The sequence below is a fragment of the Sciurus carolinensis genome, chromosome 10 (assembly GCF_902686445.1).
Source record: "Sciurus carolinensis chromosome 10, mSciCar1.2, whole genome shotgun sequence".
Classification (NCBI taxonomy): domain Eukaryota; kingdom Metazoa; phylum Chordata; class Mammalia; order Rodentia; family Sciuridae; genus Sciurus; species Sciurus carolinensis.
The window spans coordinates 121,913,978-121,986,066 of record NC_062222.1 but is presented as its reverse complement, the minus strand read 5'-3'; the positions used below and the strand labels follow the sequence as shown (position 1 = coordinate 121,986,066).

Here is a 72,089-nt window from a genome sequence, read left to right as displayed (position 1 = left end):
CTTTTCATGTATCCATTGACCATTTGCATTTCTTCTTTTGAGAAGTGTCTGTAGTTCATTTTCCCATTTATTAATTGGATTATTTGTGGGGAGGAGTTGGTGTTAAAGTTTTTTGAATTTTTTATATATTCTAGATATTAATCCTTCGTCAGAAGAGTAGCTAGCCAAGATTTTCTCCCTTTCTGTGGGGTCTTCCTTCACATTCCTAATGGTTTCCATTGCTGTACAGACTCTTTTGAATTTGATACTACACCATTTATTAACTCTTGGTATTATTTCCTGAGTTTTGGGGGTCCTGTTGAGAAAGTCGTTGCCTGTGCCTAAAAACTGAAGTGTTGACATTACACTTTAAGAGTTGCATGGTTTCTGATCTAATTCTAAGTTATTTGATCCATTTTGAGTTGATTTTTGTACGGGGTGAGAGATATTTGGTTTTTCTACATATGGTTAACCAGGGTTCCCAGCACTGCTTGTTAAGAAGGCTGTCTTTTCTCCGGTGTATGTTTTTGGCACCATTGTCGAGGATCAGCTAAATGTAGGTGGGAGAGTTTCTGTGTGTCTTGTATTCTGTACCATTGGTCTCTGGGTCTGTTTTATGCCAGTATCATGAAGTCTTTTTTGGCTTCGAATCACTTTGGCTATTCTGGGTCTTTTATTCTTCTAAATGAATTTTGGGACTAGGGGTTCCATGTGGAAGGAAGCATTGATTGAGGACATTCCACGGATCAGGCAATGTTCTAAGACACTGTGGTCTGTGGTCTAAATGTGCATGGCCCCCCTCCCCAGTTCTAATGTTGAGGTCCTAACCCCTAAGATGATGGTATCAGAAGGTGGGCCCTCAGGAGGAGGTGAGATCGTGAGGGTACAATTCTCGTGCCTGGGGTTAGTGCACTTAATAAAGAGGCCCAAGACCTGGCTGCCCCTCCCACTGTGTGAGGACACAGTGAGAAGTCACCATCTGTGCACCAGAGAGCAACCTGCACCAGGGCTGTGACCTTGGACTTCCCAGCCTCCAAAACTGTGGGAAATAAACTTCTTTTCTTTATAAACCACTTAGTCTGTGGCATGTTATTGTAGCAGTGTGAAAGGACCAAGACACAACACTTTTTGTAGTAGATACTGTAATTATTATTCCCATCTTATAGATGAGGAAACAAGCCTGTCAGGTAAATTGCCTAAACCCACACCCCCGGCTCCCGGGTGGGTGGCAGCAGTGTGTCTCTGAGGCCCCCTTCCCCTAGTCCCATGAGTCCCATGAGGCTCTGTGCTCCATCGTCCACCACTGCATCGCGGCCCAGGGTGAAGTGAGGACCAGCTCAGACAGTCAGCAGGGCCGGCTCCCGGTCGTGATGACTGGCTCAGAGGAGCATGGCCAGCAGCCGTGCTCCTGGGAAGAGCCCAGTGCTTCGGCTGAGTCAGCTGGCAGTGAGCTGATGAGGCACCTTTGGTTCAAGGCTGCGTTTGGAGCCAGTGACTCCTCAGGCCTGCCTTGGGGACACAGGAAAAGCCTCAGGCAGCAGCATAAACCTGGCAGGTGTCTCGATAGAACTTGGGAAGTACGGTCCAGATGGGGCGATGGAAAGGGTCGTTCAAGAATGGGGCGCTATGTTTTACAGTCGGACCCTGGGGGATGTTTCAAGCCACAGTTCAAAGGCGGGGAGGGAACCCAGATGACCTGCTCTTGGCTGGTGCGTTGAGACTCAGCTTCACCACACGGGGCCCAGTGAGACTCCATTCCTCCCGGGAAGCCCGGGGCGCCATTTGCTCAGGGCCATCCGCTCACCTCTGCCCTGGGCCCAGCACAGTGGCTACATCCCTACACTTTATTTGAACAAATGTTGATAATGTGTCATTTACTAAAGGGTGGGCTTGATTAACTCAGTCCTCTGAACCTGAGGTCACACACAAACACACACACCCACACACACAAAAGTAAGATTTTAGGCTTTGTCTTCAGTAACTAAGAGAGCACTGCGAATCACTTTTTCTGTTTGAGCATAAGTTTTTACGATCACAGAAATGGGGAAATAACATCCATCAGAGGCAGTAGACTGGCAAGTGCCTTGTGAACCACAGCTTCTTGAGTGTGAGGCTCACTGGGTGACAGGGAGGTGGGAATGCAGTGCAGACCTGTGTCCTCTCCTACTTCCCTTTCCCATTCTGGACAAAGACAATAATAAGGAGGTAACCAGAGGGAAGCAGAGAAGGGAAATTGCAGACCACCAGGACCACAGTGGGAAGCACGCTGGGAAACCTGGATATGGTCACAGAAGAGCAAGGGGAGAGGGAAAGGGCTTTCTGTAATAGTGCATGGGGCTTCGTGGCCACTGTCCATCAGCCCTCAGAAGAGGCGGTAGCCTTTGCAGTAGTGTCACCTCATCACATCTGAGGAGGAGGGATGAAAACTGGCCATTTCTTCTAACAAGGTACAACTAAGGCAGCCCCCACCGGGCACACGCTCAGGACTTCACAAGTACCCTATGAGGCTGGTATTATTGTCATTGTCCTGCTTTACGGATGACACTAATAGTCAAGTAATTACCAAGGTCACACAGCTGGGAAATGGCAGTCAGTAATATTCAGCCTCCTCACAGCCCTGAAAGGTAGGCACAATCGCCAGTGAGCCCACACAGAAGCTGACCTGCAGACCTGAAGGTACTCGGCTGGCAGCGAGAGCCAGGGCCAACTCACTCCAGTGTCCCATCACTCCACTCCTGCACCCTGCCGACACCCACGTCACCACGCCCTAAAAAAGTCCCTTGGCTTCCCCAGGCCCTGAGTGCTGTCACCTAACAATGTTCTGGGAGAAGCAGCGGGATTGGAGCAAGCGGAGGCGGGACCATGTGGACGCTCAAGCATTCCGTGTTGACCTTCCTTTGGGAAAGATGCTGACCCGTTTCCCTGGAATTGATGCAACTAAGACGCTGAAATCTAAAAAGCACGGTATGGAAAGATGACAGATCCAGTTTAGAGGAAGAAAACAGGATCCCAGGCCAAGCTGTGCCAACTTGGGCAAGTCACGTCTCAAACCCGGTGAAGTTGGGTTTGCATCAGTGAAAAGACATTCTGTCCAGATCTGACCCATGGTGTATAAGTCCCACAAACCACAGTAACTTGTGGAATACTTGACTGTGACCAGGGACTATGCTGCTTAACAGCTACTAAAATTATACTCTATGATGGTAGATGCTATCCCTATTTTAAGGGGCTTCCTCAGTGCATCCAGATTAAGTCCAGTCTGACACAGATTCCAACCTCATGATTCTCAACCCTGGATTCACATTAGACCCACAAGGGACCGTATCCCAACACTTGGGTCCGGCACTTTTGATTTAATTGGTATGAGGTAAAGTGTTGAACTGAGAACTATTGTTTTAACCATATTATAAAGTAGCCCCCCCAATACTAGTGAACTGCTGATCTCTCCTTCCATGTTTGTGCACAGCAATGCATAAAAGTGAATTATACAGCTATATAATAAACCGAGATGGATTCATGTGTGGTACATGATATTCTTAAGCAATTAAATGTCACCAGCTCAGCAATTCTTAGTAACTTGTAGTAAATGTAAATGAATATATTTGGCTTTACATTTTTTTTAAAAAAACCTGAATTTGAAAGGTGTAGCACTCTGATAACTCACCTCACATTTGGTTGCTAAGGGCTTTCTCTTTTCAAGATAAGATGTAATACAAATCAGGAAAATAAATCAAAGGGCTCTGGTGAAGTTGAGTCTAACACACACTGCCCCACCACAGGAGCGATTTAACAGCCAATTGCTAAGGACAGTCCCCTTAGCCAGTTAGGGGTTTATGTTGTTTACCTCAGGGTGACTTTTGGTTTTTTTGGGTAGCAGGGACTGAACCCAAGGGTGCTTAACCACTGAGTCACATCCCCAGTCCTTCTTATTTTTGAGACACGGTCTCACTAAGTTGCTGAGGTTGGTCTTGAACTTGCGATCCTCCTGCCTCCTCTCCTGAGTTGCAAGGATTACAGGCGTGCAACACCTTGCCTGGCTTCAGTGTGACTTTTTGCAAGGTCAGGATCAGTGAAAAAAGTAAAGAGACCTGAATTTTCCATTTTCAATCCAGAATAACGCTTAAAATGAGCTACTAAACTTCAGCAAGTAGGTAGTCTTATCAAATGCCTAGGTTTAAACTGAAACTAGCCTTTGCAGCAACTAGTCCTCTGAGCTGACATTAGGACTGACTATCTAGCACAGTCAGGACTAGAGGAAGGCGATCACAAGATAGCCAATCTCTACCTGGTTCCACTACTGCTCACGTGGGGCTAGTGGAAGGGGCTTGGCACTATCTTCCACTAAGAATTCAGAAGACTTAGTTTTAGATACAATTCACAAATGTATGTTCACCTTAAACTTCACTGACTACAGGGCTGGGGAGATAGCTCAGTTGGTAGAGTGCTTGCCTTGCAAGCACAAGGCCCTGGGTTCAATCCCCAGCACAAAAAAAAAAAAAAAAAAAAAAAAAAAGCCCACTTCACTGACTACAAGCTGAATAGCATAAGACTGCTAAGACCTGAATGTATTGTAGTCAGTGAGGATGGCTGTGCTCAGTTTTATCGTAATAACCACCCCCAAATCTCAGTGGTTTCTACAACCTAGGACTTCTTGGGATTGAACTCAGGTATTCTACCACTGAGCAGTACTTTTTACTTTGAAACAGGGTCTAAATTGCTGAGGCTGGATTTTAACTTGAGATTCTCCTGCCTTGATCTCCCAAGTAGCTGAGCCTATTGCTGTGGGCTAGGTTGGTTTCTTACTCATCTTCGTCTCGGGTCAGCTGGTGGCTTTTCTCTGTGGCACCTTGTTCTGGAATGTTGCTGTGGTAGACAGGGAGCACAGTGAATTGCGTGTGACTGCATTTATGGCTTCCATCAAGATGGGACTCAAGTCACTTCTGCTCAATCCTGCTGGCCAAACTAGAGTTCTGGTCATAGAAACTTCAAGGGGGACATGCAAACCCAAAGAAACCTTGGAGAACAGCATTGATGCCTACCACAGAGATCATAGTTTACACCGCAATTGTCACATGATTACCCAAAGTCATCCTCAGAGTACCAAGACAGAAATTAAAAGTGATAATTCAATTATGAGGTGTCAGCAAATACCAACAAAATTAATGTAGAGTCTGGACAACTCTGCCCACTACTCTGAGCCCAAATGCCTTGCACATGTGAGATGTGTGACTGTTGCTGGCTCATCTCAAGACCAGTCTGTCTATTGAACTGTGAATCTTCCAAATAACATTCTTGCTTTGATAAAGATTTTTCTTTTTTGTACATGGCATCTGAATGAAGGCCAACTATAATGCTTCTAAACTAAAAATCTGTAGACTTTCAATGTGGCAGAAAAAGTGGTCATGATTTTCAAATTTTCCTTAAAATAGTCCAGTCATACCACCTTCTTAGGGAGATAAAATTTGGGCTAAAGCATGAGTTCTGCTTCTAAGGACTGGCCTAGAGTTTGACCCCTGGATAAGAGGTGAGATGCCACTGCAGTCTCTAGGTGAGGGAATGAACCATCTTGGCAGTCAGTTAAGTGGCTCAAAATCTCCATCTCTCGAAGGTAAATCCCCTGTGGAGGTACGTAGGGGGAGTTAGATTCAGCTGAAAACTGCCTGGCTCTCCCCTGCCCTTCCACGATGGAGATAAAGTATGAAACAGGCGGCTAAGAAATGGTATTCACTTTTCTTAGTTAACCCCCACAGGAGTGTTCTGGTTTCAAAGTCTGAACACTGGGTCCAGCTTTAGGGAAAGGAGAAGAAATAAGGGTTTATCAACCTCAATTATGCCAACAGAACTCAAGTAAGATTTGCTAAAGGAGTGAAAATGAGCAGTCCAAGTATGTCAATATAGGAAATGTTTACTAAACTTTCATCTGCACACATTAATAAGTATCTTTCCTACGTCCATACAAATAATTAAGACAGCCTGGTGGCATGATCTCCTGATTTAATGATTATGAGAGGTTCGCTTCTTTACAGATTTCAAAAACCACCTGAAAGTTTCCTGAAACAAAACTAGAGAGACAGAAGGAAATAAGTAGAACACCTTTCCTAAGCTTACGAGGAAAATAGGGAAAGTCCTGGGATGTAGGTGGGAGGAAGGAACTGCAAATCTTACAGGATGATGTGACTTGGTATGCTTTGACACTGCCAAGCTTAGGAACACCGGGGCAGGACACACGTGGGCCTTTAAGGGGCAAGGTCCAAAGGGCACAGGGTAAAACACCAGCAGGTGTGTGTGTGTGGTATGTGTGTATAGTAAGGGGAAGGCTGAAATGGGGTGGACTAAGTGGAGATCAAGCTGGTGGGCAACTGTTCCCACCCCACAACTCTGCTCCCAAGACCTGTGACCCAGTTTTTTCTTACAGGCCTTGGGCCTGTCACATACCCTCCATTTCTCATTTGCCTCGCTGGGATATTGTGCAGACAGGATAAATAGCACATGTTATGTACTCAGCAGTACCTGATTCAAAACAGCAAGTGTCAAAGAAATGGTAGGGGTAAATCGAAACCAGGAATTTTTTTTTTTTTTGTCCCAGAATTGAACAAACTGTTCCTTAAAAAGTCAAGATATGGGCTGGGGTTGTGAGTCAGTGGTAGAGCTCTTGGTTAGCAAGCATGAGCTACTGGGTTTAATCCCCAGAACCACATAAAAAAACTAAATAAACAAAATAAAGGTATTGTGTCCATCTACAACTAAAAAAATATATTTAAAAAGTCAAGATATGGTTACAAGTTATCTGCAAGTGTAATGAAAAAGAAATAAACATCATCTTATTTATAAAGAACCAGGATTTCATAGCATTATCGGAAGCTAATCAAATGATTAGGGCAAAACAGTCTGAAATTAGTAAAGGTTTAAAACATCCTCCATAGTTAATCAGAACAATAATGGGAAAAAGATGTTCTTTTGGAACTAAAATCAGGTTTTATATCCCATCATCTTAATGTCACTGGAATAGTTCAAAAGTTTTTGTTTGGGGAAAGCAGAAAATCAAGTGGGAATATTAAAAAACAAAACAAAAACCAAAACCAAAGAAACCCTTCAGGAATATACCACAGAAGAAAAGCCCTCACTTGGAATGAGGAGACAAACAAGAAATGGAATGACCTTGAGCAGCACTTGGCTATCTGGGCGTTGGTTTTCTCTGAAAATGAGGGTTTAAATCAATGACTCCTGAGATCCCTTCCAACATTTTCTCTGATTTTATGACAGTTATTCCAATTGCAAAAGAAACTAACTATCCATTTAGCCCTCCCAGTCCACAAAAACAAAGCAAACAGTATTATTTTAAGAGCCAAGAAGTCAGACTCTTGTTTTGAATTTAAAAGTGCTACATGACTGCAAAGGTTAAAACTGTTCTCTTTCAAAAATCGAAAAGGTTGACTCATCAGAGGATAAAACCCATCACCACTGCAAACCAAAGTGGATTTTCACCCTAGTAGAAAATTTGAATTGACAAAGCATGCAAAAATTAGCTCAAATGGCTGCAACCTTCCTCTATGAGTATCCTGGTAAATGCTCAGTGGTTTGAGTGTTTGTTGTTTATGCTGCAAGAAGCAATGAGGCTGGAAGCATGAATGTGATATGCTCAGAAAGTAGAATCTTCACTCAACGGGCAAAGTCTTCTTCAAGTAGAAATAATACAGCTAAAAAACTCACAGAATTCTGAATCTAAATTGTTTAATTGTTTTAACAATTTGGGGGCTATATGGAGATGGATCACCAGCTGTCAATTAAGTGCAAGTTTCCAATTTTTTACAATCACTGGATGTAATTACTGCTTATGTTCATGAAGAGTGTTGAATTTCTCTATGAACATATGCAGTGAGGAACATTTTTCAAATGACTTTTGCTGTAAAGCAGAACTTAAAGAAAAAATATCACTTGAGAAATTAAATTTATATAACAGAAATACTATAACCATTGCATTCACACATTTGGGGATTCCAAATGCTTATCATAAACAGAAGCAATACAATTAAACTGCCTTCAATCAAAATGGTGTCAGAAGGCCACTACCCTATTTACTAGCCACTGATAAGTTATGACACCATTTCATAGCCTATCGCTCTATTTCTTGTAACCGCCCAGCACCAGGTCCAGGATTTCCTCACCACCAAGGGCTCACCTATTGCAAATGTCTTTGTGCACGAACAGAAGAATGAGTCGCAAGGCCACAGTCAAACTTCCCATGGCCTGGAATAAACAGGGAGGGGTGGTGCACGGCCATTTATCCACTTTTCTCATTTCCTATTTTCCAACAAAGAGTAAAACTTTTTATAAAAAATAAATCTAATAGGCCTAGAAATTTTATAGGAAACCCAACAACTATAGAAAACTTTTAGATCACTATTAATAGATCTTTATATTGTGTGGATATAATGCCATAATATGAAAATGGGGCTGATAACGATTTATAGTAACTCAATAAAATTTGGAAAAAAAACCCTAAATACTTTTTTTCCACAATGAAAATTATTTTCAAAAAAACTACTCCCTTGATCTCATGCCTATAAAAAAGCTAACATTTTTATTTTAGCACAAAGTATATAACAAGCTAATTACTTTATATATACTATTTCAATATTACTTTGCTTTCTACCTTTATTGAACTAGAAAAAAAAAAAAAAAAGACTACAGAAGAAAAAGCCTGTATGCCAGAGTTCAAAATCTTCTCTACACCTAAACATGCTCCTGGTCTGGCTGTGCCAAAATCCCTTCGGATTTGGAAGGTCACCAAAAAATGTAGTCTTTCCCTGGAAACTTAAACTGATTGCTAGAATTCCATGTCCTAAGTTCCCCTTGTAGACACATTTTGGTCATTGATTTGTAATCAGACACTGACTTCAGCAGATACCATAAACATTGTCACAGATATCTCATTTTTGACTCACAAATACAAGTGAATTATCCACGAAGAGCTTGTGACACCTTTCAGTACATCCTTTCTGGTCACTTCCCTTCAAGCACTGCCTGGCATATGAGGGACAGGGAAGCATTTGAGAGAAACACTCTAGTTATAATAATCACAGCAGTATCGACACTTACACGCAGGATCTTTTTCCAGATGATAACCAAGAACCCTGCATTGAATCTCTGGAAGGTCATAATACATGCTTCAAAACCCATATAAAGAAAGAGCTTTACATATAGGCCCCACCAACTATCTACTTAATCCTATCTGTAACAGGAAAAGCTGCCACTTTCAGGCAACTGCTGACCAGGTGCTGGTCATGTATTACTTCGTTTAGTGAATACAACCACTTTGGTAACTATATCATCAAATCTTCCATTTAGAAATGACCAAGAGGCTTAGCAAAGTCACTAATCCACCATCTAACTGCTAGATGAGGGCACAGCTAGGACTGAAAATCCCATCAGTCTGTTTACAATGTGCACGCTGTAACCATTACACCACACTAAACTGGACACATTTGGAAAATCAGTTTCTGGGCTAATTAAAGATAAGGGGGGGGGGATGTGTGTGTGTGTGTGTGTGTGTGTGCATGTGTGCAAACAATCTAAGAAGGTAAGACCAGCACTAATAAAAGCAAACAGGAAAGCCACAGCGGTCATATTTTTAAGATTTGTTGAAAAGTTATCACATACTGGGCCTGGTGCTATACTGGGGATACAGTGACATGCACTAGTACTTAAGGAACTCACAGTCTAGCAGAGGAAAACAACCACAAATACTCAATAAGAAGACAACGATCATCGAGATGGCTCCAAGTCATTGGGAAAAGCGATTTGGTGTACATAAGCAGGTGACAATGTATGACTCACTTTGGAAATATTTCCAACCAACAAAATGAGCAAGTTCCTTTTGGATTATGTTCCCTTTAACTAGCTACATCATTCTTCATTTAAAAAAACATTGAAGAATGACTGTACCAAATACCTGTACTATAAAGGGAGCAAGCCATTGGTAAAAAAAACAAAACAAAGAAAATACCCTCCTCAGAACCTGGCAAAGGAGGACCAAGAGCTCTGGAAAATCCTGTTTCAGGTCTGCTTTCCCATTAGCAGTAAACCAGAAAGGGAAATTACTACGCCCACTACCTTCACAATGGTGCCTTAAATTCAGGATGAGCACCACAATCTCAGAACAGGCAGCTAACGAAGGGAAAAGAGTCAAGAAGCTGAGGGAGCACTTCCAAGTAAGGAATGCCAGTTTTACTGATATAAATGGCCATGTAACCCTGGGCCTCAGTTCCTCTGAGATGATAATACAATCTACCCGAGTTATATATGAGGTTCACTTCTGATCAAGGAGATTCCTATAATTAATTAAGTTGCTACTGATCATTTTCTATTTCCTTCCATAATGATAGCCATTTTCTCTATTGCCTTCAGTCTTCCTTTTCTTGGTTAAAACATGACTTTAACTGTCTAAAAGCTATCTTCCACTCCTTAAAGGTTCCCTATTCCAAAAGATACTTATTAGATTTCTCTTTGGTAGGAAAGCAAAAACTGGGAAATTTGCACCTCTATCCTTCTTACCCGATTATAATAAATTAACTGACCAGGTCTGCCATGAACAGATCCTTAGTAGTATGTCCTACTTAAAGCAGACACCTCTAAAGTGATCAAAAACTCCTCAATTTCAGAGGCAATTAAACCTCTCTATAAAGGCAAGTCAAAGTAGGGACTCATAAACTTAAAGATTAAAAAACACCTTTATCAGCCCAGCTCCCTAAATGTAAAAGGAGAACAGTAAGAAAATAAAATGTAAACTGTACTTCAAGTTACAAAAAGTTTCCTTAATATTAACTGACTTCAGGAAGTAATAACCACAAACTACCCAAATATAAAGGTTCAAGCATTTTAAAATAGTGTACAAAATAGTCTTCTAAGGTTTTTGTACGAAGTAGAACTGACACTATACATTAAGTAATGGTATACACTCATATTACAAACCAGAGGTGAAATTCTAACCATTTAAAAACAAATAATTTATTGTACGTTTGCCTATAATTTCTTAAAATATCGTTTAAAGAACATTAGCACTAGTGAATTCTCCCCATGTATTAAATACTAGGTTCTTTGCTATGCTAAGGCACTAAATAGTCATAGTATCAAAGAGCTGAAACATTTCCAAGTACCACATCTTAGCAATTAATTTCTTTGTATGATCTAAAATAAAACACATCTCTGTAATCATTGAAATAAACTTCCATTCAATAATGGCTTTAAATAAATCACTCCTAAAATTGATAGTCTCATTGTACTGATTCTCCCTTAGATCTAAGTCAAGATTTCTACTTTAAACTGCCCGAACCTTTACCCAAACAGCATTATCTATAAGGTCAAATGAAGACAGCTCTCAGCAAACAAAGTCACGGGTACTACTGAAGTGCAGAATGTTCACCAAAACACAAACCAGAGATCACAGAGCACAAGACAGAAGGAAAACCCATAGAACAGTTCTACATGAGGTTATGGGTACAGGTGCCATGTGAATCCCCCACAGTGAAGGTATTAAATTCAGGTATAAATAAAAAACATCTGCTGTGATGGCAAGACCTTTAGAACTTTGCCATTCTTCTCTGTGCCCGTCATTACTCACCTGGGTTGGTCTTCCCCTTGTTTTCAGGCTACAGATCTCTACCCAGCAAACCCAGAGTGAATTCACAAAATTATCAGATCAATACACCCAAGAAACTCTTGCTTATCTCCAAAGTCTCTTTCACATTTACTTTTCTCAAGCCTAAACAGGATCCACCTCACACTCCTGTTTACAGATCCATCCCTCCCTGCCAAGGTGAAAAACCATTGGAGTTGAAATCCCTTAACCCTCTCTTCTCTCTTCACCCTGGCTTAAGAAAAATTTCTCCTTATTTCCAAGGTATCACCACCAATTTTGGCTTCAACTTCATCTCTCTAAAGTATGGTCTCCATCCCTGCTCTCCTACAACAGTGATGTAAGTTTTGCCCCAAAACATGTCCCTCATCTTGAAGTGCTCCTCCTCTTGGTTCCCTCCTCAATGACCCTCTTGGTGAAAAGCAGTCTCTGCAAATACCGTTCTCACTCAACAATGCCCATGGGCCAGGTAGGCAGAGTAAATGCCAGCAAGCTAAGGTGCTGCCACACTGAAGAATACATGCCTGGTAAGGGCAGACAAGACCCCGCCCGACGTGCCTGAATGTCAGATGATGCAGATCTTAAGGAGACTGCCCATGCCAGACTTACGAATAATTTGAAAGCCTTATTTGTGATTTCTCTCCACTGGTTTAAATATCCCACAGTGGTCACATAAAACACTCAGGCTGCACCCGGGCCCTTTAGGCTACCTTCGCACAGCCTCCACTAAACGTTAGACTGGCTGAAGACCAAACTGCAAATTCCAATGGCCCTTTACATCTTCACAACTTTCACCCAACATACCTTTTCTGCAGCATGAACCTGCATTAAATTGCTTTACTTTCTGGTCTCATCTTTCTCACTTCCCTTATAAAAGATCTGTATTGTAATTTATGCTATTTTTCTAAGTGGCAACCAAGATCTCAATAAACATAGATTCACAATTGGCACCCAAAGTTATACACTCACACATATACCTAGGCTAACCCTGCTGCTTTATACTACTTCATCTCTTGCCCTTTCACTCCTGTTCTTCTGGTTCAATCTCATCAACTTGGTTATTGTAATATATTCTTTTCAAGTGCTTTCAGTGTCCCCTCCTCTGGCAATCCATCCTATATATTGAATTTGGACCCACTTCAAGGTCCTTCACAGCTCAGTCCTAACCTAAACTCACACCCTCATCTGTCCTTGCTCTTTCTAGACAGGATACATGATGCTGCAGCCCAACTGCATCCCTTGCTGCCTTCTCTTCACACCAAAAAAAAGTAGTCCTGACACAAACAGCACAAATCATTTAAGACAACCAACACAAAAACCAGATAAACTGGACTTCATCAATATTTAAAAGTTCTGCTCTTCAGAAGATACTCTTGGGGAAAAAAAACAAGGCTATGGCCTGGAAAAACATTTATCTCATGAAGGAGTTGGATCCAAAGTACACTCTCTAAACAATAAAACAAACTAATAATTAAAAGGGCAAAAACTGTGACCAGTCACTTAAGACACATATGATTCCATTTATGACCTTCTAAAAAAGGCAAAACTAAAAGAACAAAGTTCAGAGTTACCAAGCTCTCTGGAAAGGGGAAGATTAGCTACAAAAAGATGGGGGGAAATAACTGGGGTGATGAAAATTTCACATATTGACTGTGATTACACAGCAGATATATCGGTCAAATTTTATCCAACTGTACATCTACATCTAAAAAGGTATAGCTTATGTATGTTATTTGTACTCCAGTAAAGCAGAACTTTTAAAAAGCATCTCTGCCCTGTCACTCTTGGCTAGAAATGTTGATAATTGTTGAAATCCTAAAAATTGCTCAAGGTCCAACCAAACACTACTTTCTCCACAAAATAGTACGTGATTACTGAATCCCTAAGTTGTAAATGGTGGCACAGAATTCAGCTTAAAAAAAAAAAAAAAAGAAAGAAAGAAAAAAAGCTTTTTTGTAGTAGGGAGAGCCAACATATATATAAAATCTGGGTTTCTAGCTTTATTGTATAAAATACCATCAGCCCTGAGATGTGGCAACAATGGGCAAGAGCCAGAGAGGTGGTGATCTGCCCAGTCACACTTCCCTGACTTTCAGGGGCTCACACTTGACCAGTTAACTTAAAGGGCAGCTTATATCCACCTTCCCATCAGCTCTGAGGACGTCAATTCTCAAGACTTGTCTCATCTTTACCAATCTTCGTTTCTGACTTGACAGTTCTTTCCTTTATATTGCATTCATCAAACTTTGCTTTGTATTAGTTCTTTGTGTATAGGTTTTAAACTCCACTAGAGCGTAATTTGAGAAGGTCTCTTACTATCAATTTATCTTTATAGCTAGCCTCATACAGATGCCTGAGTTGGTGCTTAATAAAGTGAAAAATGGTCAGTATCACTAATCAAATTATAAATCCTACAAAGGAATATCACTAGGGAGTAAAATAAAACTAGTTTAAACAATTTTCAAGTTAACAGATATATGGTCTTCCCATCTTTATGACTCGAGTTCTCAGTTTCAATTTGTAAGTCTATTAATTACAAATAAGGAATCTATAAAAAATAGCATCCTTTAAAACAGAAAAATATCCTTAAAGCAATAAAATATAAGTAAATAAAATAAGAAATTATAAGCAACTTGCCAGACATGAAGCTCCCAGGTTTGAGCTAATCTTTGCAACACACCTAATGAGAGAGTTGGCTAGCAAGTGCTGCTTTTCTTGAGTGCAAATGCTCTGGCAATGAGTAACTATCCAGTGTTCAAATTAGAGAATTCACAGCAAGTCAAATACAGCCACTGCTATACCAACAGAATTAAAAGGCACCAAAATTAGTAAATTCTCAAAACACATCTGTTTGCCTTGTTGATTGCCGCAAGATGAACTACTTGACCATTTGTAACTTATGGGGCACACAGGTACAGCAACAGAGTAAAGGTATATATAGTAAGAGACCACCGAAATGCTTGAGAACAAATCTCTCCTCTACTATACACACATACTGCAAAATGCAAATTAATGTTTATATAATCATTGATCAAAATTGTCAACTTCACTTTAAAATGTAATACTTATGAAAATTGCATTTGAAAACAATGTGTAGGTTAGTCTGGTACTAGAATAATTCTGTGACTGTTAGAAAACATTTATAATTAAGATATTCCCATCTGAGCTTTAATTTTTAAAATATTACTTAATGACCTACAGATGCATTTAAACGTGTGCAGGAAGTCTTCAAAGACCAAATCATCCAAGGTCTGTGAAGGACCTTTCTCAGTCCTGGGCCACAAAGATTAAAACTCTCATGTAATAATTAGGTGCCTTAAATGTAAAGTAAGAATATGAGCCAAAAGGGTGCTGTGGCTGCTTAAAAAGTTAATGTCATCTTAGGCTGCATTAACAGAAGTGAATGCAGGTGTGGTCCTCTGGGAAATACAGAAGTCCAGCTGAAATCTGCTAGTTGAGACCATAGTATTGACAGTAATCCACAGCCACCTGGCAGAAGTTAACCAGTAATATTCAGGATACCTAGAAACCATGAAAGATGAAGAACGAAAGAAACAGGGAAGATGACAAATAACTTCAAATACATAAATGGTCAGCAGATAGCATTATGTAGAGAAACAAATCAGGAATATTTTCAGTTCAGTTGAGTTGAACTCAGTTGAATTCAGTTTTAGTTTAGTTGAGGACCTGGGTTTGATCCCTAGCACACACACACTCAGAAAGAAGAAAAATAAAGGAAAAAGGGAAAGGCATTAGCTGAGAGTCAAGGAAGAAAACCTCTTCAAAAAGGTTTTCCAAATATTAGTGTTGCAGGTTATTTTAAAATTTAATTCTTTTGTTCTATATCACAAAGGTACTGACAGTCTAAATCTATAGAACACACAACTTTGGGGTCTAGTTGCGAAGTCTATAAAGATAAAGGGGTTAGAGATTATAATTTCAGAAGTCATACCTCAGCCAATAATAAGCAAGGAACTCCCAGGTTTGGTTAGATATGGTCAGCTTAGCAAAAACAGAAGCTGTGGGGCAGATACTGTGAGGGGAACAAAGTCCAGCTTGCACTGCTATCTCGATGTGGTTACTTCCAATGCAGGCAGCCTTGTCACTTACAAAATGAACACAGCATTCATAATTCCTGGAAACCCATACCAGTACTTAACTGTAATCTAAAACATTCCAGCATGAAAATTATTCTATGGGAACAAAATGAGGTGACTACAGAAGAACATAAGGATTCAATTTCAAAAGATATTACACACACTATCTCTTAGAAGCCACTAGGCATTATTAATTAACAGCGACCTACACTAAAAAGTATCCTAGTAGGCTGTAACAGTTAATTTGCCCAAATAAGTCTTTACATCACATACTAAAAAATATTTCCAAGTATATTTAAATCTAACACAACCTACAAATTTTCTCTTAACATTTAAAAAAAAGGGAGGAGAAAGGGGGAGTCCAGACATTAATGAGTACAGTATTTAGTCTTCAAGTGAAAACAACTGAGATTTATTATAGAATCTTTGATGGGCCACATCAAACATCCCATTTTTGGTTCCAAAGGGGTATGAATCTGTGTACTGCCTGTTATAGGAAATGGAAGGTCAAATTCTTATTTTAACACACTATACAAATGACTTTGTATATGGCATAAAACTTCCAATACTGAAAATTTAGTAAAACTCATCAAGATATACAATATAAATATCATTTCCTCCTATCTAATACAAATAAACATGTTTCAGAGGATAGAGTACTTTAAAATGTTTATCTCAGTTATTAAAAAGATCTGGCAAAAATGCAGTAACAAGATAATAAATTATCAGCTTTATGAAAAGGAACTGTAAGAAAAAGAGGAAGATATCTTTCATTACTCTTAGGATTCAATTTCAAAAGATATTACACACACTATCTCATTATATCACATACTAATTAAACTAACAGATCACATACTGATTAAACTAACAAGTGCTACACTATGCTCTTAAAAATATTGCTTTAACGACTAACTTTACTTAGGGAGTACTCCTTGTGGAAAAATGCTAAGTATGTAATAGTACAATTATAATAAAAAAAAAAAAAGAAAGAAACAAAAAGTCCCACACATGGGAAGAGAAGCAGTTATACTTAAAGAGACTAGAATAAAGATACCAAAGGGCTTTGACCAAAATTAGTATAAATAGACTTTATTGAAGTCAGTGCCTCTGTACTGAGACAGAAGATTGTGTCTACATAAGCACAAGTTGTAACATTTCACAACTTCTAAAAGGAATGTCAACAATTACAACGATCATGCATACCATGGTCGATAATCACATTTTAGAAGCATTTTCAACCATTTCTAAAGAAATGCTTATAACATTGTTATATATAGAACTACTTTCAATAAACTGCAAAACATTGATCGACTTTTCCAGTATGAGCTACAGTGTCAACACAAAGGGGAGGCATAAATGTTTAATTTATGAAATCAGAATGGAATATTTACTGTAAAGAAAAATTAAAAAGCTTTCAAATAAAGGCCATTATTGAACCAACGTGAAGAGCACAACTTGAACTTTTGAGTTCATTCATCTTTTAAAGCTGTCCTCTGAATAACTTCAGTTCTAAGCATGGAATTCAGTACTGTGAATATTCCTTGGATTGAAGTTTGGCAATAATGCGGTCCAACTGTCTCTTTGCTTCACACTGTGGGAAATTGCTCATGTCATAATATTGAGGGGCAATTTTCACCAACCTGTCCAGAGAGGGAAAAATAACCAAATTAACATTTAACTAAAGTACTAGAGTTGTTAAAAAGTTAGGCACTTATTATTAATAATACTGACGAACAAAGGCAAAATCTACCAATCCAAATCAATAAAAATACCACTTTTAGAAATGTATTTAGTAAAATACAAAATTTCTGTTGAATTTCTTCTGAACTTTAAAACGGAAGAACCTGATGATATATTCTTTTCCAAATGTTCTTTATGTTCACATGAAGATGTTATGTAAGGTTACTGATTTCATCACTCCAGCTTATTACTTCAACCTGTTTGTCCAAGATTATAGTAAAACAGGTTCTATCTAAGAAAACATCTTAACATTCAAATCATTGCATCTTCTCATTGTCAATGTCTTAATAACTATAACTCTATATGCCAAAACAACTATGCGTTTCTCAATAAAGCACTAAAGATAAAATGGCAAGGTTCTACATAACAGTCAGTCAAAATCCTGTGTAAGAAAAAAGCACGATAGTAAGCAAGTGACATCACACTAAGTGTTTCTGTCCCACCACTCTTGGTTGACATTTCTCATCATTAAGTTATAGAATAGGTCTGGCAAAAACAAATAGATAAAATCAAAGTCCATTCTAATTACATTTTTAAAAAGCAAATATGCAAAGATACAAAGAGCAGTATTTTTTATACTTGCATAGCTCCTAAAACACTATCATATATTAAACAGTTAACTACAATGGGACAAATAAAATAGAAAAGACAGACTTTTGGAACTAGAGAATAGTATGGACTTATAAGCACAGCAACAAAGGAATGGCTCCAAAGAAACTCTTGATGGTACTCAAATCCAAATCCTGCTGATATCAATGTGCTCCCACTGTCTCCAACCAAAGGAAAGACAGAGACACACACTAGATTACAGACTCCTAGCTGAGGAGAAAACCGATAGGAGAAGGCCATGACCCCTGCAACAAAGTATTTTAATCTAACAAAAACTATCAAAACAAAAACTATGCTTACCATTCTGGCTTGATATCTGTACATGTCCGGATGTAATTCTTCGTTGTTAGAACAAACTCATTATAAAGCACCCATTCAGGCTTGTGGTCGAGAACAGTAGAGGGGTGCAACTGAACCACTTGGTTATCTTTCACAGTTAAGTAATGCCCTGTTCGTTCTAAATGCGCCACCTGAAATCAAAACCCAGTAAATTAACACAATGCTTCTGAGAAGTAGTATAGTGCTAACTATATAATTAAGAACAGGTGGATCTCACGTTGTGCCTTTTATTCTATAGCTACTCCTATTTATCACAAGATCAACAAAGCACAGGCCAAATTCAACTTACAGCTTGTATTTCTAAGGTCTGTGAGTCAAGAATGGTCTACATACTCACCAATGCTTGGAGCAGAAAAAAAAGAAAATTCAAAAGAAAACCATTTTATGAAACAAGAAAATCATATGAAATTCAAATATTAGCATTCCTAAGTTTTACTGGAACACAGACACACCCATTTGTCTATGGTTGCTGCTCCACTACAAGCAATTTGTGGCAAGATTTAATGGGTCCACAGATACTTATTATCTGAGCCTTCCTGCCTTATGCTATAGAAAATGGGCTTTTGAGCACCATGTGCCAACGGCGGAGTAGATGAACAATTACCAAATTTGTGTCTAAGATATGAATTAGAAAGAGCAAAAAAGCAAAAAGCAAAGAAAAGAATGGGAAAAGGGAACAGTTACATCAAATTCATCCCTATAATTCTTTTTTTAGAAAATCAAACAGGACTAGTGACACTCACCTAATATTTAATTAACAAATATGGAATCAATAACAGCCCTTTCCAATTCTAGAATTCTGTGCATAAAGAATGCATGTGAATAATGGAAAATATACTTAAGTTCATTCAGTAAGTATTAAGTACCTACTAGGTGTTAGATACTACATGGAATGCTGCTTACATGAAACTGCATATAGAGAGACTTGAACATAGCTTTTATCAGTCTTTTGGGATATGAACTGAAAACTTATGAAATGTCAAAACTAAGCCAGTGTATACGAGTACATATTAAATAAATAATAATAGGCAAGCATCTGGAAAAAAGATTTTTCACCTTCAACTACAATATTCACCTAATTCTTAATAAGCAAAAGATCTTATGCCATGATAAACATTCTTACTATTATTTTAATTCAAATACAGGTACACAGATCTTTGGTTTTTGACTCTGAAATTATGTTTAGTTTCACTAAACTAATAAGCACAAGGGGCCTTAATGTTGGCAGTTTAACAAAGACAAAGATGGAATGAACAATCAAGCAGGAGACAGAATAGACAACTAAGAAAAAAATCAAACCCAACTTAAGTAATGGACTGTTCATTTTCAATTTTATTAAGATTGGAAGATTTTTTTTCAAATTTTCATATGTAATTTCCCCTTAAAATAAATGCTCACGGTATTTACCCAACACTTTTAATTGCAGTTCTCATAGCCTTCAATATTGTACACTTCAACTAAACTAAATGACATCTTTTAAATTATTTTTTCATCTTTACTGCTTATGCCAAGATATTTTTGGCTTTTGCAATGCCCAAGGGTATTATAACCAACAATCACTATGTAAACTGTAAATAAAATCTACTTACTGGCAAGTTTAAATTTGAGGGCACTTAGTTTCTAGATAAAGTGTACTTCTGAATGCACCCAGATAATTGCTCCCTTTTAGTACTTTTACACTTCCAACTGATATTAAGATTTGGGGAAACCTTAGTACAGTTGTCAAATCAAGAGTTGAAATTCACACACACACACACCCCAAAAAAAAAAAAACCCAAAAACAACAAAATGCCAGCAAGTACCCATTTGGTATAACGAAGACTCCAGGAGAAAAATGTAATTCTCAAGTAGCATCTAACCTAACTGGAATACTAACTTTACCATTTAGGACATTAACTTATTAGACATAACAATTTCTAAACACATTCATCCACTCAAACAAACTAGATGCAAGAACACTTAAGATTAACTCTTACTGGTGGTTCTAGAAACTAACTCTGGCACTTAAGTGGATTCAAGTGTTTAACAAATCAATTAATACTATGTAAATATTTAATTATGCATTCTTTTATAATCTACATACCTGCATAAAATACCCAGTAACCAAAGCTTTTCTTATGTTAATATAATAGTCCCTGCTTGTAAAGTCAGTACTTCTACGAGGCAAATTAAATCTGTCCATAATTCGAGATAGCTGCTGGCGTACATTGTCTGCGGACATCAGGGACCGGTAGTTAATGAAGTTGTCATAACACCACTGAACCGACTCATGATCTAAAAAGTTGAAGGGGAGGAAAAACAGGGGGACCATGAATCAGCCACATAGGAATATTTTCTATTAAAAAGGAAAAATTGTTTTAAAGAGTAAAAGCTAAATAATTCAAACAGGAAATTTTACCCGTATCATTTTCTTTCATCAACTACAATTTTACCAAATTTCTAAAGACCTGTACTATGGTTCAAAATCAGAAACGGTACTAAGAGTTTTAGACTACTAGATGCCAAAACAGTAATTATGAATCGTGTATGCCTGTGATCCAGCAGCTGTGGAGGCTGAGGTGCTAATAAGCAATTTGGTGCTTTTATGTAGAGACCCTGTCTCTACATACTGGGGATACATTTCCAGTGTGCCACTGGGTTCAATCCCTCAATATCAAAAAACAAACAACAACAACAACAAAAAAAAAAACCAAAAAACCCCCACCTGTTTTTATGGAACTTATTGATTTACCATTATCATTCACCCAGCTAATACTACGTAACAGTTATAAAAATGCAGTGACTAGAGAGGCTTAAGCAGCAGAATTCTAAATTTAAGGCCAGCCTCAGCTACTTGAGAGCCTGTCTCAAAACAAAACGGACTGGCTAAGGATGGAGCCCAATGGTGGAGGGCTCTGGGTTCACTCCCCACTTAAAAAGTTAGGAATATAAACTTCAAACAATTATTCTGGACTATAACTATGCCTGAGTTAGAGACACCCCAACCTCAAAAGGTTAAAGTTTAATTATGACACATGTGCTGCTCAGCAATTTATAAGCAAGGCCTGAAACACAAATGATAAAGTTTACAAGAAGTCTGGAACCTCGACTCATGCTTAATAAACAGGCACTTAACGTAATTTCACTAATTATCAAAATTTTATTTCTCGACTGTAAATCCTTGGTAAGCTTCCAAATAACCCAGTTCTGTTCATCTAAGGAAATAGTTCAAAGTGAAGTATCATGAAAAAGTTTACACTGACATCTTTATGTCCCAAAATCAGTCATGGTGGAAAACTGCATCATTTACTTCGTAAGTCCTTGGATAAATAAAACTGAGGAGTCTTGGGAAACGGGTGGGAATAAAAAGCATAAAATTAGAACCATGTTCATCATTCCCCAGTTACTGATATAGAATTTTTCTCCTATAGGTTCTAGAATTCCACCCATTACAATGCACAGTTTTGTCTTGAGGAATTCTTAAGAGAAAACAACAAATTCTTATCCAATACAAAAATCCATTTCAGAAATAAAAGGGGAGATAGGAAATAATCTTTAGAGACTATGATAACTAGTTGAAATATCCATCAACTAACCAATCAAGAAAAAAACACCATTTGAAGTTATGCTTTAGAGATATTTTTACTTTTAACTCCATTTAAGAAGACAGTTCTATCAAGTATCAAATTATTCTGTTTCCTTTGACTTACTAAGATAAGTATATGGATCAGGACAAGTATAAGAATCATCCACTGCCTTCACCTCCCTTTGGCAGTGGGAAGTATTTGTTAGAAAATGACCACACATCTAACAGGTGAATGCTATAGCTCTAAATCTCTCTCTCTCTCTCTTTTTTTTTTTTAGTGCTGGGGGTTGAACCCAGGGCCTTGTGCTTATGAGGCAAGCACTCTACCAACTAAGCGATATACCCAGCCCTATAGCTAATTCTTTACACACCCTCTGACTCGATCAGCATCTGTAGATGTATGATTTATTTTCATAGAAAACCTTTTGAAAAGACCAAATACATTCATAAACAAGCATTACTTTCACCATTTTAAATATTAATTCCTAATTTCAAATACTGTACATATAGCAGATAAAAGTACATAAAGTATACGTAATACTTTAAACAGCTTCAAAATATTATTCTTTCATATTTCAATTCAATACATCACTATGAAATCCAAATATATTGCTGTTCTTAGTTATCAAAAGTTTACATGAAAAAAATCAATTCCCAATTATAATGTATTCTTTAAAATGTGTTGAATAATAGGGTAAAAGACCACTACACTATTGCTTCAAATATTTAAATTATCACTTAAAATAGTATCTTAATAATAGCATTATTGGCAATTCTGAGAATCAAGATAGACAGAAACTGCTCCTACTCAAGGACAGGTCATATGTGCCTTGATCACCCAGTATGATGTTTGGCAAATGGGAATTTGGGTTTTGAACTGACTTATCCTATTAGGACAGACTTTAACATTATGCATTAGCAATATTTGGACACAAGAGGGATAAAATAAATGCCCTGAAGTAAGTCATGTGCTGGTCTTAAGCCCTGGGTTTCTCATCAAGTTTCCTTTGCCTCCCACATTTGCCAATTAGTTAGATCTGGAATAGAAGGGCTCCATCCTTTCTTTTCCTAAAGAGTCAGCAATTCTACTCAAATCATATAAATATATGTTAGCAGCAGATGCACAGAAATAAGTGTTATGTTGTGTTTCACATACTGGCAATACCACTTTTAGACTACCTTTGCACTACTATCCACTACAGAGATTTGCAAATGTCAATAGGCTTAATTTTAGGAACATAAATAGAATTTTAATGATATAATAAAAATCAGCCCAAATTTAAGAGGTACAAAATTGGGATGGAAACTTTATAAATAAGGAAACTCAAATTCTCTTTATGAAAAACCACAAGCTCACAGTGAATGATAATCTCACAATTTTATGTAGGGTTACCAGTTTTTGATTATGTATCATTCATTAGGTTAGCTTTTGGGTACACAGAAATCAAACCTTTTCAGATTTTGGTACAATTCATTTCTGTATTTATCCCCCTTAAGTTTCCTTCTCATTTAACTTTTATAAATAGTATGCTCCAACAAAAGCAGATAGTGATAACTTGGTTATTATTACTGTTTCATCATTTAAAAATAACTGGCAAACATTTTTCACATCATTAAATATCCTGACAACATAATTTAAAAAATTCAAACAATATTTCATGCCTAGAGCAAAATTCACAGAACCATCTTTCTACTACTGGACACTTAGGTAGTATCATTAAGTAATTCTGAGATGAAAATCTTTAATAATTATTATTTCTGGGTTAAAGAGTATTAAGCTGTTAAGGTAACTGGTAATATAGAATCAGCTTTTCATAAAGACCACATAACTTATATTCCAAGCTCCTGTGTATGATTATTTCACTAAGTGGACTCCCACACAGCTAAGGAATATTTTCTTCAATTGCTGCCACATTTAAATTAAGGTAAGAAAATTGTACATCTTTTGACATACACATTCCTTAGGACTCTTAACAATAGAGTTTGAACTTTTCCCTCATGTTTACAGATCACTTGCAAGCCTGACTAAAAACCAACATTTGAATCTGTTGCTCATTGTTTCCTGCTTGCTTTATTTTAATGTATAAAGCTTAGTTAAAATCTTAATGTACTTATTACAGAAATATAAAACTGTTCATAAGCATAAATTGTACAGAAATATGAGAGTGGAAAGAGTGGAAAGTACATAATAATTTGTATTTCAGTGATGAATTTATGTTTCATTTTTATCACCCTGTATTTTTCAGGGTTTTTTATAATTGGTGTTTTCCCACCTTGATTATAAATATAAGCAACTTTGAAAAAGATTGGCCAATTTCTATTTTAAATGGTAGTCAGGAGTTTTTCTGAAGTACCTCTGGGTTTCTAATGTAAAGTTGTCACAGATAATAAATGAAAGTGAGATGAAGAAACATCTTATATGCTGCAAGTGACATTTAGACAAAAGAGAGCCTTCAATCTAATTTGTACTTACTTTGTTTAAAAGCGTGGTAGACATTCAGCAGTGTCAGATGATCTCCATCTATGTGGGCAAATCTCATCTTGGCCTCATCTGCAGCTTTCTTGGCCTCCGTGGGGCGAACAAAACACTGTGGGACTAAACAAGGTTGGTATGGGCCCAACACAAACGCCCATATCGATGAGTCACGCATTCACAGATAGAGGAACAAGGCCTAGCTAGGTCAGTTCACAGAGCATAGGGCAGGGCAGGATGGCCTCCAACTGCATCTTGGACTGTTTACTACCTTGATTTGGTACATCAACACCTAACCACATCTGTAAGACAAGAGGGTTTCAAAGCTACAGAGTACCTGATTATTTTAACTAGATCTAAAAGTAGGCATCAAAACAGCTATTCTGAAGGCCATCAAGATACTAGAAAGCTCAACTTATTTCAAAAACCAGTGCTGATAGCTCTACCAATAACCAGAATTATGGTGTCAATATTCTTTTAGCTAATTGTATTTTTTAAAAGGCCATCAATTCAGCCCTCAAATGGCCATGTGAGTTAGGAAACTACAGTTGCCCACTGAAGAACTCAAACAACTGTGCAACCAATCTACTGCCATACTTCTATCAGAATTTGTTCCCTAATTCTCTGGCTATTACCAACTGGTGGGTATCACTATTAGCACTGGTGAGCAGAAGCATATGTAAACATAAAGAATATCAAGAAATCTTGAGTTTGATGATAGCAGTAGTGGTGGAAGGTTAAACCGCCTTAGAATTAAGAAAACTTAAAAAGGCTGGGATATTCAGCCTAGTGTTCCAGTATTTTAATAAAATGATTAGTAATCAAAGCCCCAAGTTTAAAAAAAAAAAAAGAGCTTATTTGAATCAAAACCTCAAAATAAAAGGAAAATCCATTATTTAAAAAGTTGACAATTAGTCTGAAACAGTCATTATTTCAATGGTCATCAAAGTATATAACTACATTATTTGTTTAGAGCCTCAATATTAATTCACACAAAGCTTTAAAGTTGTTACAAAGTGTGCACTACATTTTTTGAAATACAACTTTCCTTAATTCACTTTAGCAATTCCATAGTCATAAGAAGCAATATGAAAATAAATACTTAACAAGCTTGGGACTTTTTCAACACATTTTTAAAGCTCTTAAAACTTTATCAGTGAAAAAAATTATCAGTTCAGGTAAAAGATAATGGGAATAATCAACAACGAGATCAAATACAGTGTGAAAAACACTTTCGCATACAGTTTCCCCTTTAAAAAGATGCCAAGGTAGCCAAATAAAGACAACAAAACATGATCACAGTAAATATTAAGTCTTGCTTAATGTAACTGAAGCAAGTAATTCATAAAGTACAGAAACTTCTCACAGCTGTGAATGTTAACGTGAACTAGCCACCAGAGTTAAATGGGAATAAATAAGCAGTGCCCCATAAGGCCTCTGATATGCATTAAAAACTTTTAAAAAATACTTAACTGGCAAACAAAGCTCAACAAACTTTTTATTCCATGATTCCTTCCTCACTCCTTATTTTAACTGCTCCCACAAATGGCCTGTTTAAAAACTGCTGCACATAAATTTTTATTCTCTTGATGTTCTAAAGACAACCACTACTAAACCCTATGTTTTGCTCAATTCCTATTACAAATAACACTGAGATGTAGTTGGAAGATTTTCAACCTCACCACAATGACAATATTCAAGAATATTCTAAACTCGAACAATGGTATTATACAGAATATCTATACAACAAATAATCTGCTAACTCTTGCCCCACACTTTCCCTACAAACTAAAATCTTGGGAGAAGTACAACTGTGAGAATCTAACAAAACATGTAAGAAAGGCAGACAACAACCTACCACCACCTCCGCAAATGAGACTACAATTTAATTAAATGATTCGATACTGCCCTGCCCATCTGCTCTGAGTCTGATCAGTCATAACTCTGCAAGAAAACATTTTAGAGCTACTTCTTAAATAAAAAATTCACACCATTAGAATATACCACACATCTAAACTAAGCCATAAATTTATATTTAGAAAAATTTTCAATTTATCCTTTAATTCCATAGATTTTTAATTACTTGTGGCATTACATAATCAAAATCAATACACCACTCCGCAAGTAGTTCTCTCCAGTACTGAAACTAGTAGCATGGAATATTTGATTTGTCAGTAAAGCTTATTTTCTATTTTTAGCTGTAAGAATAACCATTTGTTTGTTAACAATATTCCATCTCCTTTTTGGAAAATCTAATTTCTAAATTACTATTCATCTGTGGATTAAGTTTTACTATTAGCACAAATTCCTCAGCTAAATGTTCCAATTTTCAAAATTAGCAAGTTTATTAGTGTATTTCTTTTACCAACTGCTTTCCTGCCATTGTAAAAGAACATTAATATCAGATTAGATTTAAGCCTAAAACTATTTCTAATACTAAATTTACAATTCAGGTTTGTTTGGCTGTCACTGGAATACACATCCATACATGGAGAAAAGTTCAATTTAAATGTACCACAGGCTCACTGAATAGTGCCAAGTACTAGAACAAAGTTCTTCTTGTACTTTTCAGTAATAAACCTCAGAGATAGCACTGATGGATCTACCAAAAAATTCAGGTACAATTGCATTCAAACTTATTCTTACTGTAATTTTTATTTGCACTTAAGAGAGCCAATGTTTTACTATGTTTTATGCACAAAGACATACTTTACTTTTGTAAGTACTATGTCATTATGAAGCTATTTACAAGGTATTTAGGAAACAAAATGAAATCCTTAAAGCCATCTATAAAATCCACTATCATACTAAATATTAAAAAACACAAACAAAAGTGAAGTCCACCCAAACTCTGAAGAGCTGGGCTATTTTTAGTTCCTTTCCCTCTATTACCTGACAACATAGCAGTAATAGATAGGACCTCATTAGAACAGTTGTAGTCACAACTTGCAATAACCATTTTAGCGAGCTGTGGATCTAGAGGGAACTCTGCCATCATGGATCCCAATTCGGTCAGATCTCCATCATCATTTAAAGCAGCCAGATAATTCAAAAGTTCTAGGGCTCTCATCAGAGTTTCAGGAGCTAGGGGAGAGGGAGAGGGCAATCTATTAGACAAGTTGCCTTAAGCAAGCAAAAATGTGACAATGCGAACAAACTATTATAAGCAGTCTCATTTTTCATTTTACAGTGGACCTAACTTGAAACTCAAACTGTCACCAAATTCAATTATACAGATATAGTAAACAATGAATCATACAAAATTACAAAAGTTGTTCCTGTAGTTCAAACTGTCTTCACCTTAATGTATTACATTAATCCATTAATGCATCCAACAAACTATTTCTCCATAAGAAAAATTAGAAAATGAAATTCTCACATTTTTGAGCCCAGATAAAAAATTCAATTAATCTATATATACTGAATAGGATACATAGAAACTAAAAATTTGTTTAAAAGATCAAATAAAATGTACTTTGATAAGTCATACCTGGTGGATCCATAAAATCAAAATGCACCAAATCATCAATACCAAGTTTCTTCAATTGTAACACAACTGATCCTAAATTGGAACGCAAAATCTCAGGATAGGTGTTATCCTAGCCAAAAAACAAAAATATTTGTTTGTTAGGCTCAACATTCCTAGTCCTCCTTCCAGAGACAAGGAATTCTTATCTGTGTTCCCTGCCTCATTAGTTGTTTGCTATGGCATTACTTCTACACCCCTGACTCAGAATAAAAATACATGTGAAGTAGACTAGAGAGAAATCAGATATTTCCCCAAACCATCTTTATAATGCCAGAAGTGTCTACTACTGTCCACCTCAACTCAAAACTGGGGTGAAGTAGATGTACTGGTAGATTACACCACAAATCTCACTCAAGGAAAAACTAAACAGCTTATAAAAGGCAAGATGAATTAAACAATTTTCTTCTGGTAACACAGTTTATCCTTCCAAATATACAGGAAGAACACAGTAATATGTCTTACCTGCATTTCTGTTTTATAAGCTTTTTCTGTGTAAAGTCTGAAGCATTTCCCAGGTCTGGTACGTCCAGCTCGACCAGCCCTTTGTTGAGCTGAAGCTTTACTAATAGCTGTCACCAAAAGGGATTCAACTCTGATTCGAGGATTGTATACCTATTAGAATGAACATAATAAAAGAACAATTCTCAGCTAAACATAAAACTAGACACATTAGAAATATCCAAAGTCCACAGCTGATACCAAAATAATATTAATGATCACTATTAATCAGCTGTCCCCAAAAGGAACTGGCTCTCTCATGGCCTTTCTTTCCAGCACTCTTATTAGTCCAGAAGACTTAAGCTAACAAGAAAAGATTCAATAATAAGAGACAGCTTACAAAACCTTTATTCCGGGCTGGGGATATAGCTCAGTTGGTAGAGTGCTTGCCTTGCATGTACAAGGCCCTGGGTTCAATCCCCAGCACCGCAAAAAATAAATAAATAAATAAATAAATAAATAAATAAATAAAAAACCTTTATTCCTCCTAATTTAACTTCCCTTCCACCATGCTGGACAGTGAAGAATTTTCCTAAAATGAAACCTGCAATTTCAACACCTGATGTTAAAAGTGGACATCTTAAAAATTATTTTTAATCTGGTCCATATTAAGTTAAATACGTGCTCTTAACAGATATATTTTCCATTGATAATATACCTACAAACATAATCAACTTATCCCCCACCCTCCCCCAAAAAATTTGTGTACCAGCATTGTCCAGCAAAAGTGCTTGGTGTTCATCACAGTTAACCAAAGGAGCAGCTCAGAATCTTTATTCAGTGTGCCCAGCACACAGCAGGAACTCTAATGCTGGATGCCTGACTCATCTGCAAGGACTGTAATCCCTGTACTTAATTATCACCCCCACTCTTCTTAGGTAAGCATACAAACTAAGACACTCAGTCAACAGACACCAAAAGCCTTAAAGAAAAGGGAAAAGGGGGACTGGGGAGATACAATTAAACAAAAAAGCACTACCTTAACTTCTGAGAGCCAACTAAAATGCAAAAGGATCATACAGCAGAAAAGAAAGAAAGAAAAAAAAAAAGGAAAAAGGAAAAAGAATGCTAAAAAGGAATTTTTAATTAATTAGATGAATGGGTGGTAAATACTGTCAGGCTCACACTAATTTACAAAGTATTCAACTAAAGCTCTAAAATAAGTACCTTCTGTTTTGCAAATCCAGGATCAATCACAAACACCACACCATCTATTGTCAATGATGTTTCCGCAATGTTAGTTGACACAACTACCTGTTACAAAATAAGGTATACAAATTTTATTACACATCAATAAAATTAACATGACATAAGATGAACCAGTAACATGACTTCTGAAACAGTAAATAAAATGGAAGCAAAGATTTATCTTCAATGGCTAATGCTTTAAAAGACAAACACAATTTAATAGCAAATTTCAATTTAGCTCACAATAGCAATTCCTCTTTCCAACAAAGCTATTCCTTCAGATTATCAATAAACCATATTACATTTTGATTATTTACACTGAAGTATAGCATCAAAAGAAAAATACTAATAAAGTCATTATAGAAGTCTAATTTACAGAATGTCTTATTGCTATAACACTCCTTAATTAATAGCTAAACTTCACAAAACATGCATTTCTTTGAATGTTTACAGACAATATTTACAAAGGAAAATTTCATATTCATATCACAGGGGGGAAAAAAATCAACATTTTAAACAAAACGGCACATAAAGAAAAGGTTATACAACAGTAAGAACTGGAGTACAGGAGATGTTTTGGAAAGTGTCTCAAGTGAGGACATGTAATGTGTTACACTGCCTGCAAAGCAACTGTCGGGAATCACACATTTGTTACATGGAATAATGGTTAAATCATTTACGTACTAATATCATAGCTTTTTTTTTGCATGTGCAAGCTTTGCAACATATTAGTTATGTTTAAGGATAATAGAGACAGTCCAAGGAACGAAGACACAATTTTTTTTCCTTTAAAACAATAGGAAATGGTATCCCTTGTTAGTATTTTAACCAGAAGATCTGATTTTCAGGAACAGATTACTGGTATTCAGCTAGATACACATACATATGCAAATGAATCTGTAAGAGTATGCTCCTCTAGCTTTCACAGTTTGCAAGGGAAGACAAGACAAGGATAGAATGTGTAAGTGACACCGAAGATGTGCTATGAGATTATAAAGGGGTTATTTCCACAAGGAAGAAAAGGTTTTACCAAGAAAATGGCATTTAGGTAAGGTGAGATCTACTCACAAAAGAAAAGGCACAAGTCATAAAAGGGTCAGTTCAGACAAGGATACGTGCATAAATAAGAATGCCCCATGGGAGGGCTGGGGAGATAGCTCAGTTGGTAGAGTGCTTGCCTTGCAAGCACAAGGCCTTGGGTTCAATCCCCAGCACCAAAAAAAAAGAATGCCCCATGGGAATATCTAAGAAATGAAAGGCCTTTTATTTATCCCTATTTTATTTTTGAAAAATTTTAATCTTGCAAATCAAATGGCTTTAAAAGTTCATAGGCTTTTCGTTCCACTATTACTTGGAATTTAATACTAAGAGTTTCACTTTCTGATTTCATATTGTAGTGGGAGATTTCCTAAAATACTGGTTCAAAACCTTGACATTTATCAACCAGTATTTCAGATTATTTACATGTCAAAAAGGGGGGAGGCGTTCCTTTTTTCATTGGTTAACTGAAAGAACTGGCAAAAGGCAAAGGCTTCTTAACCAAAGGTGATCTGATGGTATTACTGAAAGGCATTCTTAAGGACATGTACAGGATAATCAAGCAATAAACAGGAGTGAAACAAACATAAGCAAATTGAATAAGGCTGGCAGGCAGACTCAAGAATGATTCCTAACACTCTGGAAAGCCAGGTTTTTGTTTTGTTTTGTTTGAATCTCAGAGAATGAATCAAGTCCTAAGCATGCTCCAGGTTACATAACACACCATCTAATTAGGAATTGGTCAGGAGAAAAGTGATCCTGAATTTGTCAAAAAATTTACATGGATTCAGTAGGAATCTTCGTAACTGTTACAAGCTTTCTAGAATGTACCTCTGCATTAAGTGTTCAAATAGTCATTAAAGGTGTTGAAATCTCACTAACTATATATAAGGTAAATTACTCCAAACAAACTAAACCCCATGGTAAAAGTTTGGCATTACTGCCAAAATATGCAAAGTTTCCCCCCTGAGTAAACTCTGCTAATGGGACCCACTTTTAGTTCAGTAATTACACTTCAAAGCAGAGTAACTCAGAGCACTTGTGTTGCCCTACTTGAATATTGTTTGGACACAATAATGCATTTAGGTTAAGCTAGTTTGAATTTTTATTCTCCAGGGAACTCTGTGGAGTTGGCCAATTTAAAGACATTAATTTATCTGCTTGTACATCAAGCTATCTTGAGATCGTGGATCATTAAATCTCTCTTTAAGACTACAGAACCATCTTCGCAAGGGCCATTTCCCTATTTTATTGAGCAATCTACATTTTGAGCCATATTACTTAGTTAAGTTATAGGAAAGCTACAGAAAACAATGTGTACAGACCAAATTAATGAAAACTAAGTATTTTAAATTAAAGACTCACTGCTGGATTTTAATAACACCAATTCTATAAAGCAACAATTAGAAGTCTTAGGGTGCCCAGAAGAGATTTACCAATAAATATAATTTTAAAAGACCCTACTACAATTTTTACCTTACTGAAATACTTGAACAAACTTTAAAAAGCATCAAACAGGTAAAAACACCCTCACGCAAATTAGTGCATTCTCAACCATGCTCAACTGTAAAAACTTCAACTATTATACTATCAGTCCAATAGTAGAATGCTATTCAAGTGCTCAAATGCCCCCAAAACTTGATATAGCCATATTTTAAAATTTAATACTCAAAGGCTGTTGTTGGTTAACACAATCAAGTTATAGACTCTATTTTGCTTAAACAGAATGAGGAATAAGGCATTGCCTTACAAAAGGCACGAATATAAAGCTATACATAATTATAATTATTTTGATGTAATTTTTTTAAAAATGCATTAGATATTCAATTTGTTCAAAAACTTGCAATACTCTCATAACCTGTTCTGTGCTGTTATCCTGTGTTTGTTAGAAGAGTAAACAATTTTACAAAATAGTTATATTTTGTTTTTCACAGTAAAAAGCAGAATAAATCTCTAAATGTTCCTACATACAATTTTAAATTAATTATGAACATCATAGTGAAAGGTAACACTTCCAGTAACTGGCATAGTAATATTAATAACAGCAGAACCAAGCCTTGGCCCTAAATCCTTTACTTTCTTAAGGTGACTATTATAAAAGTTACAGCATTTTAAACAAAAATAAAACAGCAGTTCCTCCTGCTTTACCTGCTCTGCCCTCCCCCACAACGTTTGCTCTTAATTCTCACCATTTCCTCCTCCCCCACAATCCTCTAGTCACCTTTGCTTAAATAGGTCTGTCAAGCTCTAGGCCTACTGGTCACCTCTTCATCTTGCCTGCTGATCTGTGCTTGAAAAGAGTATGGAACAAGTTTCAGTAATCTCAGGGATGCAGTTGGTACCCCCATCTCAGCCGAGGCAGCCACCCTGCCCAGCACTGAAAATACTTGATGTTTAGATGCTCCTCCAGGAGCTAGCACTACATGAAAATCTTTCATGTGCTTCAACAAGTTGGGCCTCAGAGTGTCTTACCCATTAGGAGAATGACACACTGACCGCCACGAAATTCTTCCTCACTCTCACTCCCCCTGGAATCTTCTAGGGCAGTTGAGTTTTCTTAACCTCTGAGATGAAGCTGACTCATGCCAAGAGACAGCATGATTTCTCAACATTAGCTGAATGGAGCACCATGAATGGATAGTGAAGTGTTATGTGGTCCTTCGTTTTGAATTAAAAGCCTAAGATGAGCCACCCAAAATGAGCATATATCCATTGCTGAGTCATTCTTTTCAGTAAGACAAAATTCTCCACATCCTTAGGATTTGCAACATAAAAAGGAAATATAAAAACTAATTCTAGCCCAAGGGTTAAATCGTAGATTCTACAAACTGTTTTCTGGTGGACTGGTACCTTATTGAGTACAAGTTCCATGTACTAATATACTAATTAATAGAGCTTAGATGTGAAATTTTAAGAAATGTGGGCCCATACATGTCAAAGTATCTCAACAGAATGAGAACTAGATGAAAAGATGGGCAAAAGAGGCAAAATTTACTACATATGCCAGTTTCAACCAATGAAAACTAGCACAATGTTTAAAAATTAAACACATGCAAACATACAGAGAACATATACTTTTAAGACGAATGAAATACTTTAAGCTCTGCCTAGAGGATGTATTATTTCCTCTTTACTACGTGCTTTAGTCAGCTTTTTCCACTGCTTCGTCTACAAGATCTGACCAGAACTTTTTTTTTTGGCAGTACTGGAGATTGAACCCAGGGCCTTGTGCTTGCTTGCAAGGCAAGCACTCTACCAACTGAGCTATTATCTCCAGTCCTGATCAGAACAATTTTAAAGGAGGAAAAGTTTGAGGGCTCAGAGTTTCAGGTCTTAGTCCACAGAAGCCAGCTCCATTTCTCAGGGCTAGAGGCTAGGCTGAACATCATGCCGGGGGAGTGTAATGAAGGAAGTAGATCACATCAAGATCAGAAAGCAGAGTCTCCATTTCCCAGATACAAATATATGTACCCCAAGTCACGTCCCAATTCCACCTCCTCCAGAGACACCGCACCACATCAGTTACCACTCAGTTAATCCCTACCAGGGGATTAATACACTGATTGGGTTAAGCTCTTAGAAATCAATCATTTCTTCTCTGCACCTTCTTGCACTGTCTCATGTTAACTTTGGGGGGGACACACCTCACATCTAAACCCTATCACTAAAGAAATACTTAATAAATACCTTCTAATGATGTGTAACTGCACTAAAAAGTCCATATAAAATAAGTTCTTTCCAGTCAACAAATCAACTTCAAAATCGTATATGCCAAAGATGTCACTTAAACATCAAGTTACCGCCCCCAAATTCAAATGCCTACAAACTAGACACGAGATGTTTTCACATTCTAGAGACAGCACGAAGACCAAAAATGCAATTCAGCACAATGAGTCTTTGATTAGACTACTTTTTAAAAGTCAAATTTACTGTATTTGATAAATGTAAATTCCAAAAGTATATTTTCTTCTAGTAATGTTAAATGTTCTTTAATAATTTATTATTTTCAGTAATCATTAAAATATAAGCAAAAAAGTCCGGGGGGGGGGGGGGGGGGGCGCAAAAAATTGAATCTGTAAATTGTGAATTTGAGGCAAGATTTTTATCCTATATGACAAAGCTGAAGAAACTTATAACATATATCAGAGCCTAGTTCCTTGTTATACATCAAGCTTACCCTGACAATTATCTCCCAAACTGATTAAGACTAGAGATTAAGAATTTACCAAAACTCACATGCAGGATTATAAAACTTAATAAATTGCAGTGTTTGATCCAAATCACAATTATCCACAACATAGTCTGACATCTCATAAGTCTTTTTATATTAATGAAATGTTATAAAGGAAGTTTCTATGTTACCTTTCTTCCAATTGCTCCATTCTGTTTTTTTGGAGGTGGAGGTTCAAAAATGCGTTGTTGCTGCTGGGGTGGAAGTGTAGAGTACAGTGGAATGATTTTAATGTCACCAACTTCAGGACCCAAATCATCAACCTCACGCTTTATTCTTTTACAGGCTTCATCAATTTCCTACAAAATAAAGAGTTTGAGTCTAAAACCAAAAGTGCTGAAACACTTCTGTGCAGTTTATTTTATGTACATGACCTGCTGGATACCCTATTTTCAATGTATTAACCAGAACTACTTTTGCAAATTTCAGTGGGATTTCCAAAACCACCTAAAGTACTTTGATTTCTGTATCCAACCAAATATATAACTACCTTATTTGCATTCCACACCCCTTTTCTTGAAGAGTCAGATTCCCTAATTAATTCTGAACAAATTGTACTAAAATTGAAATTTCTCACCCAGGAATATTTAACTGCACTCGTGACCTTTTCAATTTTCATAATCTAAGAGAAATTGATGTGCTAGATATTTTAAATAAGCCAATTAGGCTTTAATGTCACGTATCACTAATGCAATTATATGGAAGATTTGCTTCATTGTGCCTAATGAGAACAAACACCTTTACAGTATCAACAGAGACATTAAGAACTAGGCTAAACAAGTATCTTAGAGCAGCTTCAGAATTTTTTCCCTACCACAGAAAAGTATTCCAATGCATTTGCATTCAAATAAAAGGTTATGTAATGAATAATATTGAGACTGAGGGAGGAGTGGCTGCTTTGGGAATAGCAGAGGGGTCTAAAATACAGAGGATGGAGTGTACAGTGGACAAATGTTATCTAAATCTCACCAAAACAATAATTCAACTTGGAACAAAGTTAGTACATTAAACAGCCTATAATGTATCAGGCATCTGTTCAATGAATAACCCAACCTGAGGCTATCCTCATTAACAAATTATCTTTTCTGCAAAAGACAGAATGATGCAAAGGGGGGCAATTTCAGATATACTGATTTTACATCAAACTAGAATTATTTTCCTTAAAATGATTTTAAGTCCAAGTACAACTGTGTGTTAAAGAATAAAGTTCTTGGATATATTAAGAAAAACATTGTTTTCACCTACCCCAAACATAACTACATTATTGAAAATGGGTATCTGCCTTAAAAATTGTGACACCAGAAAATCACTATCAAGAACCTTATGTTAACAGTATCCTCTGAAATCTCAAGTGCATAGGAGAAAATGATATTATAATGCTATTCATCAAAAGAATATTAATAAAGGAAACAAGTATTTACCAAGAAAATTACTTCAAATGCTGTATCTAGATGAGAATGCCCCCTGCTGGCATGCAAATACAAAAATTAAGATCTCTACCAAATCAAATTTGGAACATAAATACAAACCAAATTTCCAATATTCAGAGTATCTGTAATTGTTAATTTTACCAAAAACACAACTGGAAAATAAATGGTCAAATGTCATCTAACATCCAGATTTCACACCTAAAAAAATTATCAGCCCAAATGATACATATGCTTTAAGATGGCAGCATTTTAAGATAGTTTCAAATTGGGACCTATGTGTCCCAGCCACGTATGCAGCTAAAACAAAATGATGACAGCAAGGGATATAAATAATCCTCTGAAATGAAAGGGAAAAAAATCTATATCACTTATATTTTATATATATAACGTTCGACAGTTTTTAAAATTCCACACTTTTTCCCTCGAGTTTTAAACCACCTTAGGGTCAACACTATCAGTTTAGAATGCCGTAAAACTCTCCTACATTCATCAGAAAATGAACAGGGATAGAAGTGGAAGGTTCTCTTTCCAATCAGTAGCCATCTACTCAGTCATAAGCAATAAAATATGGAGAATAAGTCAAAAGTTCAGGAGTTTCTGACTTGAGGAAAAAGACTTTCAGCTCCACAAGTATGTTAGTTAATTAATTTGGACATTACTTATGAAATCAATGCATGTTGAAAGCATATTACTAAGGAAAATTAAAGAGCCTGTTGCTTAAGGAATGAAGAATCTGAGAATCAAGTATCCACTTACAAACAATTGGTACTTCAATTACAATCTCTTACCTACGCCAGTAGTATATAATTTCCCTGAGGACTTCTACTCTTGGCAACACTTAATTTTTAATCATAGGTCCAGATTATTTCTTTATTATTTTGCAGACTAGAGATTAAAGGGGCCATCTTCCACCAAGCCACATCCCCAGCCCTTTTTATTTTTGAGGAAGATTTTGCTAAAGCCTCAGACTTGGCAAAGCTCCTGCCTCAGCCTCCCAAGTCAATGGGATTACAGGCAAGTACCCATGCACAGCTTAAGTCCAGACTGTATGCACTGAAATAACAGTAACACTGTAGATTTCAAATTTTTCCCACTCTTTCACCAATTTAAACTGGGCTCTCTCCCTCCCACATTAACTCAGATGACTACAGAAGCACCACCGTTTTAAAAAAGTGATCAAATTGCTAATGTCTTAAATAATCTTTGAAATTTCTATTCAAATTTATGAAGACAGAGTACCAATTTCCCAGAATCTACCATTTAACCTACCAACTAAAGATACCAACCTTTCACAAAAAAGGGGAGAAAAAGTAATATTTTATGTATCTTTACATCAAATCTATTAAACACAATCAATAAAATCCACCTTCTCCCCAAAGGTCTCCAAATTCAAGACTAGGCATCTAAAGATTACACTGGTACACAGTTCACAACTACAGTTATCACTTTATTTTATGAAAGACGTACTCCAGCACACATCTGAATACCATACGGTTTACTGCCTTTGTTTCACCAGTTATAGAGAAACACTTTGAGGTCCTAACCATGAGGCTATCTGATATAATTTAAATATGCTTGGTTATTGAGCATAGTGACTAGTCATTTAAGAAAATACTTTTCTAGCTATTTAAACTTAAATTAATATTTGATACAATTAAAAATTAGTCCTTCCTCATCCCAGCCACCTTGCAATGCTCAATAGCCCTGTATTTTGGTGGTGATCACAGCAAAGAGTGCAAATACGTGTTTCCAGCACTGTACTTCGGAAGAAGTGATAAATTAGAGACCAGACACAAGAGAACAAAATGAATACCTCAACGATGTGTTAAAACACGTATGTCATTTATATGCCATAAAAATATATTTGAGGGCTGGGGTTGTAGCTCAGTGGTAGAGTGCTTGTCTAGCATGTGAGGCACTGGGTTCGATTCTCAGCACCACATATAAATAAATGAATAAAATAAAGGTCTATCAACATCTAAAAAAATGTAGGGAAAATTTCCTAGTCAAAATGCATAAAAAGGATGACCAAGAGAAAATAACTTTATCTGGGAAACTGAATTTGCAACATTTCCAAAAGAACAAGTACGATTCTCTAAAGGGAATGACTGCAACCTCCTAGGGGATATTTGGTAATGTCTGCAGACATCTTTGGTTTTCATACTGAGGGAGGAAATATTACTGCATCTGATGGTTAGAGGCCAGATACTAATGTTCTATATGGCATCCACAACAAAGAGACCCTTCTTTAAAGAAAGGAAACCAAGGTCAACAAATCATAAATCACAAATGACCAAGACAAACCAAAGAAATCCAAGATAAAAAAAAAATTACTCAACATTCATAGCTTTTAACAATGGCGTTTGCTCAAATATTATCTACCAAATATCCCTGTAGAATGTGAACACACATGAGAATTCACATTTTACTGCAGAGAGGTCGTTGCTCAGCAGACCTTTGGTATCTCAGAGAGATGAAAGCAATTTTCTATCAGCAATGTTTGGGGTGAATGTCATTATTTTATCACAGGCATCATACTATACTAAAATATTCCTCTGGAAAAGTGTTCATAAAAATGGCCCCAGGAGATTGTAGAAGATGCAGATTTCTACATTTCACCCCCAAACCTCATCTATTACAACAAGTTTAGAACAGAGACAAGAATTTGCTTTGTCTTAAAGAATTTTCTTCCATTAAATGGGCAGTCTAACACACCTAGGAAAAAAAAAAGTTCCAGAAGAAAGTCAGATCTTTTGTAAAGGGTGCCAAAATACATTAAGTTCTGCATTCATCTATGATCTCAGCTGCCTACAATCTCAATTGCCATGTCTTTTATTAACAGACAACCTTCTAAAAAGGTAAAAGCAATTCTTAACCAGTGGGCCATGCAAATACAAAAATAGGATGTGTGTCAGCACGTGTAGCTATTTAAACTTAAATTAATATTTGATACAATTAAAAATTAGTCCTTCCTCATCCCAGCCACCTTGCAATGCTCAATAGCCCTGTTTTTTGGTGGTGATCACAGCAAAGAGGGCAAATACGTGTTTCTAGCACTATAAAGTTCTGGTGGATCTGCTCCAGAACCCTGCTACTAAATCTTGAAGGAAAGTTAGTACTATCAGTATGCTTGGCAGAGGCAGGTACAACCCACTGAATCAGAACCTCCAAGTTTGCTAAGTGATTTGCGTGTATATTTAGAATCATACTAGAAAATTCTAGCATGTTCCAGAAAATTCACAAAACCCAATAGGGCAAAAGAAAAAAGCTTTAAGAAACACTTTAGTAAAAACATTTTCTAAAATTGTTTTATCCAAATAGTTTTTCCTGAAGTACTGCAGTCACTTGAGAATGTCAGAGTATGTGTCTATGAATAACCTATGGGAAAGAGTTTAGAACACATGACAACTGAGATCTGTCTCTCAAAATGAGATAAATTCTAAAGAAGACATGCTATCCTTCCAATCCTCAAGGAGTGCACGGAAGACAAAAACAAAAGTTTTTTGATAATTGATCGACACTCAAATTCACGCACAAGCTAAATAACTTACGAGGACTGCCTTGATTTCAAAGCAGCTGTAATGCGAATTCATGCCCCAGTAAAATAACACGTATACCTTGGCCTTTTGAAGGTGAAGACACAATTTGCTAAATCTTGGAATTCTAAAACCATTTAATGTTCAATAATTAGCCCTAACACAAAAGCACTAGTGGTTTAAAAAGTATTCCTAAGAGTATACAGATAAATATAGATTTTATATATTAATACAATCGAGTTGGAGGAAAAAATATTAAGGAAACTATGGGTAATAAATATATGTCAAACTGTTGTTTGAAGTTGCCATTTAACAAAATGTTATGTCAAAAGTTAAACAATAAAGCACATAATGATACCTCTGACCAGTTAAGAAAGCAGAAGATCTCCCTCCTCCTCTTCACACATATGTATCTGGATCACTGTTCGAATTGCAGCTTCGAGATAATCTCTCTCTGGTTCTGGAGTATAAAAGATCTCAACAGGATGTGTGCGGCCAGGAATAGTTAAGAGAGGACAGTTATCAAAGTATATCGGAATTTTCCCGCATCTAGAGTAGCACTCATAACTATAACCTGAAAGAAACAGTAATAATACTAGTCATTTGTAAGTATTCTTACATGGCTTCAAAGAAAGAAAAGAAAAAATAGGAAAGTACTCATTTACTGTAAAAATCTTTAAATAAACATTTGAAAAATCAAATACAGAAAGGTACAGTAAAAGTTTTTATATTCAAAGATACTTAAAAAATGTCTAGTAAGTAAATTACAACTTTTTGAAACAATACCTTATAAATGAAAGTTCATAAAATTATGTGAAAGAACTGGTGGAGGACATTACTATGTCATGTAATTATTGCTGCATTTAATAAAACAAAACAACTTTCCAGGGCTGGGGAGATAGCTCAGCTGGTAGAGTGCTTGCCTTGCAAGCACAAGGCCCTGAGTTCGATCCCCAGTACCACAAAAACAACAACAAAAAAACAACAAACAAACAAAAACAACTTTCCACATGAATAAAAGAAAATGCAAAACTAACCAGTAGACCAGGTGTAAATTTTTGAACTTCTTCCAAATCCTCTTTAATAAGCACAACTTTTAAAAATGTCACTAAAATAAGCAAGGGTCTCCTATACTTGTAAAAAGGCAGTCCTCCCCACTGCCCCCAAACCTGTTCAGGTACAGAACTTCATGATTACACCTCCCCCATATAAATCATATAGTACATAAATCATTACCATTAAAATTTTACATCTCCTCATACTTCATTCCACTAGAATTCTTAATTTTACTTCAAATGAAATTTCTCCCTGAAACCTTGCAGCTAATTCATAATTTTTAATAATGATAGTAGTACTTAAATGGTGCTTCTAAAGCACACATACCAACAAGTAAAGACGAACTGATGAGTTTAAGCTTCAAAGAATGGTACAGGCACACAAGAATGCAAAAAGGGGGAACTCCTGAACTTTGGGTCAAAAATGTCAAAAAAATATTCAGGCAGTTTTAAGACTTAATCAACATGGTAACACTGGTTAAGATTAAGGTACAAATGGTACGCAAGAAAAGGGTTGAAAAATAAATTAATAAATCAAGATTTCTGATTGTCCTGGATGTGTGTATATTGGGAGAAAACAGAGGTCTGAGTGACAAAGATTTGATCCTTTAAGAAAGGAATCTCTGTACTTAATTATGAATAGGGTGAGTAGTATGATCACAAAACAAAACAAAAAATCATGTTGTTAGATTATGAAGAATTGGGTGGGTTAGAAATTGCAAAGATTTTGCTTTAAAATACATTACCTAAAAAGTAGAAGAAATAAGTGAATCTAAAATGAAGCCACATTAAAGTAGCTAGCACTTGGACACTATTTTTACAAGTTTTTTTTAAATAGCTGATTAGTGATCAGAATGTTCTCCACTTTTATACATGCATGCACGCACACAAAATGAACTAAATGGGTAAAGGAAATTACTTCACCTTTAAGTCTGATCTTTGTCTTACAACTTCCTTTAAAACACCCTGAGAATATCTGTAGCCAGTGTCCTTTCATGAGCCTCATCAAGAATTATCACCACCGTAACGCTCCAGAAGGGGATCGTTCATGGCTTCACGAAGTAACATCCCATCAGTCATATACCTATATTCACAAAGAACATGTTGGTCAAGGTTCATTTACGACATTTCAAGAGAAAACTTGAAGACATAAAGATGAAACAAGAACATCAGGTAAATAAAAACTAAACTTCTTCAGCCAGGTGCAAGGGTGCACGCCTATAAGCAGACTTGGGAGTCTGAGGCAGGAGGATTTCAAGTTCAAAGTCAGACCCAGCAACTTAGCAAGAACCTGTCTAAAAAAATGAAAAGGCTAGGGGTGTAGCTTAGTGGTAAAGCATCCCTAGATTCAACCCCAACAATAAATGTGCTACTGTTTCATAATCAATTGCAAAATTAAACTTCAAGAGAATTTCTTAAAAGCATATACCAAACAATCTCTACATCATAAAATACATACATCTCAAACACTGCAATGCACTGAGAAACACAAGATATTCCTGATTATGGAATGCAATGACCACACAGTTGCACACAAATGCCAAATTCAACACTGAAATATAAATTTCTTAAAAGTAATTTTAAGCATAAACATTCAGCCTGCAAAATAAAACCAATAAACCATTTTCGGTTGCTTCAAGACATAAATGTTACCACATGCCAATGTACCTTTTTAAAAAGCCCTAACAATTCTTAATAAAGCTCACAGGGTCAGGCTCTTGGTTGAAAAGGGCTCACAAAGAAATGTGTCTACCATTTTCCCACCTTAAAATAATCTGAATGGAGCATAAAAAGAATTCATCCACAAAGGCTCTAGGACTGAGGGGCAGCACCAGCACTGTGGAAATGCTGGTACATAAATGGAATATAAAAGGCAAATGACACCAAAATGATTGATGAACCAAAAAGAGGGAAACCAGGATTAGGAATGGCTCAAGAGAAGGCAGTTAATATGGAATCTAACCATCACAGAAGAACCCACCATGTAGATTCAGTATCAGCCATCTCCTGTCCATTCCACTCTGGTTACTGCTATCACTCACACAAAACAAATGTCCTCAGTTTGGCACCTGGACAAAACACAATATGACTTTAAATGCTGAAGTCACAGTTCATTCAGTAAATAAAAGTCCATGATTTTATTTACAGATTTAAAAAGCAGTAGAAAATATATGAAATCATCATTTATGACTTCATTCTTTTGGCTCTTTTTCATGATTAGTCTAACCTTTCATGAACCAACTTGATATTTTAGCTAACGCCATCTGTTGGAGCAGTAAGTTCAGCAAACTGGCAGGCAGTGTATAAGAAGTGAATTCCTCTCTTTATTTCACCAAAACTTAAAATTTAAATTTAACAAAACTTTTGGCAAATCAGTTCATTTCGTCCATTTGTATATTTTATATCTTATACCTTGGTGTTATTTTTTTAAACTAACAACCACCATTTCTGGAATAGATAACAGTATTACTCGCAAGATTATTTCATTTAAGATTGTGAAGGAAAAAACACTGCCAATTAAAATAGGACTCAATGCCTGAAAGTCAGTCCAGCACAGTGCATGGATCAGCTACACCATAGCACCTAGATCCTTTGGAATTTCTTCGATCTATGTGAGGACACTTGGTAGCATGTGCCTTTGGATGTATTACTGACATGAGGTAGGTAATCCTCTTGCACATTATCTCAATGGCAAAACATAATCCACTTGTGGGTAACTAACTTCCTTAGCTTCAAGAGAACTAATGTATGGCTTTGCAGGGAGAAAAAAGAAGGAAAGGTTTGGTTATGTTTCCATCTGAGCAAATACTGTTTTGTCCAAATATAAGCAGATTTATACCCTACCACTATTTCTCAAACTTACACTCAGTAGCTATTCATTTCAATAGGGAATCTCAGGGCAACATTTTTGAAGACATTTTAATTAGCCAAAAATTCAGTATGTGTATAGTCCCAATAACTAACATTACTTAATCGAAGTGACAACAATATACAGCCAAATCATGTTCAAGCATTCACAAGCAATGGTAACCACCACAATGCCATCAAGTATAATGATTTCCACATCAATATGCCTCAATTTTGGACATTAAAAATATGAGGGGGAGGGAACCACAAAACTAATAATACAGCTTGCACTTGAAAATTTCTTAAAATTCTAAAACTCTATTTTGATCTTTTTTCTCCACATTTCTCAAGCCATAGGCAACCACATTATGGAAGTATACAAAGCACAGCCAACCAACTAGCCATTCTTTGTATTTTTCTAAGAGAAAATGTTGCAAATGGCAAATTATGAACATCACAAATTAGTTAATGGAACTATTATTTGCCGTGCTTTATCAACAACCACGTTTATTATAAGTGCTGAAATAAATGGTCAACCAAATTCAAACCCTGTCTTTCAGATTCCACAGACAACTGCTAATGTTTCCTCAATGTTAATCTGATAATCACCCAGTGATCCAAACAATGAGATGCTGCAGTTAGTATCTCCTATATCGCAAAATATGTGAGGTTTACATGAAGCTTGTTGTCTGAACAACAGTTTTACGAGAACGACAGTTCTAAGGTTGGAGGGTCTCTTTTAAGATAGTCAAATGTGCTTTTCTTGTCCAATGAAAAGACCTGAATGATAACAGTTAACTTTCCCAGAGTCTCAAAACCAGTTAAATAGCTTACTAAAATTAGTTAATATGTTATACTAATTCCCAATCTTGAGGACCTTCCTACACTAGCACACTCTTCTTAAAGGAACACAGCATACATGCAAACATAGGAACAAAAAGGTACCTAATCAAAGATATGTCCAAGTTCTAACCTCTGGTACCTCTGAATGTGACCTTATTCAAAAACAGAAGTTTTACAGATATAATTAAGTTAAAAACTTCAGATGAGATCACAAGTATTTATGGTGCTCTCTCAACCTAATGACACATATCTTTTTTGTTTTTTTTTTTTTTTTTTTTGCGGTGCTGGGGTTCAAACCCAGGACCTTGTGCTTGCAAGGCAAGCACCTACCAACTGAGCTATATCCCCAGCCCCGACACATATCCTTAATGAAAGAAATCACATACACTTAATGAAAAGAAATGAGAGGGAAAATTTGAGACACAGGGGAAGTCAGGTAAAGATGGAGGCAGAGACTGGAGTTGTAATAACTACATACAAGTCAGGAATAACAAGAACTGCTAGCTATCACTAGAAGCTAGGATGGAATCATGAAAGGCTCTTCTCTGAGAATCTCCAGAAGGACCCAACTCTGTCAATACACTGATTTGAACCTCCGGCCTCTAGAATTGAGAGAATTTTTTTTTAATTTAAGCCACTAAAGCAAGAGGAAATAAAAAGTACCTCATCATTTGCTGTACTGTTAAATTTAAGAAACCCTTTGCTTGCTGGGGGTAGTGGTGTGCAGGGTTGAGGGGGGACAACGATGACACCTGACACAACGAAGACAGAACAAGGAAGATACTGGTGGTCCTAAAAGTCACAGACCATTTTCCTTTACCTATGTCAAGTTTTACTACCTTTCTTACTAGTAATAAAATATTTACTTAGGTTAAAAGATGAGTCATAATTCTTAAGTTTTAATAACGGGACAAGTAAACAAAAATGCTACGGGACAACCAAACTGAAATGATCTACTCACTTAAAGACATTAGCATTATCTGGGAACTGATTAGAAACAGAAAACTTGGGCCTCATCCCGGATTTACTTATTCAAAATTGTGAAGGTGAGGCATAGAAATCTGTGTTTTAATAGAACTGTTAAAATTTTGTGCTTCAAGGAATTCGGATCTTGCTAAAGTTTAAGGCATAGTCTAAATAAAGTTAAACAAGAGGCAGATTAAACAAAGTAGATGCCTAATGCAGCAATAGAATCCTTTGAGTCAATTCAGAAACAGTTCAGATATGCAAACACTGTTAAATGAATAAACCCCACAAAGTGTTGATAGTGCTAACCTAGCTTATGTATTCTAATCACTATATGCAGATAGCAGAGTTAACTACAAGCTAACCAATTCTAATCCCAGTCACATGACATCACCAATTCTGAACAAAGCAAAGCAAAGCATGACATCCTTCACATATTATTTAAATTTTGTACTCATGCATTTTTAAATTTTTTGAAACACGAAGTGTTTTGGCCTAAGAAAAAAAGTACAAACTAAGAAAACGATTCACATTTTTCTAAATGAAAACCAAACAATTTAGGAATTTAATAATAAACTATATATGTAAATTATTCCTAACTTTAGTGTCAATGACTAAATGCTACAGTTATGAGTGAAAAATTATGCAGGGAAGCAAGCCCCAAGAGCTCAATATTATGTTATTTGGTATAGGTGGCAAAAGGAGTGGTAGGGGAAACTCCGTGAGTCCTTATAATGAACCTTATGAATTCCTCCCTAACCAAATCCAAATTGAGCAAAGATGCTTAAAATAAAAACACAACAGTAGAATACAAGAATTAATAACTTAAAACAATCTTGGGCAGGTTATGTTGCAAAACTTGGGACATCAAATAAAGCAATAAGTTCAGTACTTGATCAAAAACAAAAGTTTCTTCATTATATGAAGTATGGCTAAGATTCAAATGACAACCTTGTCAAAAATTCCAAAGTGCTAATTTTGTTAAGAGCTCTATATAAATCAGTTAAGAACCAACCAGAGAGAGAGAAGAAACTGAACAAATACTGAATTTTATCAATTGTGTAAAACTGTACGTTTTGTCAATTTTCTCTGAAATTGAGGTGCATTTTTTAAAATACCACCTTATAAGCTGCTGCCAACCAGGGTAATCCTTCTGGACAGATAAGAAAAGCAACAGTCTCAGATTCCAAAAAGATATACAAATGACTAATACATACCTGTAAAGATGCTCAACTTCATACAGAAGAAATGCAAATTAAAACCATAAGGAGACCCCATTTTTCACTTATAAGATTGATGTTTTACTAGGCTGTATCAGAAAAGGCAAAGAAACAGACACTCATCTGCTCAATCCTTACTGGTGGGAGTAGATCAATTCTTCATGAAGGGCAATCTGGCAAAAAGCTGATAAAATTCAAACAAAACCTTTGATCCAACCAATTTCACTGAGGGAATTCATTTCACATATGCCAATGTGTAAAAAATGGGCATACAAAGTTGTAAGAGGGTGCTGAGGACACCAACTGTTTCTAATGGAAAAAAACTGCAAAATATCCATCAATAGATGAGTCAAACTAGAGGACAATCGCAAATGCCAGGCAACCATTAATAAGAGTGAAGTAACTTGACGTTATTATTATTGTTCTAGAACAATCTCCAAGGTACACAGAAGTGAGAGTAGCACAAGTATACCTTATGCTACAGCACAAAAACAGAAAATCTGTTCTGAAAATCCTAGTTAGACTGCACTATTCCCATACAGTTAAGAGTTTGGTTACCTTTCCAAGTACAGGTTCTATTCTGGCATAACTATCTATGCAGATAAATCAAACTGAATCTGAAGATCTAAAACTTGAATCCACAAAGAAATTCCTGGAATGACTTCAAAGGTCGGCCATCAAATTTTATTTAACCCTTCGCAATTACAACTCAATTACTGTGTTAAAAGGAACTTCACTAAACTGCTTTTATAAGTGCCTTTCTAGTTGTGTTAGCTGATTTGATAAGAACCAGTAATTTTTCAAGCTGGAAATCTACCACTACTACCAGCAGCAATGCTGAAACACTGCTAATCTGAGTATCAAAAAATTACTCTTAAGGGTTATACACAAATTAACACGGATCTTAGAACAACCCCATAAAGTAGTTATTATAAGCTTCATATTCTGAAAAAGCAGTGAGTACAGGAAGGTTAATTCATAGTCAAAATTATATTGCTGAGTGGAAGAGCGAGGGACACAACTTAAGTTACTGTGACCCCTAAGGCAGTGCTCTGGATCTACTTACTTTCAATTCTCTTCTCAAATCATCTATTTTTAAAAGAGGGTGCCTTGCTGAACACCCACTCTGAAATCTTGAAGTAGCCCTTAACAATACTGCTTCAGTCTATTGTTTCCAGGGGCACAAAAAGAATCTGCTATGGCCATGCCTTCCAGCGCCAACCTTAAAAAGATTCTGATCCCTCCAGCTCCTTACTGTAGTAGTCTTTGTATTAAGCACATACTTGTTAAATACTCTGGTATTCTCTCTGATCTTCTTGCCTACAGAGTTTCTTTATCTTTTGAGATTAACAACAATTTTACAGGTTTATGACCCGAACTGTGTAGAAACACACTCTTTGGCTAGTCTATTCAAAACTTATCTCCCTTAAGCTTTACAAGGGACAATTTATCAAACTCTGAAATCCCAGACTGTTCATTTCTTTTGTCACTGAATTATATTTCAACCATGTCCTTTAATCTTTACCTTTTCTTGCCTTTTTAGTGGTTTGCCTTGAAGTTACACACCAGAAAAATATCTCAAGGTGGTACAGTATTACAGAACCAACATACATGTCCTCTAAAAGCTGCTCTGGTTCATAATATTATCTCAGACTGGGTCCTTAGGGTTGTAAAATTCCAAATTTCAAATGAAATGACACTGCAAGACTTAGGGAAAAAAGGTAAATCATGTACACTATACCACGCCATCATTATACCCCACCTTCACCAAAAGAAATTTTAACAAGAAAATGTTTTTTCATGAATCATCTATCCATTTTTTATGACTATGCTGAAGTTGTCCAAATTCTATACCACAGTAACAAAATTTCAAACTCCTCCGTTATGACTTTAACTTCCCCAGATTGAAGAAAGGAACAAAGGTCTGTTTGTTGTGTGCAGAGCAAGTACACAGGTATACAGACACAACCCTGTTCCCTTTGTTATGGTCCAGTGATGTAGAAAGACCAAACAGGCTATCTTCAATCATCTATGAGTGGTATATAAACTAGTTCTTTAACATCTTAAAATTGATATGGTATGAAAATGCTGACTTAAATCAGTCAGACTTTAAAGAATATATGGATTAAGGACCTTCTCAAGTAAAAAGTCATAATTTTTTTTCCATTCAGTAAACAAAGTTCTAAAAACACCTACTGTTCCATCTGCTTAGAATGCACCCCAATCCCTGTTCTGGCTAGTACTACTTTCATTTTAGGCCTTGATTTAAATACTAGCTTCTCTTTTCCAAATAAATTGAACCCTCAAAGCATTACTTCCATATATTCTATTTCAGAATCTATCTCAATTAGAAATGTTATACTTACATTTGTATTTGCTTTTTGGGGACAAGAACCAGATTTCCTTTTGTTTCTATACCTAACACTGCCCAACATATACAAAGTACTCAATCAAATGACTGAATAAATTACTTGGTACATTAACAGAATTCCCTCAATATCAAAACACTTCAATAATTTTGCAGTTTTGGAATAAAGCAAAAGACATATTCCCTAAAATAACAATGAAATTGGCTACCAAATTAACAAATATTTTTTTCTCCACAGACACAAAATTATCAAGCCATTGTCTTCCCTAAAAATTAATCAGCTCCCAGGCTGGAGTTGTAGCTCAGTGGTAGAGTAATGCCTGGCAAGCCTAAGGCTCTAAGTTCAATCTCCAGCACCACAAAAGAACAAACAATAAAAAAAAGTGATGAATTCTTAAATCGTGTACAACTCCAACTATAAGGTCCCTCTTAAAATCCACTGCAAAAGTGCTAGATGCCATCAATGCCTTCTTTCCATCAAAATGAATTAATTTTTTTTACTGACCAGTCAAAAATATGGCATGGCAACATTATGTTTTATGGTCTGGTCTTCTCTTCTTTAGAGCTATCTCAACTGGGCTTTTCCTCCCCTCCCTAACCAAATTTCTATTCCAAGACAGTAAAAGGAAAATAAACATGTTGCATAAGTTTCAGAAGGAAAGGATGAGGACAAGTAAATATCTAACAGAATACAAAAACACATTTTGCAATTTGTCCACCGGGACTAAAGTCGTTACTAAAGACTTAAAAACAGTGTGCATTAACTTATAATAGATCCAATTCTTTGAAAACAGTACGATATTAGACTTATCATCTATCCGTATATATCTCAAACAATGAAGAAACTACCTGGACTCTTAAATCTGTATGTGGACAATTAAAAATACACAAAATGGCTGAGGTATTCTTAAAAACAACAAACAAACAAACAAACAAAAACCCTCTAAATTCAGAGTCCTTCAAGCAGAATCTTCAGAGAATGTTTGATGAATGCATTCTTCCTTCTCAATTAACTATATAACTGATGTTCAATAAGTTATGGCTTTAGCTATTTATAACATCTTGGTTCTCAATGTGTCAATGTGACTATACGAAATATACCTAGGGAATAATAAATCACTATGCTTAACAAAGTATTCTTAGCAGTTAAACCTACCACTGGTCCTCTTCGTATGAAATAAGAGTCACACTGGGAAATTGAAAACTTTAAAGTAATTTACAATAACAATACCCTTTTACTACTATAATGTCACTTAAAAATAATGGGTTAGTTCCTACCTTTCAGGCAGATTCTACGAAGAGCAACATTAACAAACTTACACTGTTTGGAAAAAATTTTCTTGTAGAGGTTTAGTTATAATCTTTGGGAACTGCTCCACAAGAAAACATCGCAATGCTAAAAATATATTTTACTTTATCATGTCTATTTATATTGTCACTCCCCATTAACTCAAAATCTTGGACAAGCATAATCCCTACTAGACAGGAAGACATACACACACACGCACCCCTCCAATAATGGTAACTTTCTCGAATTCTTCTAAATTCTGAACTGTAACTTGCCAAAAAAATGATGCAGCAAATCAAATGTCACAAAGATACGCCTACTAGGGATGAGTTAATTTAGTATTTTCCTCAATCTTTGACATTATCAGTACTTTAAAGTAGTATAAAACGAGCTATGATTTCACATAATTATTGTCAATTGCAATGTAATTACAAACAATAATGTAATATCACTAAAATTTATTCAATTAAGATTAAGGTTTACATGAAAAACATTCAACTGCTCTTAAGTATGAAACTATATCAAATTCTACTGAAACAAAATATGTATACCAAAAAACTAGGGAAAAAATGGACAAAAAAGAAGTGACTGAATATTCTGATTGAAGGATTTTTTAAAAGTTGTGATATATTTATATTTTAAGAAACTGAGAAACCACACTAAAATTTAAAGATGATATGATACCTAAGATCTGTTTCAAAATAATGAGAGGGAAAACACTGGGATATGGATACAAGGTTGAAGATACATGATAAATACATGGAGTTCACTATACTAGTAAACTTCTGCTGTCATTTAAAAATATCTATAAAATATACAGTTGAAAAAAGAGAGACAAGAGTTCCACTTCTCCCCTAACACTGTAGATGGATATAGATAGATCCATCAGCAAAGATTCATGTCACTGTCCATTTTGGAACAAAATGTCTTCTTTAAAAATTTTAGGAAATTGCACTCTGACCCGTTTTTTGTTTTGTTTGCAGTACTGGGGATTGCACTGAAGGCCTTATACATGCTAGGCAAGTGCTGTACTTGAACTAGATCCCCAGTTATCTTTATAGCAAAACAGGGTCTGCCTATGTTGCCCATGATGGCCTTTGAACTTGTGATCTCAGCCCCCAGAGTAGCTAGGATTACAGACATGTGCCACTGAGCCCACCAATAATAACTTTTAAAATAACTTAAATGTCGTATATATGCAGATAAGCAAAAGCAATAAGGAAAAAAATGTGATTTTTAAAGAAATGACTATAAGGAAATATACATTACTTATGCAAAATGCAACTATAAATGAAGAAGACATTTTAGTCAAGTTAAAACATTCAGAAAGAAAGACCAATATGATCACGTGTATGACAACTATAAAGAGTAACCAATACACCTTGAGGTGCCCTGAGTACATAACAAGATTTGTCCTTTTAGTTCATTATGTATACATAGCAAGATCTGCATAACTAACATTAAAAAACCCTCACCCCCACATAAATCATATCCCATCTCACACATTGTTCTAAGAGTAGCTGTTTTTTAAGATGAATCAATCATTCTTTCCACAGGGATAGGGACTGAACTCAGGGCCTCATTCATGCAAGCACTCTACCACTGCTACATCCCCAGCCCACTAAAATATATCTTTACTTTTCTATCACATTTAAATGATATTTCAGAACACATCTACTAAAACTACATTTTCGCCTAAGAAACAACTTCAAGCAACTAAAATATGACCTACAAACTTCAATTTCTACTAAAAAGCTATGTATATTATAACCAAGAAAAAGAATCCACATTAAAATGTCATCTGGCAAGTCAAAGATGACCTATTTCTAACTATTCGATTCAAAATTTGTATAACATGAGCTTCCACTAGCGAAGTTCCTAACAAGTGGCAGAAAACTACCATTAGAAAAAGCATCCATTTTTAAAGATAAAGTACTTACTTAAGGATGGTTTTTGCACTACTGCAGTCTTCAAATCGAATGGAGTAACCAACTTCCTGGCCCAACATCACATCCATTTCATCAGCAACCCTCTGAGCCACGCTCATTGCAGCCACTCTCCTGGGTTGTGTACAGGCAACTCCTCTCTTGGGTCCTGGTAATGATCTCATATACTCCACACACCACTGTGGAATCTATCAAATAATTTCACATATAAATTAATTCTACTCTGCCTGCATATCAACTATGTTTAATATAAAGCACTTTCTCAATAACTTAAAATTCAATTAGGCAAGTGACAAAGAATTATTTATAACAATAACTTATGTAACACATAACTCCCTTACTTAACATACATAATTTAGATAGAAAATAGACAAAAAGGGGTCATGTATAACATTGATGTGACACCATTACACTCAGTGGGTGAGGTCCACATAGGTTTTGCATGGTATGCGCACCAACGTAAGCAGTCCATCTATTAACTACTTCTCTACATAACAAACAAAAATTCCTACTTGAAACAAATCCAACTTTATAAATAGATGTTAGTTTTTAATAAGTATAGCATCGAAATTCACAAGGAGTTACAAAATGGTGGTAAAAGTAGAAAACATTCCTTTGTAGCCTAAGTGTACCTTCTAATTCAATACAAATTCTGTAAGTCAGCAGAAGTTAAATCCTAGCACCTAACTCTAGTACTCCTATCCATCTTTCAGGAGTGGTATGCACAATCCCAACACTTTAGGTGCCATCTTTAAAGTCAATTTTAGTAAATGCCAGTTCCAAATTCAATATGACCTACAGCAACACACTTTGCTGGGTAAGGTCAATCAAGAGGGAAGGGAAAAAGAAAATCCACCACAAGATGGTTGTAAGGCTGACAGTATATTTCCTCCCTATTCCATTACCCAAAGACACTTATAGATCCTCTCATTTTATGGTTCTTCTCCAGTCACTTAACTGAAAAAGAACCAAGGGAAAAGGCAAATGACTACCACATGAAACTGGAATCCACTGCTACAAAGACATGATTTGTCCTCCCCAAAGCTCCCAAAAGCCTATCAGGGGCTAATGCTATACAAAATATAATGGGTTTTCTGGTACAGTATTTGTACAATGATACCTGATGAAGAGTATTGGTTATTGCATTTTTATTACATTTTAGTTCAGTTACTTTTGAACTTGGAAGAAAATGACACTGGACAAACACCTGAGAGATGATTATGTTGCTTCTCCGAGAACACAACAACACATATTTTTACATTGTTTTCAATGAACAAAAATACTAAACTAACATAGCAGAGTCTCCCTGGTCTTACAAACCAACAGACCCATGGTTAAGAGGTCTTCTTATAAGGTTTTTATTTATCTACCCTCATTTCACCAACCCTCCTCTCTAAAGGCAAATTGTACTTTTAAAAGTTATATAAAATGAAATTCAAAACCACTGATTGGCAGATTAAAAATACTTAAAATTAATTCATAATTCTTAAGGCAAGAATATTCACATTTTTAAAAATTTATGCTAGTGAAACTGATAACTTATCCTAATTTTAAAAAAAAAGTTTTGGTTAATTTAGCAGTTCTCTGACTTTTAGAATCTTCTTACAGTGTTAACAATGAGGATACCAAACAACTAATACATTTATTATACTTGGAAATTAAAACTGGAAAACTGCTAAATTGTTTATTAGTTACTAATAACAACCCATCCTCTATTTAAAAAACTACATTTTACAAACAAAAAAATACTGAGCTAGTAAAGTGCATTTTCATTATTTTTACATATCTTTAATGTATGGCTTATTGGAAGAAAGCTGGACTCTCTTATCTGTCTCTATCAGTATGTTGCAACATTTTTTTTGTTTGAAAAACACCAAGAAACTCTTGGGCTCTTAAAAGGGTTTCAGAGATTTTAAAGGTTTCCAAAACAGCTTATATAATGCATCTACTCAAATTTTCTAAGAAAATATGATTAGGAAGGGAGCAGGTCCAGAAAGATGTGGGCTACTGGTCTGCTCAAAGCCGGCAAGCAGGCATCTGTTTTGCTCTTCCTTCCCTTCCTCTACTTGAGGCTATCTTCCCAAAACCTAATCCTCATTCCTGGACTTTCCTCTTTCATACATTATCCCGAGTAGCCTTTTCTATACTCTTAATTCTAACATTGCCTGCAAAAGAACAATGTCAATTCATAACTCTAGCTCCCATCCCCTAATCTAGTAGTCATCTTCTGAAGGATGAATATTTTATTGGTATCTCAAATTCATCAAGTTCAAAGCAAAACCATTTCTCACCTTTTAATTCTTTCCATGTCCCCTACTCAGTAACAGTGAACATGCTAACTCCATTCTTTGTTCCTCATTCCCAATACACCCTTGGAAAAAGTCAAAACTTTTGTTACGGTCTCCTATATTGGTTTGTCATGACTGAAATTTTGTAAAAATCTGTCACTCCCCTCCAATGAAAAAGCTCAGTTGGTAGAGTGCTTGCCTTGCAAGCACAAGGCCCTGGGTTCAATCCCCAGCACCACCAAAAAAAAAAAAAAAAACTCTGATGGCTTCCTTATCTACAGGCAAGAGGTAGTAAGGCTCAACCTGCAGCTCTAGTCTCACCTGCCCCATCACCCCTTAGCACACCCTGCACACCAGACAAATATGCAGGGTTCCCTTCTCTAAATTTGTGCCCTCACTCATGTTTCAATTTCTCAAATATACGTATAGTATGTGCACACCAAGCACAATGCAAGATGTCTTTTCTATGGATCTTTCAAAAGTTAAAGTTATCATTTCAAATTAAGTCTGATTTTATTTTCTGATAGGCAGAGATAACCAAAACAATGGTACTCTTTATTAGGTGTGAGTCCGAGTTTGGTAATAATATGCTGAAAAGTATTTGGATGAAATTTACTTATTTAACTTTCTAGTTTCCCTTCGGACCCTCAAAATTCCCTGCAACCTTTAGTATTCTCATCTCATATAACCCATGAAAGCACATGTAATCCAAATAATCACACACCTCCTCTTGAAGCGATTAAATTTTTCACACAAACTTCAAATAAACACAACTGTGAAACAGACTAACCATATCAAACCACAGAACAGCAGTATGAAGTAAGTGTAACTTTGGTTATAGAAAAGGACAAAAATTTTGAAAGCTGAACCCTCCTAAATCTAGAAAACTATGCAACCCAGACCAACCCACTAAAGCTAAGTTTTCTCATTAATCTAAGCCACATTCTACTCTTCTGTAAAATGTGATCACCTCACCTGCAGAGTCGTAGATAAACTTAAAATAAGAAATATATGTAAAGTACCCAATGCCTAATTAACAGGTGTGTTTATATTCTGCAAAGCAGTAAAACAGCTGATATAATTATTTAAAATACTGTGACATTAACCCATTTTGTCCCATTGTATCAGATGTGGAACAACTATAAAAATGTTATATAGTATGTAATATGTAATTATAGTATAGTAACATGATTTTAATTAGCATTATATAATAATTCCCAACAACTTAATGCAACTGTGTCAATTTCATCATAATTTTCAATTATTTACAGAATTGAAAACATGGGACTTAATGGAATGGATTAGCATAGTTAAGAGTTAAAGACTTTCACATTTTCAAAACTTTTTACAATTTTAATTAAAAAAAAAAAAAAAAAAAAAAAGCCAATAGTTTGTTCCTAACATCAGCACTAAGTTTTCCTTCACTTGAAAAATAGTACTCACTAAAGTTCAACCTTCAATAAAGTTTTTCTATTTTGGTTGCTGTATCTTTTGAAAAGTCTCTATGAAATAGTCAAATTGATTTGTGGTCCATATAACTTAAAAAAAAAATATATGCAGTATGCTAAATCATAAACATGTAAAATAAGTCAGCTCAAAACACAATATATTAATAATTATCTCTGCATAGCAAAATGGGTAATTATTATTCAATTTTCAATATTTTTCTAAACTTTCCAAATTTTCTACAATGGACAAAAAATAGTTTACTTCACTCAGCAAAAACAACAAATTAAAAATTACTCAAGTATCATTTTTTTCACCTATGAGATCTGTAAAAACTTCAGTCCAGTGATACTCCCAACACACATGCATATAGAAGGGTAAACTGACAGGTTACCTATGAAGGGAAGGCAATTTGGCTACACGTTATGGTAACTACAAAAGATAGCCTGGTCCAAGTCTCCATTTTTATAAATATATCTGCCCATGTAAAGCCTACATATCTATTAACAGGGGTCCAGTAACTAATGATTCATCCATGTTTGAAAAATATTCTAGATGTCTTACTATGGACATTCCAGCAACAGTGTTTAAGTTCTGAAAGGATGTCATTAGCAGAGATTTTACTACATATGCCTTCTACTTTTTGAAGGAAAAGTTAATATTCAGTCCCACAAAATTATAATAAAAAGCAAATTACAAATAAAAATCACTCCAGTGGTTCAAATCTCTCGACCCAAATACTAGAAAAGAAACTCTTACACCCTCAAATCTCTGCTGTTCCAGAGTCAAAATGAATGGGAGATCATTGCCGCCATACTTTAGGTACTAAGACTGGAAAAAAACCAGCACTGCTATTTTCCCCTATATACTCTGGAGAAGACAAGTACTCCCTAGTACTTGTCACCATAAAGTACTAAATATCAAAGCAGCCTTTGGTCAATATGTTCTAAAAGGCAGGGAGACAATGGAAATGACCATCGGGATCAAATAAGCAACATCTGGTAAGCTTAAACATTAGTAAACTATGTACTATAAAACACAGTTAACTCACCTGTGTTGTTTTACCAGACCCAGTCTCACCAACTAGCACAAATGACTGGTGTCTAACCAGAATATCTGTAAACCTATCCTTGTATTCCCAAACAGGGAGCTGAAGTCGTTTCTTTAGAATATCATAATATCGAGGTGTATGGGGTAAATTGGTGAATGGATTAATGCACTGTGGAAGTGATGTGTGTCCTGCATGTCCAGTGTGTGTTGAATGAGCAGAATGTGTCGAATGTGTTGAATGAGCTGAGTGGGTTGAATGAGCTGAATGGGAAGCTTTCAGAGGTGGTAATCCGGCACTGATAAGCATAGCATTGGTTGAAGCTCGCAATTCTTTCTCCTTTTCTTTTTCCCTCTCTCGTTCTCTATCACCTCTATCACGTTCTCGGTCTCGATCTTTGGACCTATCTTCGCGATCCCGATCTCGATCTCGTTCTTTCCTAGAAACAAAAATTTTAAAATTCAGATTCTGAATTTTATGCAGAATTACAGAAATAACAATCAAGGACTTCCCATGATCCACCATAAAACTTCCCTTCCTTCATGATGCCTCAAATTCTCTTTCTAAAAACCTTAACATGAGGTGAGATCTCCTAAGAACCAAATCTGCAAGTGGAAAAAAAAAAAATTCCTATTTCCACAACAGAAGTCAGAGAGTGCAACTGGAGTGGGGAAGAGAGAGACATACTGGGCAAAAAAAAGATGGCCTCATAATCTTTCCCAGATTCTCCTTCAAGCTGCACTTTGCTTTATGTTGTAATGCTAAATGACAATAACACAGTACAATGTTATACACAGTATCACAAGTAATACAAACACGAATTACAGGATTGTCTCAAGTTTGTTTTCTTAATCAAACTTTCTAATTTTATTCAGTAAGTGTATAATGCTTTACAAGAAAAATTAAAACTAAAAGCACTTTTATTCCTTTGCTTTCAATGACTACTCTTGCATTTAGCCTTTTGGAAAAGTAAAACACTACAAAGTATACAAGATAAAACCATGTATACTGGTCAACCATAAAATAAAATATAGCCAAACTAAAACTAGCTTCATCATTTCACTGCTATTTAAAAAATGCGAAAATTATACTGCTATCCACTTTATTAAACTTAGGCCAACTTTAAGTAGCCAATTCTGGTCTCTACTTCTAGTTACTAAATTGTCCTAATACAATGATACTCTAACTAATCTACTTGAGGAAATCTGACAAGCAGCATGACAAAGGGCTGCATCTGGAGGCCTCTGAGGGCCTGATGACAAATAAAATCTTTTGCTTGCTCATTTTAATAATTCACTTTATTTCAGACAAACTCCTAGAGCAAAGAAACTTGCCACAATGTGTTGGGACCCAGATTAAAAATGAGGAAAAACAGGAAGCTAAATGTCATTGCTCCTTATTCATAACACACAAAGAAGTACAAGTTTCCTGTGCTATAGCAGAGAGGTAGCAGAAGAAGAAAGAGCATTCATACTCCATAATGGTACATCAGTGGGGCAACAGTAACTTCTTGGCAGACCACAGCTAAAATACCAAACCCAGTATTGAGTTAGAATGGTTCATTTACAGAAATGGTAAGCTAACCAATTAGATCTGATCTTGTTCTTCTTAAATATGCCATTCTATTCCATTAAAAAAAAAAAAAAAAAAGGCTTAAAGGGGAAAATCCTTATTTTAAACTGGTGATTTTTCCTTCTTCCATTCCAATGTCCACATTCTACAGAACTATAGGGCACACAAGCTAGAAAGTTATACTCAAACTCAAGAGAAATCAAAGGTAAAGAAAATCGGAAGGATGACTAAACATAAAATGAAGTCTCACAAATCAAAATTTTAGAGTCCTTGCCTATCTTTGAAATATGCTATTAACTACCGGCTTTCTTTCTCTCATTCTACCTTATCGAGTGCTCAATAAATTTAATATGTGTTCATATTAGCCCCAATGTGAACAATGGAATAGTTTACAATAGAGCATATATAAATATGCTCAGTGAGAAGCACTGTAGTCATAAATGACTCAGAGTAGACATCTCAAAGATAATGGTACACAGAACTAGAAAGAACTCTTAAAGAACATCTGTTCTAAATAAAAGGATTGTCTACTACTCATACCATCATGGGGGAGAAGGGAAGAGACCAAGAAAAGAAAAAGTTTAATGAATTTCTCTTGTACTTTTCACGTAGTATCAATATACTTAAGACATGGACCAAACTTTCAAGAGTAACAAAATTGGGGGGAAGAGGGATTATGGAATAAATACACTCTTGTCGTCCTATGCCAACAAAGAACATTTTTCAGAGACCAACTTCATAAAAAAAAAAAAATCCTACAGAACAGGAAGCAAATATCAAATATATTCTGAAGACACAAAGATTAGCAGTTGACCAAGAAATGCAAGCAGTCATAGCATAAAAGGAAAAGGGACAGAATCACAGGCAAGACATAAGCCTCAATTTATCAATCTACATAGTGAAAGGTATTAATGAGATTTAAGTCTGTTAAGTGGGAACTTAAACCTTCTGCTTCATAAATATGTACAGACTTGTGCTTATGCATATTCTCTTTTTTAAATATGCATTTTGTCAAGCACACGATTCCATACAATTTTTCAGCTCAACTCTGGCTCAGTACTTAAGCTAGTTATGTGATAATATTTCTTTCCTCATTTAAAAAACGGCTATTAATGCCTTGCATGGTATTGAAAAGATTAAATGAGTTAATGCATGCAATGTGTTTGAAGTGTTGTCTAGCATGAAAATGCCCAGTAAATACTGGTTACTATTAGATTTCTTTAAAAATTAGAATACCATGTTAAAGCCAGGCTCAGAGGTGTATGCCTGTAATCCCAGTGACTCAGGAGGCTAAAGCAGATGGATCACCAAGTCAGTCAGCCTCAGCAACTTAGTAAAACCCTTAAAATAAAAAGGGCTGGGAAAGTGGTTCAGTGTTAAGTACCCCTGGGTTCAAACTTTGGTACCAAAAAAAAGTTAAAATTCTACATGGAATAACAGGTGCTGAAATACTCCTAATGGTGACAAAGTAGTCATCAAAAAAAGAATATTTTAAATAAACACTGTTTTTTTTTCCTGGCACTCTTACTTCCAAAAATTTCCAATTACAAATATGTATACATAAGGATGTTCATACTTTTAATCTATAAAATGACAACTGGGAAACCACCTAAACATCAATGAATGGGATAGTGAATAAGTCATGATATACCTTTACAAGTGGAACACTATGCAGTCAATGAAAAGGATAATGGCATCTTAGCAAAACTATCAAAGCACACAATGATGCATACTGAAAGATCCCACTGATATTGAATATTACAGTTCACAGTTTAGGTAAAAATGACTATCCAAAACTGTTCATCACAAAAAATGTTCTTCACAGATTACCAGGAATTTGCCTTTTTTGGTTTTGTTTTTGCAACTTTCTTCACCTACCACAAAAGACTGTGTTTATATATATATAAGGAATCTACAAGTGTCAGATGTACAGTATATATTCTGTACTATACCAATGTGTATAATAATCAATAAGAAATGTATTGATCAGGAAACATCAGGATGTTGGCTTCAAATAGTATTTTCCAAACTTCATAGTCCAGGTTTGTTTTGTTGTTGTTGTTAGAAACATTATATTGAAGACTGTATAGGATCATGGAAAAAAGAAAAGCAGCAGAATATGAGACCTGTAACTTCTCCACCTGCCTCCTAACTAAAACATGCCAGGAGTAAATAAAACCTTATATAGCAGAGAAACAAGAATATGGGTGAAATCTCCCACTGAAAGACCCTCCATTCTTAGTACTGGAGAAATGGGACAATCATGTTTGACAGCACAATTCACAAAAGTGATAAACCTGTGTCCTCAAACAAATACACTTGCTAACTATCAGCACTAAAACAACAAAAAACAAAACCAACCACTACAGGGTCATTGGTCATTCAACAAGTTACTTAAAAATATCAAATGGGGGAAAAACATATCTTGAACCCTAATAGAAACATCAGAAGTCCAATGCTAAAGAAAACTAGTCCTTTGAGGAATTGCACTCAAATGACACAGAAGTTAGTACAAAAACTTCCTCCAGAATTTATCCAGGCCTTAAGCACTATTCCATGGATGCACTCTATGTACAGGCAAATATCCAACAGTATCAAGGGGAATATCATGTGGTTACAATCACAAACCCAAAAAGTCCATTTAGGGTATCTGTTTTGGAGCATTCACATAAGCATATCATGGGATTACTAATCCCAAGGAAAGCATTTTAAATGGTACATATACACATAAACCAGATGAGTCAATTCTCTTCCAGTATACTCTGATCCAATCAGACCTTACTGGAGATATCGCTGCATCTTAGCAAAACGACAAGCAATTTTAATTTTATTTCAAAGAAATCAAGAACCAAGTGTTCCCTGCTTTACCAACCCATTATAAATGTCACTAAAACAGGTTGCAATGACTCTTAAGTACAGTATCAGGCTTAGTGTCAGAGTGAAAATTCAAACAGCAGCATTCTAGATCCTACTATAAAACTGTTAACTTGCACAAGCCACCTTAACTCCATCCGTCTCCATTTCTCATTTCTTGAATGGAGCTGATTATACTCTTTTGAAAGTTGTCTGGAGCTCTCAGTCTGTGAGAGTTTAAATGCACTAATGTTTTCTCAAGGAGCAGCCTCAGAGGTTGTCTTATGATGTTACTGTAGGATTACTACACCTAATCTTGTAATTTCTAAAAAACTTACATTAAAATGTGGCATAAATCTGTATTTAATAATTCAATGTATGCAGGGCACCGAAAAGTACATCCCATTCTGGTCTTTACTCCACACTGACAGTAAAGATTACCTAGAAAAATGACGAAATTATGCAAGGTATTTGGACATTCGAACTTTTGTTTGAAGTTTTTTTTTTTGCCTAACTGCCCACAGAACTCTGTTCTTCAAAAGTGAAAACACACTGGACAAGAAATGACTGTGATACAACTGCTTAAGTTAACTGCTAAATTCCTCTGTGCCTTTAGGAAAAAGGTAAGGAAAAGGAATCTGCAACACCAAGAATCTTGTATTTCTCAATCCCCACATGGCGATATTTTGCCATCAACATTAAAACCACTTTTTGAATACGGTCTCCTAGTTACAAAGGGAGGAGGGAACACGAAAGAAACTAAAAACTTTGGGGGGGGGGAGTATGCCCCTACACCACGGTCTTCACCAAAGCAGGAAATGAAGGAGATGGCGGGAGAGTGGGCAGAGGACGGAAGTTAGCCTGCCAGCGGCTCTGAAGAGTTTGAATGGACGGGGGCCCGCGCTCTCCCGCCAACTGTGAGCTCGGACGCTCGGGACGGGAGCCCGCGGCCCACCGGGCCCACGTTTCCTCTCCCCGCAGGCCCTCACTCCCCGCCCGCCCGCGGCGCTCAGCCCCGCCGCCCGCCCGCCGCAGCCCCACCAGGGCCCACGCGCTCCTCGCCCTGCCGCCCCGCGCCTTCCTTCCGCGTCCCGGGCCCTCTCCCGGCCCTCCGCCCCGAGCCCAGTGCCCTTGGGCGCGAACGCTCGCCGCGCCCTCCCCCACCCTCTCCAGGCCTCGCTCGGGAGCCGAGGCCACGAGGTCCGCGCGCCACTCCTGCTCCGCTCCGTCCAGAGTGGCTCCCGCTGGCTGGGCCGCGGAGGCGGCGCCCTGCTGGACACCGCAGGCCTCTCCACCCCGCGACGGGGCCGGGCGGCGGCCCGCCAACATCCCCGCCGCCCTTGCCGGGCCGATCCGCGCCGCTCCGCCCGGACCGCCGCCGAACGGAGCCCCAAGGAAAACAAAGGCTCGGGCTCCGGGATCCGCTCGGCCACGCCGGCCGTGGCCCGCTCCCCAACAAAGCCCGAGCCGCTGCCTCGCGCCCCCGGCCTGGCTTACCCATCGGTCCCCGCACGCTTCTTGCCGGAGGGGTAATCCTCCCCGAGGTCCAACCGGTGCCGCTTGGACATCTTCGCACTCTTCGAGCGAGCGGTTAGGAAGGAAGAAAAAGAAAAAAGCTGGCGGCTGTATCCGCACAGTGGAGGGCAGCTACTTAACTCTTGGGGACCCCCACCCCTCCCGCTACAACAGCCCACACCGTGCGGCCGGAACCAGGAGCTAAAATGGCGGCGGCGACGAGGGCTGGGCCTGCGCGCGCGCTTCCGCAGCGTGCGTGCTGAGCGTGCGTGCGTGATGCGCGCGCACGCCGCCCAGAGGCGGGAACTGCGGTCCCGCCAGCCGCCGGATTGGTCAGACCACTCTCCTCTCTGCCGGCCTGGTCCCTCCTCCGCCAGCTTTGAGCCAGTCTGAGCCGCTGCTAGGGCGGAGATGCGCCTAGGGGCCTTGACCCTCCATTTCAACCTCACCCTATCCCTCTTATTTGGGAAGTTGAAAAAGTACAGTCCTAGTTAGGAAGGCTTATCCATCTCTATCACCTAACTTTAGGGAAATCTGAGACCCAAAGAAGTTGAGAAACTGATGGAAGATCATACAGTCAATAAGTGGCAGAGCCAGAATTGGAACACAACTATTTTACAACTCCAGACCTAGAACTTGGCAGCTTTGCACCAGACATTAATTGCAGTGCGAAAACTGAGGTGAAAAAAGCGTTAAGACTTGCCATCATTCATTTTATCCTGTTTTTACCTAGCACCGACATGTACACAAGCTACAGATAGATGTTTTTACTAGATACGGCACAGAAAATTATCTCTAGGGTCACTATGCTCTGCTCTTTACTTTTTCCCCCCTCTCTCTCTAGGCCTTTTATACACTTTCACAGCGTTATCTCTGTCTCCGTCCTTATTTTTTACAGCAACCCTGCAAGGTATTTTGTAGATGAGGACGTTAAGGTTAACCGAGGTCAACAAATCACACAGCCATTAGGGCTGCACCTAAAGAGAGAGCAAATTGGTGGGGCAGGATGACCCTTAAGACTTTTGTGGCACCAATTCTCCCCGGAAAATCTGCCTGCTTGCTCAATTGCATTCATTCCCACAAGAAGAGAAAAAGATCTATGAACCAACCCAAGCAAGGCGAACTCATCTTCCTTTTATTTATTTCTAATTTTTTACAGTGCAAGGGATCAAACCTAGGGCTTTGCACATGCTAGATGAGCGTGTTATCGTTGAACTGCTTTCCCAGTCGTGGTCTCGGTCATTCACACCATGGCTATTTGATTGCCCCCCCATGAAGACTCTTACTCTGGTTCTCAGCAAATTCCCGGAACTGAACTAAGATAATTCCAACTGAAACTGATAAAGAGGACTCTTATTTTGATACCAAATCCACCTACCCTAATCGGCATACCTTTTTTTTCACTTATAAAATGTTCAGTACAACTTTCCACCCAAGGTGTACATTGACAGTATATTGGTTTTTGTCAGAGATCATGATGAAAACTCACTGAATTTTAATTCTGAAAAAGTTACCAGCTGATTTTCTGCCTTATTTTTACCAATGGGGAAACCCGATTGCCTTGGTAATACCGTGTTCACATAGCCAATTAGTGTCAAACACAAAATCAATAATCAGATTTCAGTCCAACTAGTCTAGTCCCAGGTTCCAGGTTCTGTTTGAGAGTTCTATAAAGTGCTCTAAAAATGTGCAGAAATATTCAGTAAAATAAGTTAGAATTCTACCTGCAGATGTGCCCCAACCTAAGAGAATCAGCCTCTCATTAACATACAAGGAGAGTTGGTAAAGACTCAAGAATGAGACTTTCCTCTTGGACCTAGGGCCTAACTAGAAAACTAACCTAATCAATCATGTTGTAACCCGAATGACTGGAGAAGGGTCAGTGACCTTTCTGGAATCCAGAAATGAAAGGGAACAAAGACCCAGAGTCTGCCAGAATGTTCACAGTCCTTGAGAGAATGGACACAGTTCTAGGACTAAATGATCCATCCTGGAGTTTTAGGTAGAGAAGAGCCACCCACCATGCCCCACCCCAGCTTGCAGAAAAATTTCCAGAGAATATTCTATTTCCTTTACTCCTGATGTCTTCTAGACAACCCTCTGATCTATTATTTGAACTTAGTCATCTGAGAGAAACATACCACGCTGCTCGCAAGCTCCAAGTTCCAAGCCAGCAGTGTCTCCTAACCTAAACTAGTGAACCAGACACCCTTCCTTGCATATTTTATCCTCTTTTTATAGTTAGGTGTGTATGAGTCAGACTCACTTACAGATGAGGAAACTGATGCACAGAGAGGCTAAGTATTGCAACCAAGAAGACGGCTCTGGGATTCAGCACGGATAGTGTATGTGATTAACTGCTATGCTGAGCTGCTGCTGCTAAGTAAATATTCTTGTTCCATATTATTCTCATAGGGTATGGTTATTGAAGATGAATTCTCCCAGTCTGATATCCTCAAAGTGAATTGACAATATTATCCAAGTGGAGAATTAATATTCAGAGTTGTCAGTGGATGAGCCAATATTTGGAGGATTTGAACCCAGTCTGACTCCAGAATCCACACTATTAACCACTACACTGACTTGCTGTTACCCATCCCTTAATTTCTTCATTTATTTGTTGATTCAACAAATATTTGTTAAGCTGCAATGTCAGACACTGAGTTAAGTGCTGAGAAAAGAGAAAATAACAATATAGCTACAGTTCCTGCCTCCATGAAACTTGTTGGAGAGAGAGAGAGACAATAATCAGCTAGACTCTTTGTTGGTAGAGCTGTGACCATCTATAGAGGACAGGCACCATAGAGGGACATTTAGAGAAAGAAAGAAAAGAAAGGAAAGGAAAGAAAAGGGGAGGGAAAGGAGGGGAAGGAAATTGACAGACCATAAGGAAGCAAACATTCCAAGCAGTGACCCTGAAATTTCAAAAAGTTATGGGCAACCCATGGGTGCTACGAGTTGAGAATGTGGTCCTCCAGATGCCAGGAAGGCTACATCATGCAGAGCCCAAGGACCCTGCTGAAGATGTAAGATGTTATCCTCTAACAATTGGAAGACAGCGAAATGATTTCAGTGGGAAAACAATATGATCACTCACAAGGATTTGCCAGGATCAACCCACCAATCTCCCTCTTTTGAGTTATCTTTAGCTACAAAATGCTAACAAATTCGAAATAATTTTCAATGCTATTTTTAATCACTGTATCCTCTCTACTATTTAAGAGATAGAAATAGTTACAAAATATAGTGGGTGCTCTGACTTGCATGAAATCCCGCTTCCAGAATGAGCCATCACTCAGCTGCCCAGAGTGCTGCCCACAGACGGTCCCCAAATGTCAACTCTGTTCAGGAATTTCCTTGGCTAAAGAGAGCTGCCATGCCCAGTCAGTCAGAGCATATCACAGAGGGGTGAAGTCTTGGCCCCGCTCCCAAACTCCAGGCAGCTGTGAGTGGTGGAGAATCTGGGCTCCCTGGAGAATCAGCTGAGTTCTTTGTTAGGGTGGCATCTGTGGACCATGGTGCAATTTGGCCATTAACCTTCCAGAGCTACTTCAGATTCCACAAGGTAAAAGGCAGAATCCCCAATAAGACTGAAGATATTCTCACATAAGAGGAACCACAAATTCCAGGGTCCACAGACCAGCTACACTTCTACCCAACTGGTTTACAAATTCAAGGTTTCCCCCGATTCCATAGTATTTGATAATTTACAAGAATGACTTGTGGAACCAAGAAAGGCACTGTACTTATGATTATGGTTTTATCATAAAGGATACAAATTGGAGCCTCCATGTCCCCATGAAGTTAGGACACATGACCCTTCCGCACATCTGTGTTCTCACAAACTGTGAAGCTCCACTGAGTTTCAGTGTCTGGAATTTTAATTGGAGTTTCATTATATAGCTGTGATTGACTGAAATCACTTGCCCAAAGGTTGAACTCAATTTCTAGCCCCTATCCTCTCTTTAAAGGTCAGGGGGTTGGACTGATTGATATGTGGCTCAAAACTTCAACCTTTAATCACATGATTGATCTTTCTGGCATGATTAGCTCCCAACCCTGGCCAGAGTCATTCAGATGGGGTCCAAGGGCCCATTATAAATAAAAAAGATACAAACACCACTCAGGAAATTCCAAGAGTTTAGAAGTTACTGCCCAGGTACTGGGAATGGTGTTTGTATACAACAGCATCACTGCCAACTTACCCCCGTCCGATCCTATTTTCTTCCCTACCTTTGCACTGACGTTGATCCCAACTGTACTCACTAATAAACTTCTTAAACACTCATCTTTGACTCAGGGCCTACTTTTCATGGAATCCAGCATGAAATATTTGATGCCAGGAAAGGTCCAAGATAGCAGATATTGATTGGATTTTGGAGTTGGTCACCTGTTTTTTGGCCAGCAATGAATCAATGGTGTCAGGTAGAACATAGCTAGCAAAAGCAAACGGAATGTATAATGTGCTGGGTAAAACACAGGGTACACAGCAAAACTGCTGCAGTGTTCTCAAGTACAGGGAAAAGAGTGACTTTATAAAGGCATTGGAGTTTGATGCTATTGCTAAGTAGAATTGATACTTTGTAGACAGACAATGAAAGACTTAGAGTGATCACTCTGCAAATCAGAACTAAGTGTGAAAACTAGGAGTCATCTGAAGAGCAAGGAAGACAGAACTGAGGCACAGTGTCAGAACTTAAACATAATAGTAGTCAAGCTTGGTAACTGCAGGATCGCAAGTTCATAGGTAGCCTCAGCAACTTAGCAACACCCTAAGCAACTGATCGAGGCCCTATCTCAAAATAAAAAGGTTTGGGGGATGTGGCTCAGTGGTTAAGCACAGCCCTCGGTTCAATCCCTGGTTCCAAAAAAAACCCCACATATTAAACATAATAGTAGCTGAAGATTAAGTGGGAACTTCCAAAGAAAGCTGAGTTCTCCACTTAGTATGATAATAAAACTGAACCCTGAATAAATCCTCTAGCTTCACTTGCTTTAAGTTACTTGCTTTTAGTTGACTTTAAAAATCACTAATTTAGGAGATCCTGCAGCTGAGCAATTTATCAGTAGTCTCCCACTAGCTTTGCTACAGACAACACATCTGACATATGGATTATGGGGGTAACAGCTGCTTAGGTTACTTTTCAGGGATTTGAAGCTGCTTTTGTTATAACTACTAACTCTTCATTTGGGTCATGGGAACCTCTGACATCAGGGGCCCAGAAACCCTACCCTTAGACTAATGCTGCAATTTTCTGGAAATGTTTCCCATGAAGAGTCACAAAGATTGATTACACATGCACAAGCCACTGAATATGTCACTTCCTATCACCTTTCCCCCTGCCTTGTATCACTCTGCTTCTTTTTCTGATAAATATTTCCAAATCCTATCCTTTGGGAGGTATATTTGTGACTTGGGTCACTGAACTCCTCATATGTGAATAAACTTTCTTGCAAAACTTGAAACTGTCCTGTCAGTGATCGGCAGTCTGCACAAAGGGAAAAATAATTCTGCTTTGGAAACAATGTGGTGATCCGGTCAGGAGGCAAGTTCAGACAGACTTTTTGCCCATGGCTTGTTGTCCTTTACTGGTATAGAGAGGCAAAGCAGCTATCTGGGCCACTTGTCCCAGGGACCATCCCCAGGAATTTCTGCATCTTGGAACCACCTACCTTTGGTGCATAATTTCACTTTTGCAATAGACAGATGGTTCCTGGGTCCAAAAGACATCTTATCACCTGAGGAATTGGTACAAGGGACCAAATACTATTTCTCCTTCCCTTTAGTTGACCTTCACTGCAAGGGTTCTATTTCAAGGATACCCTATATTTGACTTTTGAAAGGAAGTACTGGTTTGACTTTCATCGCGATGGTCCCAGTTTGGGTAAGGACTAAGGATCTCTGCCCAGAGAAGTTCTGTTTGGACTTCTCAAAGGAAGCCCTGGTCTGATCTGGCTTGGTCTGAGATCTGATTCTAGCTATAGCATAAATGACACGCTTATATACTTTCTACCAGTTATATCTAAATTCCAAAGCAATAACAAATGTTCATTTACTCCCCATAGCAGACCACTGGGTTGCGTTTTCCAAAATTGGGCAAACTTTCAGTTACAAATTCATGAAAAGGGAAAAGATGATTTTTTTTTTTGTAGTACTATTTCAAAGCACTGTATTCTTTGGAAATCAGGAGAGAAATGGACTGAAAATGAGTCCTGGAGATAGTACTGGAGATAATATTCAGACCCAGCAATGTAAACTGTCCCCAGAATCCTTAAGAATAACTTTGGTGGGAAGTTCTTAAGGTCAATCTGCCTTTTTTTTTTTTTTTTTGGCAGTTTCTTCTACACTTTTTAACATAATTGAACTTATGGTAACATCTTATGGACTTCTGATGAATTCACATTGGGTTCTGCATGCTGAATTTAATATTTTCATCTGATTGACATGCTTAATTTAAAACATTTCTTGTGAACACCATTAAGATAATTCTAAGCTGTAGTTATAGGGTTAGCATGTAATGACTTTTAAGTTCGCTAGTTTCTTTTTGTCCTGCTGATTTTTTTTTTTTTTGCTTATATTAAGATAAATGTGCTATTCAGGGTTGCTTGGAGGTTTGTTATCTCAGCCAGTTCTAACTAGAATGCTTACATCTAAGAGTTAACTCCTAATCTCATTTGAGACTGAGAAAAAGAAAAGGGGAAGGTAAAAGAGCCTTTTTAGGAATCAAAATGCTATGAGAAATGCTTTCCCTGAAAAATTTGGCCTACAACCTTCATAAGACTACAAATAAAAATCTTCAAATTGAACAGGTGACCTTAACTTGTTCCATTTTGTCATAAATATAGTTTGGAGCCAACTGTCTTTTTATAAACTGGTAATATTTTTTTGGGTACTAGGTATTGAACCCAGGGACGCTCAACCACTTATCCACATCCCCAGCTCTTTTTATGTTTTATTTTGAAACAGGGTCTCGACAAGTTGCTTAGGGCCTCATTAAGTTGCTGAGGCTGGTTTTGAACTTACGATCCTCCTGCCTCAGCCTCCTGAGCTGCTGGGATTATAGGCATGTGCCACTATGCCTGATTATAATTTTTTCATTACCATATCACTTTGTCTCATGACTAATATTCTAAAATGAAAGCTATGTGTTATGCGTTTTATCTTTGTATGCATGTTATACGTTGTATCTACATGATAAAATTCCTAAGTGCTTCCATTCAAATTGGCTTACAGAGCACTCACAATACTTAAAACTGTTAAATGAACCCAGATACCTTTGAGTCACATTGACTGGTTGGGAAAGAGTGGGACTCTGACACATGAGATGGGGAACATTAGGTTAATGTACCTGAAAAATCTTGAATCTCTAGATTATCCTCAATCTGCTGAGCATGCCAAAATGCCCCACTCCTTCCTATTAATATGAGTGCACTCTCCTTGCAAGATGATGTAAAGGTCTCTCTGCAAAATAACATTCACCAAGAAGACCACCAGGATGCCCCCTCTCCTCTCTGAGAGCTAGACAACAATTAGGGTCAGATCATTATATATAATATTCCAGGGGCATCATAGGGCTGACAGTATTGAAATGCAACCCTACCTCAAAGAATCTGTAGGACCTGGCCAGCAAGTGGCAGCAGGAGCAAAAGAGAGTAATCAGGGGACTGAGTTCTGAAGCTTATGGATGGGTGGGAGATGGAACACAAAGTTAAATATGCAGAATTTATCAATTTGGTAACACTCCCCCAGGATATGAGATTCGGGTAAGAACACCAGGTGGAAGTGTGACCACATTTGGAATGTCATCAAGAAGCATGGAACATCAACAGCCCACAGTACACCAAATTAAGTAGAAATGCTTAAGCTACTGTTCTTGACACCGTAAAAGGGAATAAAACAACTCAGATAAGGTGGCATGTGAGAATGAAAATACTTATATAAATCTGGACAGCCCAACAGATGAATACCTTTCATAGGAAAGTTCAGAGGATATGCCACTTACAAAATCAATAAGGAATTCTCTGGTGCCAGAGGCATCAGCCTCACCCAGTAATTCAGTGGTGGCTTTGCCTATAACCCAGGCTGAAGGGAGAAGATGCTTCTTCAGAACTGGGCTAATTAACAGAAGTAGGGATGATAGGACCTTGTAACATAGAGGTCACACGTGGCATTTAAACTTCAGAAGCAGGATGGATGCTTCAAGGGAAGAGTGGGGCTCAAGGGGACTTGACTCACAGAGGCTGGGGAGAGGGTGGAATAGACCCAGGCATATAGGGCAGAATCGACGGGCAATCATAAGCACAAGTCCTCAATCAGAACAGCAGAGATCATCAAAGGAAGGATGATCAAAATGTTGAGGGCAGCTGCCTGATAGAGTCACCGTCATTGCCTAGCTTCTGGACTTGAGTGAGGTTTTTGGACTCGGATTGCACTGACAGAGGGAGAAACCATGTCCCCAGGAGAAAGGACTCTGCAGCACCATGGCAACTGTGGATAACAGAGACTTTCAGATGGGCATTCTAACAAATTGCTAGGGGCTGGGTGTAGACTAGATGGGGGAAACTGCTGGATGCTTTAACCGTAAGGACTCCCCCACACTTTCATGGGTTTTGCCTCCAGGAGAACACCAAATTTTCACAATGAAAAGCTAATAAAGATGCCATCATTACTTTCACAGAGACAAGAGAAGACTAATGGTTATGAAATATACCCAGAACATTCTTCATAGTGAAGGCTTACTTTCCAGGGAAAAGAATAAATTTATTCTCTTTAAAACTTTTTTTTTAATTTGTTCATTTTAGTTATACATGACAGTAGAATTTTGACATATTATATATAGATGGAGTATAACTTTCCATTTTTGTTGTTGTAGATGATGTGAAGTTACACTGGTCATGTACTCACAAAAGAACATAGGAAAGTTATGTTCAATTTATTCTACTGTCT

The 72,089-nt window shown here is 37.2% G+C and overlaps 1 protein-coding gene across 1 annotated transcript; it reads right to left on the bottom strand.

The window, feature by feature from the left end:
- Positions 1-16,695: 16,695 nt before the first annotated feature.
- Positions 16,696-63,359, bottom strand: Dhx15 (DEAH-box helicase 15). Its single transcript, XM_047566542.1, is given in 18 exon segments — positions 16,696-17,351; positions 18,361-18,530; positions 20,483-20,673; positions 24,438-24,560; positions 27,330-27,521; positions 27,928-28,036; positions 28,429-28,578; positions 29,632-29,718; positions 35,053-35,220; positions 36,764-36,772; positions 40,253-40,422; positions 40,425-40,461; positions 41,867-41,910; positions 41,913-41,961; positions 41,963-42,026; positions 52,415-52,608; positions 57,206-57,641; positions 63,125-63,359. Coding segments are annotated over 18 exon segments (2,382 nt in total). The 5' UTR covers positions 63,196-63,359; the 3' UTR covers positions 16,696-17,233.
- Between the last annotated feature and the right edge of the window lie 8,730 nt (positions 63,360-72,089).